Here is a 72,089-nt window from a genome sequence, read left to right on the forward strand (position 1 = left end):
AAAAACGTGGAGAGATGACCCACTATACATTAAAAATATAAATTTGTATCCCAACAATTGAACGTTTTGAAAAAATAATACAAGTCCGTAAATTAGTAGTCAAAGTAACACATTATATCGAAACAGAGCCTACTTTGTTGTGTCTGAGATGGCTCAGTGGTTAGAGTACCTGACATAGGCTAACCTTATATAACTAGGGTTTTTATGTTTTGGGTTCGATACCGGAAAAATTTCTTTTTTTTTCTTATCTTTTGTTAGATATATTAAAAATTGATAATAGTTAGAAATTGTGCTTTTGCAAACTTGTATTATAATATATTTGAATAGATTTAATTGGGAAAAAATAAATTCAAAACTGTATTTCACTACTGAACCAAATGGGCATTTGCACCATCTTATTCCCCCATCTGTCTTCTGAGTTTTTCCAATATAAAAAATATACAAAAATATGCATTACGTAGTCATTAAATTTACGTTTGTCTATTAAATTATCTACTATAATAATGGAGCCTATTTAGCAAAACGAGCATAATGCAAAAAGGGAGCGCGTGCGAGCACATCATAACGCATATACCTCGGGGGTATAAAACCCTAAAAAAAAACTTAGTGAAGGGGCAAGGCCACAAGGCAAGTTAACAAGTAGTTCAAGATAAACACAGACATCGCTTTGTTCAAAATGATGTTATGTTATGTAAAAAGGTAAAACGCTAGTTCTGTCTAATCGTTCACATGCTTTCCTTGCCCACTCCCCCCCCCCCCCCCCCCCGACACTAAACATGACTACTAAATGTATCGCCTTTAATTTCTATTATTTCTTTGTTTATAAGTGATGTCAAAATTCTATGGGGGTCAGTTTTCAACGTGTGGGGGGTTGTAGATCTACAGGACTGGAATGGTTTTCTACGGTAGAAAAAGGACCCTACTAGTCATAGAATACTGACCCTGGGTCACTTTTCTCCGTAGAAATTTGAACCCCGGGTCAATATTCTACGGGGGTCACTTTTCGTCGATACACCAGTCAATAGATTCCGATTTGTTAGACCACCGGTCAATAGACGACTGCAATGTACTGTATTAGACTGTGGTCAATAGATTGCAGTCTATTGGTCTAAAATAGGATATATTTTGTCCTTGGTATAGAGAACAGCTCAGTATGTTGTAATATAACACATAAATTCTACGTGCTTTTTTTGCAATTTCTTATTGCCTTATCAATATCATTCTATGTTTATAACCAAGGTTGAGGAGCCCTCCTATCATTAATCTAATTTTACAAATTGTCAATACTACATATTAAAGAGACATTTTAAACAAGTTTACGTCCATAAACACCCATTCTGTAATACATTCATACCATACACGTGTAGTGTGTTCTTTAGAATTAGCTGTTAACTACCATTTACTACCTTTTAACTGTATACGGAAACTTAATTTTACTTTGACTCTGGTGACCTTATGTACAATTCTCCTTTTTACCTTTTTTTATCACAATAATATGCACGAGCAAAAAAAGCTAAAAAGATATGTATAATGAAATTATTGTTAAAAAATGAAACAAATCAAAAAGTGAAAAAATGGGATTTGATGTTCAATCTTCATGTTGATCAAAACTAGTGGAAAAATGTTATCACCTTTTTTCATTTAACAAAACAACATTAAGTTAAGATGGTTTAGTACCGCATATTTCACTGAGTATTAGCTAAAAATTTCCTCCTATTCAAAATGAAAATTATAAATACAGAACAATGTTCATTTTGTAATACTCATGTTGAAACTTTGATACCCTTATTCTGGGAATGTATTTAGATTTGACGTGATTTGATTCTAAATACTGTAGATAAAAAACTTAAAACAGATAATGACATTATAGTATTTCCTTCGCATAACGAACGTCCCCAAAGTTTAAAAAAGTATAAATACATGCAGTTTATACGATATTTTTTTTTACAGAAAGCATAAATTTACCTCAGCATTTTAAACATGTGTCTCACTCTGATTCTTACTTTAATAAAACAATCAAATGTGTTTTTGTTTTACTGGTCTTGTATTTGGATTCTAACACTTTCGCACTGATAAAAGTATCGCGAGGCCTAAAGTGTTTTTTTTTTATTTAGCTCTAAAACAGTAGTACCCTTTAAATCAAAGAATTTTGCAAATATGATAATATATCAAGAGACAAACTCTTTACTAAATATATATCTGTTTAGTGCATACTTTTAACAGTATTGATAAGAGGTTGTAATAAACCTTTAGCTTTATCCTGGTCGAGCTCGATTGCTATAGTGGATTTTAAAAACACCCATCTGTTGAAAATAAATGATCCATTTTACAAAGCTAAGATCTGTATCATTTTCTTTGTATTAAAGTCTGCAATAATAAAGTGTGACAAAGCTATATGAAGAGTGTATTATACTTGAAACTAAATTATAATTCGTATTCTACTGTGGTTTCATCAATATTCGTTGAATATCAATTTTCGTGAATTTCGTTTTTAAGTTGATACAAGAGATAAATGTTCATTGAAATGCAATTTCTATTAACATTCTGTATTGATGGGGTCATTGACCAAGAATTTACATCTCCTTGAAATTGTGATTTTCACTTTATCCATGAAAATTGATACCCTTGAATATTAATGGAACCACACTATCCGGTTATTACCGAAACTGAAATGATTGGGACATATTAAAAAACAACATGGGGGTATTGTAAGGACCCGGCAGCACGTTAATATGAAGTAAGTCACTGCTTGATATAAGAGCGTAACAACACACACATTTTAAGGAGCAAGAATAAAGGGGGAAACAACAGAATATCTGGAACAAGCAGCTCAAAAATTAACGAAATTGCAAATGCCTCTAATCAAAATCATGAGTTGTCGATCAAAACTGATTAGCGTTTTATTCAAACAAAATACGATCACACTGCCATTTAACGACCCTTTGCAACGAATACAAAGTAACGTGATATTCTACAAAAGCTTTCAATCAGGACGCAAAACTGGTCAATCACCAGTTGACAAAGTTCGTAGAGGATTTGATAGAATCTTCACATTTTGAAAAGACAAATTTACATCCAGACTGAACATGAAAACAAACTTCAGCAATCAATGTGAGTTACTGAATACTTTTCGAGTAAAGTCAGTAAAATCTAAATTTAACGGATTTGTGTCAAAAAGAAATAATACTCGCTCTGAAACTGAAAAACCTCAAACAAGAAGTAACTTTCCTCACTCAGGAAGTAACAATACACAAGCCGTCTCAGAGAGCTTGCAACCAAGATGTAACACCACTCAAACAGGGTGTAACAATCGTCCCACAGGATGTAACAACACTCGAACAGGAAGTAACAAAAACATACAATACATGATCATACAAAGGAGGATTTCGAAAATTTTCAAAAAGGACAATACAAATCAAAGCGCGGGACTAGAAAAAAGAAGACCAAATCAAGGAATTGGAGCCAATATAAGAAGATTGCTGACTATATAATAAAGGGTTCTTTTATTGTTTTCAGCTTAATGAAATATTTCAAAGAACCATGATGTGTGTATTGCATTTTTATATTTTAATAAAAATTGTAATTAATGTTTGGTTATAGTAAAGAATTTTCAATTGCATCTCTCGACTATTTGGGTAAAAAATGTTATATGTGTAAAATAAATGATGCATCAAGTCGTCATCAAATTAACGAAATATTACGATTTTATAGAGATTCTAGAGATATGTTAAGGATTAAAGGAAAAACAAATCCCTGTTCTTGATCAACACTGAAGGATGATGTAACTGAATTATTTAAGAAGAGTAACATGAAATATTTTCAACAATGGAAACTATATACATTTAAAAAAAAATTGTATTCGATATTTATTTTGGTCCAACAAAGAGAGAAAACTCTTCCATTTTTGCTTGGGTTTAATTAACGCCGTATAAATTAAGTTGATCACATATCAGTAGTAAAGTAAGATAAAAATTGTTTATCATGCTCAGATATGAAGAATAATCTTTTATTAATTGAGCAATCCTCCATGATATAATTTCTAGGCAGATTTCCTTTACTAGATCTTAAGTCTGATCATCTTCTCAAGAACTACTTTGCTCAAATAATTATGTGATATCACTGTAAACCATGTAACAAATGAGCTTAATAATTAACATAAGAATATACAGGGGACTTTTTGGGAGTTGATTTTTAATCAACTCTCCTATGCAGTCACTCAGGCAAACTGAAAGTGAAACAGTGTTTGGACCTAAGCACAAATCATCACCGCTGACAAGACTAAGTTCTTGAAAATAATAGAAAAAAAATTCGAAGTAATTATGCTGAAGCATTGTTTTTCAAGGAAACTTATCTATAAACACTTTGAAAATAGTCAAATTTTATATACTACGAACAATTTAGATATTTTTGTTGTCTCATGTATTCCTACGCCAGAGTTAATATAGTCTCGTTCAACCAGACGCTCGGCTGTCTCCGTAAATCTGCGACAAGCAGAGAGGGGGCTCTTTTGCTTGTCGGATATTAACGGAGACAGCCGAGCGTCTAGTTAAACGAGACTAGAGTTCGATATCAAAAGTGCTTGGATCCATACAATTTTTAGAATTGTTTCGATAACTAATACATACTAGTAGTTGGAATCTATCTCTAAATATTACACAACATGATTCGTATGGGCTTTCTCGAAATTCTCGAAAAGTCTAATACTTCAAAAAGTGCGTAATTCAAATACAAACTAAAAACTAATTGCCATGCAAGATAAATTGATTTTAAAATATATGATAATCGATAAAATCAACTCCCGTCAGTAATTCAGTACTTTGATTTTATGCAGGATCTATTATTCGATGTTGTTTAGAAATTTTATATGACTCCTTCAAGCTGATTTTATTTAGTCTATTGTTGCTCTGGTGAGCGATGTGACCGCCCTTGTTTCTTGTTTTCGCTCCTTCCGCCCTTGTTGTCAGCGGGCGAATTTAAGACTGACCAAATTTCAATGTGTCAAATTATCTCTTTTTAAACACAGCTTTGTGTGAGAGAGAATTCAGGACGAGGCGAAACTGTTTAAAAGTAAAGATTATTTTTATAATTAAAAGGTTTATTTGCTGGATTATTTGTATGTTTATTTGCCCCTATTATTTGTATGTTTATTTGCCCCTATTATTTGTATGTTTATTTGCCCCTATTATTTGTATGTTTATTTGGCCCTATTATTTGTATGTTTATTTGGCCCTATTATTTGTATGCTTATTTGCCCCTATTATTTGTATGTTTATTTGCCCCTATTATTTGTATGTTTATTTGGCCCTATTATTTGTATGTTTGTTTGCCCCTATTCTTGATTGGCAAGAGTCAGAGGATAGATGGGTTAAAACAATAAGCAGCTGCATGACACGGAAAATAGATGTTTTGCTGTTTTCACAATGATAATTGAAATTAAAGAAGGTGTTAGCAAGACGACAAATCATATTTGATCACTTGTCTTTGCAGGTGTTGATCTTTATAAGAAATGGGCAAATATTGTATATATCTATCCAATCTTGTAGCAGAACTCAACTCTAATACTTTCTTTCAATTTTTTGAGAAGTCTTTTCTGCTGTTACGAAATATCAAGCTAATAATTTTTTTTTTACCGATGTACTCCCGGACGCTCAATATTTTGATGATTTAGATATTTTTAATTGAGCATGAAAAACATTTAGAAATAAAGATAAAGGTTCTTCTGAAGAACATGTTTTCCATTCCATTTAAAAATCGCGTGATTGTGGGCTTCATCTTCAGAATAAGTGCAGTTCCTAATCGAAGTTTGCTAATCGGTTTGCCAAGTTTAACAAGAGTTCGTTAATAAGAAAGGAGAATAAACGGAGTATATAAATAATATCTCGAGGTTTCTACAAACAAACGATACAGGATATCATTTCAGCATATTGTATTTTTTCTGACGTTAGTAATCAAAATAATAAAATCACAAGGATATAGGGAGATACAGTATCTTTAAATTTTGTTCAGCTTTCAAGAGCAAAACGAAAAGAATTCTAACACTAGAAACGAAATACAAAGAAGAAAAATCAAAGATGCAGAATAGTAGGAAGAAATGTAATTAATTTTGAGAGAAACAACTTAATTTCTGCATATATTGCAAAATGACTAAATGACGTCATTTCCTGGTATACAACGGATGTGGCTATGTTTTGATACTTTGCAGGTGAGATCAAATAAACAGTTTTAGAAAGAATTATTTATATATTGTGCTAATTGGATTAGTGGCCCACGTTATATTTTCTGATCACGTTTCGTCCGGCGTTTATGCTTACCTGTTGGAACACACATAAATATGTCAAGTAACCCCTTAAGGGGCCTCATTTACAAATATGAATTTAGGTTGTAGCAACTCCTATGATAAACACGCAAAATACATGCTTACAAAATATTTAAAAAAAAATCCTCTTTGAACAATTATTACCTAGGAGAAGTAGAAATGACATATTTTTATCGACCAACATCTTCGCAAGCCCTGCATGTGTTTTGTTTACGGTAAATACGCATGCGTATTAGTATAGAAAGCTGAACCCCATATTACGATGCGATGTTATTATGTATAGGTTATAAGTAATTATTAATTTTAATGAAATAATTAGATTTATTTCATGGAGAACTTTGTAATTTTCTGAAAGTTTATACATTCATGAGTAGTACAAAAATACCGAACCCGATCGGAAATGTTTTTCATGTCGTTTTTTTTTTATAAGATGTGACGCACTGTCTCTTTGAATTAGTCTTATTGGAGAATACGCAGATTTGATAGAGAGAGAGAGAGAGAGAGAGAGAGAGAGAGAGAGAGAGAGAGAGAGAGAGAGGCTAGCAAATAGAGAATTTCCCCCCTATTTTTTAAAACTATCTCCCTGGTTATCTCCAATCAGAGTGTTATTTATGTTATTTATGTCTCTCTCCAATGTAAAGTATAGGAATAGCCATTAGTATGTGCCGATTTCAGTTTTGAAAGGTTCGTAATGTTTTGCCAATTCCTTTTTGGCAAAAATAGAATTCAAACCATGCAATTATACAAAACGACGATATCCACAGTTTGAAAACAAATGTGTTTGCATTCAAAAAAAATAAACATTAGATTCATTAGATTGTCTAATTTACGCACATTACTTATAATATATATATATATATATATATATATATATATATATATATATATATATATATATATATATATATATATATATATATATATATATATATATACACACACTTTGGCTACATACTACATAAAGAACTCTGGCAAAGTGTTGATTCATAAAAAAATTTATGTAATTAAATCCAACTATTTGAATATCATTACATTTTCACAAAACTTTGGGTTTTTTTTAAATATATTTCTTTCTCCAAGTTGGTCAGGCTAGCACCTAATGCTTATATTTCAAATTAGTGTCCCTAATGTGTATTATACTCATATTTTTTGTTTAATTTCTACTTCTACATTTTAGCAAATCTACTCATTAGTTAACATCCGCTTAACATGTTTATGATTTTATTATCATCCTACACATTTCAAGCTATCATTTTCGCGTTAGTAAATAAAAGCATGATACAACGTTCTCACGTGTAGCAGGAGAACACCACGTGATACCAACACGTGACCGACACCTGAAATTGATGCAAACATACATGTATGATGGTATTCCGTTAATCAACGGATTGCATAAACGTATTAAACACCGCAATATGTCTTATTTTGTACTGCAAACAATTTGCTGTTTACTACAGGGTTAACCTTATTGATTTTGCATAACTAATAACTTTTTCTCAATATTATTTAAAAAAAACGTTCTAATAGATCAACAAAGAGAGAGAGAGAAAAATATAGTTTTACCAAAATAAGATTTTCTAAAATATCATCCTTTTGAACACCAAAGAACAAAAAAAGGGCCTTGCAGAGGTTTTCTCGTTATGAATGTTTTTTCAAAGATAAATGAGGAAAAAAATTGAGACGACTGAAAGCAGATTGTGAGTTCCAACTTGTCTATTGAAAACTTAAAATCCTGTTGCCATGGTCATAAAAGTATTTTAAGAACTATCTTAAGATTGTCTTAAGATAATTCTTAAGATACTTTCATGAACATATGTCTTAAGACATATCTTATAACCACTCTAAGACAAACCTGGGCTGCGTTTTACAAAAGAATATTTTCAGTCTCATGGAATGCTGTATGAGTTACAAAATTTGTATAAAACCATTAGTTTACCCTTTTTTTTATTTCTGTAATCATATTTTACATATTTTTGCAGCCAATAAATTAAAACATTTATTAGATTTTGAAAAATAAGCTTTTATTAATTTGGTCGTAAGTCATAATTCCTGTTGTAAAACGCAGCCCTGGAATCTAAAGATGTAAACTGAAACTATATAAGACGTATCCTAAATTAAGATATCTTAGATTAACCAAATTTCCTTTTAAACAGTATAATAACAAAATATTTTGTAAAATAGTATACTAGTACATGTATTAGTATTTTGACTGTGTGCCCTCCCCCACGAATTTAAATCCTCAACGAAAATAATTTCAGAAAGAGTTATCTTTGCTACAGAAACAGTAACCGACGAATCCAGGAAATTACATTCCCGCGAATGAACAAAAAAGTCACAAACCACTAAAATTGGTCCCCAATGAATTTAAATGATTCCACAGTATTCTAAAGGAATGGCTCACAGTCTACAAGTTTATCAAGGATATTGAGGATTAGACAGCTGTTGGGATGTCTAAAGATAATCCATCTATAACTGAGGTAAATTTAACAATGTTGATTGATCTACATGTAAATTGCTTTAAACATATATTTTAGAATTATCATGAGGCTGACATCAATCAAATTCGGGAGTATGTAGTCAATTAAATGAACCTTTTGCACTTAAAACTTTTAAAAAAATTGTCTCTCCTGTACAAAAATTTCAAAAAAATATTTTCTAAAAATATGTACGGTATATTATGGGTTTTTGGAGTGTTCAAAAAAAGGAGAGCTATATCAACTTTTTACCAAGAGATTTCTGAGAAAATCAAGTGTACTTTAAAGCTATACTTTTCCCTTATACTTAATATTGTTATCTTAAAGATGTGATAAATTAATTTTGTTAATATTCAACATTTATAAAAATTACAAACTTATGTGAATCTCAATTATTTAACTAGACAACATTGAGATGGTGACCACCTCAAAGGGCCCTGCTTTAATAATGGACAATGGTATGAAACGAATTTCAAAGAATTCCGCTTTGACCTTGACCTATAACTTACACATTTTCCAGCTGGCATAGAACTTCTAATTCAATCTCATTACCCCTTACATGCAGGCTTTTTAATCAATCTGAGAAAAATTAAGCAACTGAGAAATAATCTATGGTCTATAACTGATGATAAAACGATTTGCTATGACTTCACATTGACTTGGTTCAAGATCATTGCACGCCATTAACCAAAAAGCCCTGTTTTAGTAAAGTGTTTGCCAAAAAGGGCTAAGTAAAGAGTGTATATATGTTCTTTCAATATCATATTTTTTTTATATGATATGACTTTGACACTTAACACTGTGCCGGATAATTATGCCAGTGCCAAGATGGCATTTTTGCACCCGCTTAAGCTGCATATATCGAAAAATTCAAATATGCTAAATGATAGACCTTTGCTTAAAGAGTTAACAACCACCTTTGTTATCATCTTATCTCACCTGTGTGACGGTCAGACCGGTTCGAATACCGGCGCCAGATAGCTCAGTTGGTAGAGCACCTGACTAGAGATTCAGGGGGCCCGGGTTTGAATCCCGGTCTGGTCCGTCATTATTTCTCCCATCCCGTTACACCTGTCAGGTGAGATATTTACCTTTCAAAAATAAATTCCTATAGGAAAATAATTTCCCATAGGAAAAACAATATTCCTATAGGTAATTTGAAATTTCCTATCGGAATACAAGAACTTCCTATAGGAATTTCAATTCCGATAGGTTTTGATTAAATCCGATAGGAAAATATCCTATAGGAAAACTACATGTCGGAATCAATTCCTTCAAGAAATACCATTCTCCTATAGGAAATATTTTTCCTATAGGACTTTTATAAAATCCTATAGGATTGTCAATATTTCCTGTAGGAGAATCAATTCTCCTATTGGAATTATCATTTTCCGATGGGATATTAATTTTTAAAGGTAAATATCTCAACTGTCAGGTGAAACACACTAAAAACAAAAGTGGTTATATACTCTCCAGATAATGGTGTATCATTTGGTATACATGGATTTTTCCGAAACTGCATCTTAAGCGGGTGCATAAATGCCACCTTGGCACTGGCATACTTATCCGGTACAGTGTTACTTGTTCTAAAAGCATTATTTATGATCACTGCATATCCTTTGATCAAAGACAACATGTAGGTGAAATATGAGTCACGTTGGAGCAAAGGAAAAGTTGATATGCTCTGAACGATAATTTTTCATATAAATCTGCTATTACCTTCACATTTGACCTTGAAAATTGGTTCAAGGTCACAACACACTCTTGACTCAAAAGCTCTGTTTATGTGAAGTATGAGCCAAATAGGGCTAAGTCGAAAGTATATATACTTTGAAAATAAAAAGAAGATTTTTGCATGGTCCAATATGACTTTGACCCTTGACCTACAAACTTTATTCACGCACGCTGTTCTGCACGCTGACTACGTGCACAAGACATTGTTTACTTAGTGGTAAGTACATTTTGATTACTAATTTATAAAAAAAATTGTGATATACAAAAAATCTAAGTAGTTGTTGTATGAAAACATAGATTCAAGGGCTCGTGCAACATCAGAACAAAATGACATAAATTCCATCTACGTCCTTTATAAGGTCCTGGAATATTCACAAACGCTATTTTCTTACATATTCATCCACATCAAGTTTGAGAATACTATGTCGGCAACATCGGATATCCCACGGGTGATCGCGTCTTTAAATTACATATCACGTGATAAGTAAAAGACGCGAACACCCGTGGGATATCCGACGATGCTATGTCGTTTGCTATTCTACAACAGCCATTGTTGAAGTTGTTGTGGTCTGCCTGACAACGCACTAGATACACAGTTAAAGCGCGGTATAAACGCTAGTTAAGGAAGGAGTCTTTTCATTATCAAACATACTTCTTATAATAAGAAATGCATGAAATTTTGACACAGTCAAACGGATCATATTACTTAATGATTCTATCAGTTTAATTAAATTTGACCTTTTTGTTTTCGGATAAAGGTCAGGTCAAGGTCACTACCTTTTTCCTCAACGTAAAGAGTGATAAAAATAAGTGTAGCTCTTTATAGTTCTGTAGACATTTGTTTAAGATTTGAAGATTCAAATCTTCAATGAAATCATAGACCATGAGAGTGTCTATCAGCTTATACTACAAAATTGGAATAAATATTTATACTAAAATTGATATTGCTTAGCCCGCATTTCCTCTAATTTTCTTAAATTTTGAAGAAATTTTGATTATTTTTTTATGCTTCCAATAATAAAATATTTCTAATTTTTATGTATTATGAAGACTTTATATAAAGATATAAATTGACAGAAAAGCTAATATATTGACCGTTTCATAAGAGAGAAAAACTGATTTTAGTGATTTTTTCACAAAAATCAATGTATAGAATGGGCGCTTTAAAAAGCTTATAAAAATGTTATTTGATAGGCAAAGCATATTTTAAAAACATATTCTGAAACCTAAGTATCATATTATTAGTTCACATTAGTAAAAAAAAATCCAACATTATTATTATTATTTTTAAAATGCTAAAACAGACTCATTATATATATATAATCTGCAGCAATTCTGAATTGCGCAACATGTGATATTTTCCTACGCCAATATTACGCCCAAAATATAGTCCTTGTTCCATTCTAAACATTGATTACATTTTTCTATGCCAAGTTGTACGATAGTAAAGAAGAAAGAAAAATATACTATTTTAATTTCCTTTCATGAAAAGTTACATGTTTAAACGCTGTCGATGCGCAGTTGGGAGCGCGATAAAGATGTATATTTCTATTACAAACGACTCCGAGAGGTATCTGTGCATGCGCAACCGACTCATCACAATGTCTACTGCGATTATGGGCGCGTTTGATTGAACTAACTCTAGTAACTCTAGAATTTTGTTAGTGCATTTGCAAAGGATGTGAATAAAAGGTCAAATGTTGCTCTAATGTTATAAATTTTCTCCTGTCAACTGATCCAAGGCTAACTGTCTTATGTTTGGGTATAAAATTTACACAAGTTCTATTATTTGCAGAATACATATGTATTTTGATCTTATTTGTTAAAAACACTAATTCTGTAAGTCTGATGTGAAGTGCCCCTTTATATACAGAACTACATAGATATTCCTATCCCGATCTGAGAAATATATATTAAATTGAAATATGCATCTCAATGATAATTTTTTTTTTATGAATAACTGAGAATTTATTAAAAAGGAAAAAAAAAATCAATGCTGCGTTTACATGTTAATTTATATCTCCGTTAATCTCTAACTCTACTTGAAATCTGGAAAATTAAACAAAAGTTTTAGTAATTCCTACTCAGTGAGTGTAAGATTATTTATCCTTAAAATTCAAATTTGCATATGTCAAATTCACAATTGCTAATCGTTTTTCCGCCATCTTGAAACTCTTGTGCTCTCACTAAAAGCAGGAATAAACTTTTCTAACATGTTTTCAACACTAGTGATGTAAAAAATATGTTTTATTGCCAACTCTGGCAACCCGTTCAATCAAATCAAACGAACCTTGGAAGTTTTTTCATGCAAAGCTATGAAATCTTGCTTCCTTATAGCACTGTAAACAATACAAATAAAAAAGAACAAATTTGACTAAATTCGTGACTATGCCTGTTTGAAGATATTTGTATGTGTACACCTGTTCATGTCAGTTTTTTTTTTTTTTTTTAGATAATAAAACTTGATATATATAAAACTTGATTAATAAGCACTTAATGAGTCGAACATATTTTATTGACTAATGCCAAAAGGATTGGACACAAGTTCCAGAAAGTCCTCTCCTAGTACATAATATATTACAATTACAATGCCATGACATGACAGTTAAGATTTATAACAGTTATAGTACATTTAATGAAATACAAATAAATCATTAGTTTCAAATCTAGAATTAGAATTAGGATGGATAAGAAAGTTCTGCAAATAATTAAAAAAACTTAGATAAATTTTCAACACTTTTGTATAAATGTACGAACTTCTTTAAATATTTTTATATTTTCGTCATAAGATAAAGTTTTGTCACCCCAAAGTATCAAATGTACATCAATTATGTTCAGAAGTTCAACGATAAAAAATTATACATAAACGATTTTCCTAATAATGAATATTTTTATTTTTACAAACGAAGAACAACTTGGAACATGTTTCACAACACAAGCATCGGAGTAGGAGCATTGTTATCTTCAAATTCAAGTTGGTCCAATTACATAGACATCATTGTTAAAGCAATATGAGCTGCAATTTAATTTTCATGATGAAATTTTTTCCCCCCCGAAACTGTTATTTTCTAATAAAATGACAAAAATATCTTGGTTTTTTAAATTTCTGTTAGCCATACTTTTGTGGAAATGCCGTTAAGAAGCCTTAATTGGAGCAAAATTGAATTATTGTCGTCCTGTACAAAAATCTATCTGCTGTATATTCCTTAGAAGAGAAATCATTCTACTGACAAAAATTAATGATTAATGATATATTTATTAATCATAAAAGCTTAAGATACATGCAGACTTATCATACTAGCAGGTTTTTGCAGCAAAATTAAATTCTAAAAAAATACAGCTCATATTGCTGTAAAAAAGCTTACAAAAAACTTGGTCTACTTAAAAAACTTAAAGGACTATATATGGTATGGGCCTAAAATGGCCCCCTAAAAGGAATATCATTAATTTACTGTAATTCTTTGTTTTCTTTGTACAGATATATATGTCATGTTTTAACTTAATGTTCATTTTGATTCAAGTGCCCACAATTTAGAAATACGGCATTGTAAAGACAGCCTTTTCACGCTATTTTTGCATTTTAGCATAAAAAAGCTTGTTTTCAAGAAGTTTTTCTTTCAGGAAACATAGAGCGCATGCTTGAACCAACAAAATATTTTAATCAGAGATGTATCTAGCCAAGACTAATAAGTGACAAAAAATTTGTCCTGGTTCAAGCATGCGCTCTATATTTCCAATTCGGAAAAAGATGAGAAAAATGTCAATTTCGACTGATTTTGATTGAATTTTTGAAATAGCGTCACTTCTGACGTCATATACTGTAAGTGAGTGCAAATAAATCAAACAAATATGTGAAAAATATATTTTATATGAACTCTTCTAAATTATAACATAACATTTTATTTAAACCGAAACACTTTAAAAAATGGTGAATTATGGGGGCCAAATTTAACTCTTATTATATATAGTTCTTTACTGTTTCTATAGATATTTTAGCACAAATGTACATGTATCATTTATAAGACCACAACAAGAGTATGCTGTTGAAGTTTGATCTGGATGTACACAATTTTATATGGGTAAACTTGAAAAGAAACTGGAAACTGAGATGTATACCATGTTTACTTAACACTTTTTATCCTTTTTTACGTTGATGACACGGTTATATTTTTTGAGAAACCAGACGATTTACAAAAATCACGGATTTTTTTTTTTTTTTGAATATTGTAGGGATGTCAACTAGTACTCGACTATTGCTCGGTCACACCGATCATCGACTAAAACGTACTTAGTCGATTACTCGTAATAAAGTGAATAGATTTTAAGAATATTGTTATTTTTTTTTTAACGCTGCATCTTTTGTTCTACGAATGTTGATAACAGTGTTTCTTTATCGACATGTTTAATGTGTAAGTTACGCTCTTTTCCGTCGATGTCTCTAGTGTATTTTCGAAGAGGCTATAATAATCAATCTCTTTTGATTTACTTTGACAGACAAATACTGTTACTTGAGAACAATTTGTGTTTCTTCTAAGTTATTTATTGCATGGATTAAATGTTAGTATAATCAAAACTTTCATCATATCAATTATAATTATCTTAAGGCGTTCAATTGTTTTTATAATCATTTATTTAAACTTTGATTGTTGATTAGACAAGAACAATGACTTTGTAACGTGGAACAGGTCACACTTGATTTGCCTTAGATGATACGGAGCTCAATTATATGAAAGAGTCACGAGTAAAAAAGGAAAAACCTGAACATTTTCTAACGGATATTGAGATAAAATACTTTCCAATAGATCAAATACATTTAGTATTGAATATCATAAGTTTTTTAAATTTTCTTTAATTTAAGATAAGTTCAATTTTTGGCAGTATCATTATTTGATTTAAAAACGATTCACAGTTTCAAATACATGTACGCTTAAATCATCGAGTACTCGACTATCGCTCGAGTATTTAAAAGTTCAATCTTGTCGTTATCTGAGAATGCAAAATTATCAGTGCCATTATTGTCTGCGTCAATGCATAGGTGGTATTTCAGTTGTAGATTTGGTGTGAAAAAACATCTTTCATTAACTTCCAATAAAGCTTTTGATTGTTTTTACATGTACTTGCATTCCTCAAATAGGAATCAATGTTATCATAATAATTTGAAATGGCATATTTTTTTCATGTTGTTGACCTTATTTCTACATACCAATCTGAATCTTTGCAGGATTTCTGAGCTTTTTTTTCTCAACCTATTTCGGATACGTATAGTTTTGCGTATAAAGAGTGAATTAAAGCACTAAATGCTAACTAACGTTATAGGTCGCTGTCCAAGCGGTTTTAATTTTAAAAAAAAAACAAAAAAACAAACAAACAAAAAACAACAAAAACAAAAACTGTTCTAACCCATTTCCTCGGGAGAACCTGATTAGTATCTTTATTGTTTATCTAATACTCTAATTATCATCGTGTGTTCATCTTATATAGTGGTCGATACGGTAGCAAATCAGAGGTGTTTTAAAAGCGCATGGGATCTACCTCCACGTTGTTTGATCCGCCTTTCATTCTACGTCACGGATCACGATTTCAACTTATCGTCAACCGCTAGGTGGCGCACTTCCTCACATATGGCGTAAAGGTACACAACCCGAAAAATGCATTGAACAAAAAAAGTAAACAATGTCGAATTTTCGCCGAGCATAGCGTAAAGGTTGGATTACACTGTGAATTAAGAAGGACAAAATGACAACTCTCTCACCATTCACTCCACCTATCGTCAAAACTTTGCTGGGATGGAAGAAAGGGGACAGCTCCGAAGTTGATAAATGGTCGGAAAAAGCCGTCAAAAGTTTAGTGAAAAAACTGAAAAAGACTGGGGGATTAGATGAACTGAAGAAAGCTATCAGTACACAGGATACATCCACTAAGTGCATTACAATTCCGAGGTAAATATGAGTTTTTTCTCAACCTGCATTGTTTTGAAATCAACATGCCGAAATTTAGGCTAGGCGTTTGGGCAATATGGCGGTTCAATTTCATGATTCCAAATGGGGCAGGTTTAAAAACATTGCTTCAGGCTATAACGAGACATTGGCTTTTGGCAATAAGCCTATCAATAATGGAATTACACATTTGTCATTTTATTGAAAGAATCATTTCGGTTTTTTTGTGATGTCACTTGCATGTGATGTGTCAGTCATATACTGTTCAATTCTATTCTGTTATCATTTAAACTGCAGGTTACGTTAAATATCAATAATGTTGCTATTCTATAAGTTATGTCATTAACTAAATTTTATCAAACTAAATTAAACAAGGTACAGGTTTTCTAGTATAGTTATATAACTATATTGCTATAATATTTTATTTACACAGTGATCGATACATACATACATGACTGTGTTTCCATAAATGTGCAACAGATTATCATGAAATTACATAATTTCTTAATACTTATTTACTTGCATAATTAATATTTGATCTAATTTCTTATCGGTCTGTATGTAAGGAGAAATAAGTCTACAAATACATTGCTACATTTATAAAAATATATAGCTGAACTGGGTTTCGAACCGTAGACCTCTAGCTGTGACTCTAGTCAGAAGCTCTAACACTGAGTTGGTCCAAAAAATTCAGGTGATGACCTGAGTAAATGTTAGCCATTTTGCAGCTCATTTATGGCCAACAACTGATTTTACAAATATATTTCCATTTACGTCTTAATACTTATTTTATTTATTACCTTTGGTTCATCCGTGTGAATTGATGATACAACTGTTAAGTGTTTATAAATTAATTCAAATCCATCGTAACTTGTAATTAAAAATTCTCTCCTGCAAAGTAGGAGTGTGTATTGGTATAGATTTTCCAATACGATACGATACAGTATTTTCAGATGCGATATCCGATATATTGGATTTAAAATTTTAATGTATACAATCTTTTCTTGGATTTCTGAAATAAAGTAACCAAACAAATTAACACTCAGTCAGTCTTGTTTGAGTTAATAAAAGTAATAGAAAAAGAATCAGTTTATATAATAGGAAATTTATAATATTTCCATGAATTATCAGGGACATGTGTACTAACTGACTTATATTATATGAACTGATCATTGTCATACCGTTAATTGAAAAAAGGATATAAATGATCAGGATATAGTTATTCAGTTATTCATGAAAAAGTATTTATAACTTATAAGCATGAAAACTCTCAACAATGCTTCAGCTCCTTTTAAAATCACATTTTTTATTCAGAAATACAAGGAATATTACAATTTTAGGGACTCGGCACTTTCACGTTTAATTTTCTTTCAATTTAAAATTGTTTCCTTTTTTCATATCGAGAGGAGTTATTATTCAGCTGAATATAGATTTAAAAGATATCAAAGAATAAAAAATTATCAATCAAATACACGGCAGGTATATAGGTTTCCTCGGTAGGTGTATGAATTTTACTGGCGTGCAACCAGTTCTCGCCGAGTACCATTTCTCGCTAGTACATTGTGACATCATTTTTCGTCTATAATTTTATGTGAAGTCATGAACTTATAATTAGAAAACATACTATGTAAAGAGATGACTTCTTTTTGCTCTTGCATGTACATGTACGGTACCACAGGTGCTTGAGGATATAACTGATCCCCCCTCCCCCCACGGGTTTAGACTTAAAAGGTTTCTTATATTCTGCACTTCTGCCACTTCAAATATCTGCTATTAGACAGCAGGAAAGAAATTAAAACGTAGTACGTGTGATTCATTTAATTCGTCTCTGACTTTCATGTATTTTTGGCGACTCCGCCTGGGGTATTACCTCCGATATTGTGTGGAATGGGGTGTTAATTTCCCATTACGTTATCAGCCACACGTTGACCCTATAGCTTCAGTAATTATTGCGTGGTCAATATTTATCTAAAAATATCTGGTAAAGCACGCATCAAATTGCACGTTTCTGTTTGACCTATTTTAAAAACCTTTGATATAATTCAATCATTCTTGAATATTTTTTTTTTTTTTTTTTTTAAGAATAATCCTCTAATTATCTAGTATCTGTTGTCGTTGTTGTTTTGAATGAGGTTCGCAGATAAATTGCATACAAGCGCTTGGAATAAATTATCTACACATGCAGATTGATACAAGTAACCTGGGCTGCTTTTTACAAAAGAACTTACGACAAAGTCGTAAATATTTTTAATCTCATTGAATGACCTTTGGGTAACAAAATTTATATTATACCATTAATTTACCTTTATTTCAATTTCTATAATTATTTTATACAGTCATTAAATTCAAATAATGATTAGTTTGTGATTAATAAGCATTCATTAATTTGGTCGTAAGTCGTAAGATCATTTGTAAAATGCAGCCCTGAAACACATCATCAAATAATTGCTGACCTCTGATCGAAACAACATTTTGTTTTATTAAAAGGATGTTATTGATGGCAACATGAAACTTAATTACTCCATACCCGATTGGACACAGCGTTGGACATGTGATTTGTATATCCCGAGTTAAAATCCTGCAGAGGCTTTAATGGTTACTTACTAGTGATGGGAAATCGGAAAATTTTCATATTCGGGTATCGGAAATAATCAAAAGTGTATAATCCATTAAATAATCAAAAGTTTTAAAATTATGATTTATTGAATAAAACAAACATGTATGTGTTTCAGTTGTTTGAAGCTATCAAATATTTATTCAAATAAATCAAATATGTTAATAAAATTTAAATATTATTATGCACATACAATCTTATTTACTGCACCTGGTTAGAATAAAAGAAAATTAGGAAATAAAAATGTGCGGTACCATTTATAATAACTAGAAAGTTAGGAACAAGTTCAAACTTCAAACAATAAACAAAAACAATTTAAAATATTACAAATTAATTTGAATTCAGAGTTCAAATCCCAATTAAAAAACATTAAACAAAAACAATTTTAACTGTTTTTAAACATCATAACTAGAAAGTTCACAACTGACCGAGTCACATGACATACAACTTCAGTGTTTCACCAGTACCTTTCAAGGTTTTTATTCAAGAAAATGAGCAAGTCAACATTTGCACAATGTAGTCTTCTTTTTTAATTAACTATTTCCCCTGCTCTACTAATTGGATCTTGATTTGCGGCATCTGCCTGGTCCGTGAGGCTTGCACATGGCGCCGCCATTTTGTTTAAACCTATTTTGTTTTGATGTTTGAAAAAAAGTCAAGTACAAAGAATTTTCGTAAATTACATTTTTTTTTTTTTTTTTAAACAATCGATTATGAAAATCTTAATCGATCATTGACATCGGGAGACATTTAGCGACCGACTTTCGATTGTCGGCGATAATCGGCCCATCACTATTACCTAATGAATATAATTTTTTAGATATTCATTTTTTATCACCAAACTGCAGATTTTTTACTTATTATCCTCTCTCGCAACTTGTTGCAAAGGGGATATAGGATCGCTGCTGTGCGTGTGTGTGTGTGTATGTGTGTGTACGGCTTGGAAGCAAGTTTAAAAGAAAACTCTTGCATGGATATTTATCAAACTTTGTACACTTATTTGGAATGATAAAAAGACAAACCATGTAAATTTTCAATTCAATCAGTTGAGTATTTTTTGATATATCGTTAAAATAACACAATTTTAAACATATTTTATGTACAACTTGACAATAACTACTTCCGCTTCTCTTCTGTGAAACCAAAGTGAAAGTAAGCAGTTCAAATAAACAACTTAATATTAATTCTTGGATTTAGATCTAGTACAGGTACAGAAAAAGTAGTTTTTGTGGTAATGAGGGGCTATAATCTGTCCCAAGATATTTATGCAGCACATTTGGATGATTTTTATTAAAAATACACATATCTGTGAAAGAAGTGCAATTGAAATAGTTGAAAGGGATATTTTCCAAGATAATTTCATTGACACATTAACGAAAACAGATTCCTTACGGAGATTTACAATGGGGAATGTTTACATCTTTTCTCCATTCGGAATACACTCTGAATAAATCGCGCAATTTTTCAATGTTATCATCCGGGCTTGCTGCAATACAAAATCTCCGTAGACATCACATTTTTTAGCATTGTATGGAAACCTGATAAGCTAACAGGGGCATTTTGACTGAGAAATCTTGGAAATTGTTCATACTTTTGAAAGAACATCGTTTGAATCCTGAGGTATTTATAAATATCAAGCAATTAAGCCAAATGTGAATCCAGAATATCTTGGGACAGAGTATAGTAGAATGTGGTCTCCACATTTACATTTACATAACTATATATATATTCCTAAATAATGCACCCCACACACTAACTCATGTTGGTAGGTAAGATTTTTTTTTTGGAACTATAGTTTAGCAAATATCCATGGCTCTATGCAAGTTAGCAAAAAATCTATGCAGTTTTCTTGATTTTCATTTGCATATTACATGTTTAATCATTAAATTAATGTGTCCATCATGATAAACCATACTTAAAAGACCACTGATATTGTAATTCATTTGACACAATATGAGGATGTCTCAGTATAGCAACAAAATCAACATCCTTTCTTTTATGCTGATGCTGAACCAGTTATTTTGGGAATTTTTCAATTAGATTTTGGGAAAAAAGTCAATTTTTGATTTGGAAGGGGTCCTAAATTTACAGGACTCACATGCAAGGGATTTTATGCCCTGCTTCCATCTGCTTCAATTTTTAGAGACCCAGTTGTTACTGACCAAAAATTGACTATTTGAATTATGCCAAGTCTCCCCCTAGGTTGGCCTTGGTCATTGTTTTAAGGTAGTGACTCAGGTTTAACACACAGTGACTGAGTCACTAGTCACTAGTCTTAGAACTGCTAGACAAGTGGGAGCAAGTGACAGACGGTGGTTTGAACTACCAAACCAAACAAAATGATAATATTTTTGTTCCACATACATGGCACGTATTAATTCAAACATGAGTCATGGGAAAAGTACCGTAATGTATTTTGTCACAACCATTAATTTATGACTCAAAATACATGTACTAATTACCATGCATCAAATACAAATGTACTATGCCACCGTATTAGGTACACATGTTGCGCCATGCACCAAACAGATGTGCAGGGTGCATCAGCATGCATCAAATACATGTATTATGCTTTAAAAAAGTATTGAATCCATAAATCATGCATTGTATTGAATACATGTAGCATGCCTTGTATCAAATGCAATGTACCATACCATGTATTGAATACATGTACCATGCCTTGTATCAAGTCCATAAATCATGCCTTGTATTGAAAACGTGTTCCATACCTTGAATGTATTGAATGCATGTACCATGCCTTGTATCTAATACATGTACCATGCCTTGTATCGAGTCCATAAATCATGCCTTGTATTGAATAAATGTTCCATACCTTGAATGAATTGAATAAATCATGCCTTGTATCAAATACATCATATATATGTGCCATGCCTTGTATCAAATGCAATTTTACCATGCCTTGTATCAAATACATGTTCCATGCCTTGTATTTAGTACATGTACCATACCTTGTATTGAATACATGTACCATTACTTGTATTGAATACATGTATGTACCAAGCCTTGTATCGAATGCATGTAACATGCCTTGTATCGAGTACATGTACCATGACTTGTATCGAATAGTCAAATACAAGCCTTATATCGAATACATATGTACCAACTAAGCCTTGTATCAAATACATGTACCATCCTCGTATAAAATACATTGCCATTTATCAAATACATATGAAATATACATTCAATCATTTACTATATAATAATGCCTCACCAAGAATTTATACTATCCATCTGTGATTTTGAGTGATTAACGACATTTACCTGTGTATCGCTCGACATTGTAAGTGAATAATTTAAAGGGACTTGGACATGATTTTAAGATCAAAATTTTATTTTATTTTTTTAAAAAATTTTTAATGTATAAAATGGTTTATAAATATGCGCATTTTGAGTGATTGACCAAAATTTGTATGCTAGAAGTCAGGTTCTGTGAGAGATTCAGAGGTAAGAATTTACTGAATATATGTAAACAAATGTTGAGTCTTATAGTTGTTTACAAATAGTGTAAAGTATTGAGTTACCATTTCTTTGAAATAAATGACTCGTGGCAAAGAAGGTAAACTGCATGATTCAATGTTTTCATAAATAATATTACCAAATGAATTAAGAAAGTAATTTAAAGTTAAACCATTAAAACACATGTAAACAGGGTGAGGCTCAGGCTTTGTTTATGAAATGTAGAATTTCATACTGAATGCATCTTGCTTATAACTCAATATTTGACTTTCAAACTTTGACAAATCATCAAAAATACCCATATTAGTCATTCTAAACATGGAAAATGAAATTAAGAATTTTAATTAAAAGCTCAAATCATGTCCAAGTCTCTTTGACAGGCTTAAAATTTCTCACATGCGTACATGTAACCACAATGTAGCCAAAAAACTTATAATAAATGTAAAACTGTAAATTGAATAATTCAGAGATGTAAATGAATAGTTTAATACCGTGTACTAGTCTTAAGGATTTTTTTCTGCACTGAGTTCATCCCAAAAGTGTATCCATAGATTTTTATTTTTACTTTTAGCACTTTAAACATTCTGGTATTTATTTCAAATTTTAAACCATAAATTGGCTACACATGTTATATTACATTGAATTCGTACAATTAATTCAGAAGTAAAGTTACATGTGGAAATAGTTATATTTAAGCATTGAATCATTACTAGCGCGCGTTACTCAATTTGTTTGCACACACCGCTGCAGTTATGTGACTATATCTTTCAAAAGATAATGATTTAATGCTTACATTTACATTTTTTTAACTTCTTGCCCTGTCTGCAAATGTGATTTATGCGTCAAAATTTCTATTTTATCCTAAGGGTACGTTCAAAATGATAGAAGAGCCACTGTAACAGCCACAAGCGTGAAGTTTGATTCTCGCCTGTGACGTTGCATTTTACAGCGTTCAACATTTGTGACGTCATAATAAAACTAGTCATTCTAACCTCTGAATACCCTGTGTGTGTTACGGTCTTATAACTGCAGTATGTTTTCACACACTTTACATGCAAAAAATATTTGAAATGTAGATATATATGTATAACATGCATAATGCTGACTGACTAAAATACCCTGCTTACAAAACAAACAAAAACAAAACAAAACATGTCATTATAATGCCTCTGACAAAAATACTCTTGTCTCTGAAAGAGAAAAACAAGTCAGATTTTTGTAAGGTTCCAAAAAAAAAAAAATTAATAAATAAATGAAAGAAAACCAAGGAATAGCAATATAACTCAGACAGTACAATATCATCCAGTGTTTCTCAATGAGTTGTAGCCCTTTGTGACTGTAAACAATAATTTCTGTATAATTAGGCAACAGTGAAGAAACCTTTGTAAGGGGTCAATAGAAATGATCATGTTCCCCACCCCCACCCCCCTACCAACTTAGTGTGGTCCCCCCTAAGAAGCCCCACTATCACGACCTGACCCAGACACGTTGACCTAGTTTCCGCCTGCACTGCATTGAATGAACTCTTGTGTATTCATGTTATTGTGTAATCACTTCTTATACTTGTGTTCAGGTTTCACAGGTGTATAATAAAGGAGATAATGTAATTAAATTTGTGTATTCTGGTGCACCAGACAAAGGATATTTTGGTGTAGCCATCGAGTTAATATTACAGACTGGAAAAATATAAGTTCTGATAAATTATCTTACATTCAATGAGATAAATTTGAAGATTTGAGTTTTTCGAAATGCATAAAAACTTCATACATGTATGTTTTATTAACAGACATTTGTTATAGTGTTGAAGGCTCTGTAAAGCTTGCTCTTATAGGAGCATGATGAGTTGGATATAAGTTTTTCAGAAAAAATTCCATACTCATATTCATTTAAAGAAATATGATGATTTTATATATTATTCATATTGAAGAAGATTAATTTTGTCACAATGAATATTTTAATGATATGAATTTTAAGATATGTTAAGATGTTTAAGTTTCTGAAAAAGAAGATTGGAAACAATTAAGAGTACCGGGGAATGGTTAAATTTTTGAAAAACAATATTTTCTTTTTGTGACAATTCTATGTGTTATTGAACATAATTATCCAAAGAAGGTGTGTGTGTGTGTACCTGTTAATGATTTTATTTGCTTACATCCAGTAAATACTTGTTGTTCTATATGATGTATACAGTGTATAGATAAAGCTGTTTTTAATGTCAGATGATAGAGTCCAGCAGTTTGGATTTTTAAAGTTGTACTAGGTTTTTCGCTTCATAAACAAATTAAATAGATACAGTCAAACTTTGTTGTTTCGAACTAGACGAGACTCATTAAAAACTTTGAGATATATCCAAGTTTTCTGAGATATAGAAGGTAAAATACTTAAAAAGAAAAGTGGTTGGGACTTACAAATCACTTCAAAGTATCCAATGTGTTCGAGATATCAGTGTTCAACTGTATTAGTGTTCAATTGTATTAGTGTTCAACGTTACTAATGTTCAACTGTATTAGTGTTCAACTGTAGATATGCATAAATTATAATATACAGTGTGTAAATAAGACTGTATAATACGTGGGATGATAAAGTCAACAGTTTGGATTGTAGGTCACTGGATGGCCGACTACAAGTCTCCCACAGAAAAGGTCTCCCCCATGTGATCTACTGCCGCCTGTGGCGGTGGCCAGATCTACAGAACCACCAGGAGCTTCGCGCCGCGGAGTCATGTGAATGGGCCTTCCACATGAAGAGGGAGGAGGTGTGCGTGAACCCGTACCATTACACAAGAATAGAGCCCCCAGGTTGGTTGAGTTGGTTAAGTTGGTCTGTAAACATATAATATTTAGTGAAGTTCTACTATTATACACACTGATAGAGCCCCCAAATTTGTAATGGGGAAACTCAGAAAATCCGTTAACAATTGAGCCACCATAAAAAGTATCTGCTTGCAACAAAATTGTGTACTTAATAATTTTTTATTTGAACCATATAGACAATTGCAGATGTCATTTTTTTTTTTCTGATTTTAGTCCTACCGCCTGTGCTGGTTCCCAGGCACACTGAGGTACCAGACAAGATGCCCCAGATTGAGAACTATGCCATGACAGTTCCGGAAAACACAGAATTTCCCACTGGAAGCAGCGAGATCTTTAATTTGCCAGGTACTACAATTCTAATTTTTTGAGAGGGAAACATAAAAAAAAGAATAAGGAGGCTGGATGGTCAACAAATTACCAATCTTATTTTCCATAAAAGTTCAAATTTCAAATTCAATTTTGAAAATTCATCAAATTTTCAAATTTGAAATATGACATTTTTAGCCATTAACTGTCATTTAGTAAAGAAACACATTCCAAATAGTTCAGATTTAAAATTTGAATGTTTTCCTATATCTTTGTAGAGAGTTCTTCTTCTCAAGAAGATTCATATACTCTAAAAAATGGCCACGGCCATCGAGTCCTCTTATTATATAATAATAAGTATAAACATAAAAATGCCATGCTGCTACATGTACCTCATGGGAAAGTTGGATTTTCATGTATAATTGATATCCTCATTCCAAAATATTAAACTGTTAATTTAAATGACATTACTATTTAAAGCAATATGAGCTGCAATTTTCATGATGAATTTTTTTTTTTAACGAAAATGTTATGTACTAAAATGACAAAAATATCATGGTTTTTAAATTTCTTTCCGTCATATTTTGGTGAAAAAGGCCGTTTAGGAGCCTTAATTGGAGCGAAATTGAATTATTGTCGTCCTGTACAAAAATTGATTTGCTATATGTTCCTTAGAAGAGATATCCTTCCTCTGACAAAAATTAATGATTTTTTCCAACCTTATTCATCATAAAAGTTTAAGTTACATGCAGACTTAGCATCCTATCAGGTTTTTACAGCAAAATGAAATTCTAAAAAATACAGCTCATATTGCTTTAATGTAAGGAAAACACTTGTCACTCCTTTTTGTAAGGCACAAATGTGTTTTCAAGTGAAACAGTGGTTAAATGTCACATGTTACGACTCTTTTTGAAGTGAAAGAATGATTTCACATCAATGAATAATAAATGCTAATGTTCATACTCATAACTGTCAATAAGAATCTGTGTCATACCAAGTAAGTTTAGAAAGAGCCATAACTCTTGTTCTAAAATTAGTGTGCCAAGATGCAAAGAACAGTATCTCCGGTCAGTCCAGTGAAATAGTTTGAACATAAAACATGAAAAATTGGCAGGTGGAAGAGGACCCTAGATATTAATTTTAAAGTATTCTAAATATTTCGGTACCCTATAACTATACCCTTCCTTCAGAGTTTCATAAACTTGATGTTAAAGATTTAGAAAGATAATTTTCTTACAAAAGAATGTCTTTGGTTATACAGTTGAATTTCATATTAAGCCATTATTATTTTAATTATTAAGCATTCAATGGAAATTGTTTACTCTGTACTGGTTGATATGTTGTGTCATGTTTATGCAATGAAAAAGGAACTTTTACAAACTCAAAATTATACAATTCAGTCGGGTGATACTGGAGGTAAAAAGCTTCATATATTAGTCCATTGAATGCATTGTTAATACATACTTTACAATTATAACTTTTCTATTAATTTACTGTAAATTCCTTATTTTACGCGAGTACTAAATTCCGCGATTCCGCTGTTTTGCATCAAATCGTGAGAATATAAAATCGCGAGCACCAATTTTTTGTGATGGTATTATATAGCTTAAAACTGTCTGAAAAATAAGAGCATATTTTAAAATCAGCGAGGACTGCTTCTCGCGATTTTACGCGGAAATTAATTCCTCGTGTTAAATTAGGAATTTACAGTATCATGTGTATACCAAGGCCAGAATAAAATCACTGTTGTTTAGAATTGCCTGATCTCCCTCTTTGAAATACCCTTGCTGATAAAATTTTATTAGCAAAAAAAATGTGATTTTTTTTTTTGAATATGGAGATTTAAAAAAAAAAAAATGTTTAACCAATTTTTAATAACTGTGGTTTCATCAATATTCGTTGAATACCAATTTTTGTGGATTTCGTTGTTAAGTTGATGCATAAAATTTTATGATCAATGAAGTGCAATTGCTATTAATATTTTGTATTGATATGGTCATTGGCCACGAATTTACGTACCCTTGAAACTGTGATTTTCGATTTTTCCACAAAAATTGATACCCTTGAATGTTAATGAAACCACAGTAGTTAATCTCCAAGTTTGAAAAAAAAATATAATTCCCCTCTCTCCCTCCTGGATCTAGAAACCCCCAGGTGGCCATTCCAAACAAACATTTTTCTTAAGGGGTGGCCCAATGTTAATAATTATTCTATTAGTTTATCATGTTTATAGTTAGCAATCGAAAATGTCAAGCTAACAGAAATTAATATCCAGTTAATTGTGTCGGATGTTGTTGGGTACCCTTAATAATTGGCAACAAAATGAAGAACCAAGAAATAAATATGATAAACTAGACAAATGTCTATTACTGTTTGTGACAGGAAATCTCTAATATGAATTTATTTGAATATAAATGAAATTACCTACTAGAGATTTTTCTAGAAGCTTAAACTAGCTGACAGTATATTCTAAGGTTCATTACAAATAAATACAATGCCTGAAGAAGATTACACTTGGATTTCTAGCAATTTTTTAAAAAAATTTCTGTCAGTCTAATTTAAAAAAAAAATTCTTTGAAAGATTTTCAAGTCTATTGGGGTTAAATTGTTGAGGGATTCATTCCCTTCTCTTACTACACTTTGAATTGTTTTTCAAATGAACAGAACGTTACTTGATTATCATGATATTAAATTACATGTATTATTAGCATGAAGCGGAAGAAGACCAACTTTTATTCATGACTTAATTATTTCAAAATTTACTGCCGATAAATTGGTTTGCGACAACTAATGTTGAGGACCAAGTGTTATAACAACCATACGACAAAAACTAGTTCACGGCAAGAAAACAAATATGCGACAGCGAGGCTCTTGTGAACCTCGCAGAAATTTCTCGTGAGCAAATAAAAGTTGGTTTATGGTATGCAGTATTGGATAACAAATTACGATTTTCAAAAGTTTTTAATTCTATGAATATGAATTAAAAAAACCCCAGGCGGATTCAAACTCATGATCAGCGGTTCACATGCCAAATACTTAAATAATTTTTGACTTTCCCTTGTTCATGGAAAATACGTTATGAGTAAATGAAAGGAATTAATTGCCTTTCAGTAAATGTACAGTTATGTGACTTATATATATATATATATATATTTATGATGCTGCCAAAGGAGATAAGTGTACCTAACTGTGCATGTATTACTAAAGGCCTAAATATGGCCAGGGCTTGAACAGTTGAACAGTAAAGGACAGTTTGATCGAAATTTAAAGTGTACCCTTACAGGAAGAAATATAACCTATTCGGTTCAAAATTCTGTGGACAAACTTGCAATAGATTGTCAGTCATTTGTCAGACGGCAGACGGATTACTGGATTGTTCTTCGATTAAGGAGTTTATGTTTAAGAAATAAACAGCAAGTTGAAAAGTTCACTGGGATATGAACGTAGTTTGTTATGTGATCATATCCTGTATTCGGGCTTCTCAGATATGTGATCACGTAACAACCAAGTTCATATCCTGGTGAACTTTTTAACATTGCTGTTTATTACTTATATTTTAATGTTTAAGAATGGCAGATCATGCAGAAATCATCGATATATTTTTTCTTTTATATTTTTTCTTTTACTTTATTGCAACAGCAGTCAAGCAATAAGCGCGTACCGTCATCATAGTGTGAATCACAATGTGATGTCATGAAAAAGTTCACACAGAATTGAACATTCTTGCAATTCTACAGATTCATATAAGGAATATTTGCAAATGTAAATATATGATATTATTAAAAGAAAAAAAAAATTCAATGATAAAGAAACACTCCATCCCACAGCGTGGCTATCAGAATTCTTTAGAAAATTTGACAGCAGTCATGTTACCCATTATTATATTCAATGACAGAGTGACATTCATATCGGAGGCTAAATAGACTGGGTATAAATTAATCTTCCATTGTGATCATTTTGTTGTTGGCAATAGAGGTTAAATTTGTAAAACTTTGTACAGTATATTTAAGATGAGCAAAATATTGCATAAATTTCAGATGTTTTTTATCTGTAAATCTACTTGGGACATCCTTATATGGGCATGGTCTTCTGGAAAACATTTCGAAATTGGAATTAAATTGATATTTAAAGGTCAAGTTTGAAATGTCATTGCAGTGTTAATATTCTGGGAAAGAAAAAACCTGACTGGCTAATTTTAAAATAACTGGAAATCAACGTGGAGTATTATGACATTATCGTTCAAATTTAAGAAGGTAATCTTGCCATTATACCGTGGACTTAATCAAACCACAAAGTGCAGTAGATTGTCAGACGTCAGACAGATTCAATCCTTTTTTTTTGATAAAATTATTCATGTATATTTAGAAATAAACAGCAAGTTGAAAAGTTCACTTGGATATGAACTAGTTTGTTATGAGATCATATCCTGTGAAGCCCGAAGGGCTTCTCCAATATGTGATCACATAACAACCAAGTTCATATCCAAGTGAACTTTTTAACATTGCTGTTTATTACTTATATTTTGATGTTTGAGAATGGCAAATCATGCAGAAATCATTGATATATTTTTTCTTTTACTTTATTGCAACAGCAGTCAAGCAATAAGTGCGTACGGTCATCATTGTGACGTCAAGAAAAGTTCACACAGAATTGAACATTCTTTCAATTCTACAGATTCATATAAGGAATATTTGCAAATGTAAATATATGATATTATTAAAAGAAAAAAAAAATTCAATGATAAAGAAACACTCCATCCCACAACATGGCTATTAGAATTCTTCAGAAAATTTGACAGCAGTCATGTTACCCATTATTATATTCAATGACAGAGTGACATTCATATCGGAGGCTAAATAGACTGGGTATAAATTAATCTTCCATTGTGATCATTTTGTTGTTGGCAATAGAGGTTAAATTTGTAAAACTTTGTACAGTATATTTAAGATGAGCAAAATATTGCATAAATTTCAGATGTTTTTTATCTGTAAATCTACTTGGGACATCCTTATATGGGCATGGTCTTCTGGAAAACATTTCGAAATTGGAATTTAATTGATATTTAAAGGTCAAGTTTGAAAGGTCATTGCAGTGTTAATATTTCGGGAAAGAAAAAAGCTGACTGGCTAATTTTAAAATAACTGGTAATCAACGTGGATTATTATGACATTATCGTTCAAAATAAGAAGAAGGTAAACATGCTAAAAAGCATCCTTATATATATGATATCAAAGAATTTTGGTCTGATTTATCAGCGATTGGATATGTAAATCTTTGGCTTGGCCAATATGGGCCAGTCTCAATTTATAATATATTAATAAATCATCATTTTACCTACTTCTTGTGATGAAATATTTCAATTTATTTTCCAATGGTCCAAGAGTTGTAAATTGTCATTTAATTCAACACCTGTCAAGGAAGATTGACCAATAAAGGTCAGATTTTAAGAATTGAAATGTTAAAAGAGAGAGTGTTGATGACCTCTTTATTTTCTTATAATGCTGCTTGCATGACGCAGATACTTGACATAATTTTAAGAAATCCCATTCCCAGTTCTTTAGTCACATAACTGCTCTTTATGCTTGATGATACTTGACTTAACTAGGTTAAATGTGTCATGTGTTCATATGGCATAAGAGTTTCTTATTGACTGACCTTATTTTTTCTTACATATCTCCTACCCCCCCCCCCCCCCCCCCCAACCACAACTCAAATTTGAAATTTAATTTTACTTTGGTGACAGGTGTATTTCTTGGTTACCTTTAAAAGCAAAATATTCTCAAGTTGAACCTAAGATCCAAAATGCCCCCATTCCCCAACTCCTTCATCACCGTTTTATTTTCAAAGATGCAACAACAAGAGGAAAATTCCTTGAAAAGTTGAAGGTCAGTGACGTCTTCCTTATAGTTCTCATGCAGCGTAAAAAAACCCAAAATAAACACATAAAGCTGGCCTAGTCTCCCGAGCAAACTGTATAGCTCTCTCTCTCTCTCTGCGATCAATACTAAAGGATGCGGGCCACTTATGTATATATAGGAAAAATATAGGTACTCCATGAAGCTGTATAGATTTTTTTGTGTCTTTAGCTATGTAGACGGCTCGACTATGTGGCAGTGACATTGCTGCATAGAGCCAGTGTATGTCAGGTTCTTCTAACTATGCGCTCTGCGCGACGGCGCGCATTAGTTGATATTTGGCGTGTTTTCTGCGTCGATCCTTGCATTCGACGATCAGCCTGCTGCCGAATACACATCCTTGCTGTGGACTGACGTATTTTGTTAAAACCTATGTGCGGTCCATTCAGGCAGCCATCTTGTACTTTTGACGTCTTCTTTCTTCGTGTTCGTCTTCTTCATCTTGCACAAAAGTTTTCAGTCTGTGATTTCTTCAGCTATCAACAATTTGTTCTGGAATTATCCCAAGATACTTGTGAGAACCTTCTCAGCAAATCCAACTGAAATTCCTGCTAAAGCGGGCACATTGGAAAAGGTCATTGACGTCTCTCACTTAATAACATAGTGTGGTGGACTGAAAAGCAAAATTAGCGCTCTTTCTTTTGCCATCTTTCTATATCTGTTCCTCTCTGCTGTATGGAATATAATGCAGGATTCAACATCGTAAGGACACAGGCTGAAGACTGAAGTACCCCTGTTATGTATCCTTAATTGATTTGATTCAAGAGCTGACGTAGACACCAGTAGAGTTTTTTTTTTTATTCTTCTCTAGATTTCATTAGTGAAGACTTTATTTTCTGGGGGGGGGGGTTGTACTGACCTTATATATACATATGATATATATATACACTCTGCTGTGATGAAGAATGTAATGTAGACATGATGACAGCTTTACAGAGATGTAAAACCAATTTATCTGGAATTGATGGATTCTTTAAATGTCCATTTTATGACAAGATAAATATATGTTTTGATTGATACAATGCATACATATTTGAATATATATGTGTATGGTTCATCCATTTTTTTTTTTAAATATCTGTTTTGCATCGGAAGTTTTTCTTGTTTAGCATCAAGCTTTTTTCTGCCTTTTCGATTTCCAGATAATTATTTCAAAATATTATGCTGACTGTTGTAACTAATAAAACAAAATGAAGTGACATATAGAAAAAAAAATTATGGTGCAAGCAAAAGTGATAAATGTTTTATTACAGTGACCTAACTGTCCTTATATGTTATTGCAAAAATTAAGGAAAATGGGTATAAGAAAAATGATATTTAAATAACTCTATTCTCGTAGAGGTTATATTGCCCTCACCCCTCTTCTCTCTCTCTCTCTCTCTCTCTCTCTCTCTCTCTCTCTCTCTCTCTCTCTCTCTCTCCTTGAATAGGAAATCTTTTTTTTTTACAGCAAAATAGAATCATAAAAAAAATCAATTTGAGGGAAAATCTACCATACTTATTGTTCACTATCTTAATACAGATTTGCCAAGATTTCTATTGATTTTGTTGTATAATGGGCTCATTAAGAATTGGGGCTGTGGAGTTATGTGTGTGACATGTACAATTTGAGTTTTCTTCATCAGTTCGTTATTTTTATCCATTTTTGTATTTGCTTTATGGGTTTTTTTTTTTTGCTAAGAGGTTTTTTTGATGCCATCCAAGCTAGAGCACAAATGATTTTTTTTATCTTTTTTTTTTTTTTAATGGAGGGGGGTTGTCTCAGGGTTGTATTTTTTGTTTTTATTATTTTGGAGAAACAAACTTTAAGGTTGTTTAGTCCATCTGTACACATGCAATCATAATTTCAATTTTCCTCTTGATTTAACTAAATTGAATAAATTTTTTCTTATTTTGCAACCTTAGAGGTCAAGGTCAGTTGTTAGATGGAAGGTCAGGGTCAAAGTTATAGTTTCTCTTCACCTTTGTTCTTAAAATTTACAAATCATTAAAGAATCAAAAGCAAGTTAGAAAAAAAAAAAATTCAACAAACTGATCATTGAATGAAAACCTCAAATATGAGTATTTTCAAAGTTGTTTAATTTTTTTTTTTCATCCATCCTCACAGGTTTATCGTCAATATGATTGGCTTTTGATATAGCATTGATTGATTGCATTGGCCTTTCCCCAATAAAAGCACAGGGGAGTTATGTTAAACACATTGAATTTGTAATAGAAATTATGTGCATGTTGGTAATGCTGTTTGACTATAAATCTTTAACTGTCAGTAAACAGAATGATGTTCTCAAAGAGCTCCCGGTCAGTGAACATGTCGGTTATCTGTGGCATGAACTTGCCAGCAAAAACGATGGCCAGCAGACCACTCAGTGTACATATCTGTAGCTCGAGCAGTGGTAAGTCAACCACTCTGTAGCTCAAGCAGTGGTAAGTCAACCACTCTGTAGCTCAAGCAGTGATAAGTCAACCACTCTGTAGCTCAAGCAGTGGTGAGTCAACCACTCTGTAGCTCAAGCAGTGGTAAGTCAACCACTCTATAGCTCAAGCAGTGGTAAGTCAACCACTCTGTAGCTCAAGCAGTGATAAGTCAACCACTCTGTAGCTCAAGCAGTGGTGAGTCAACCACTCTGTAGCTCAAGCAGTGGTGAGTCAACCACTCTGTAGCTCAAGCAGTGATAAGTCAACCACTCTGTAGCTCAAGCAGTGGTGAGTCAACCACTCTGTAGCTCAAGCAGTGGTGAGTCAACCACTCTGTAGCTCAAGCAGTGGTGAGTCAACCACTCTGTAGCTCAAGCAGTGGTAAGTCAACCACTTGGTGATATCTGTAGCTTAAAGAGGTTCGATCCTCTGATTTTGGGTAGCCATTTTGGGTCATATCTAGTCTGGAAATTCTGTGTCATATATGAATTCTACTTGTAAATTCCTTTTTTACAATGCCAAATAAAAGGTATTGAATAAAATAGTGAAGGAAAAATTCCATATTTAGAGAGTGTAGTAAGGGACTATATTTTGTGGCGGAAGGTTTTAAAGAAGAAAATGAACATTTTTCATAACTCAGTTGTTTTAGAGTACCGTAATTTTAGCTTTCTTATTTTCCATGCAGACCAAATTTTCAGATAGTTTATGCATTGGGATATCTTCGTGTTGTTTCAAAAAACATATTTCAACAATATTTCAATATTCCTATCGACATATATTGGCATGTTTAAGTGATATTTCATAGAAGTAAAAAACAAATCAACTCCAATTTTCCCCTAAAATTAGCTTATTTCATGCCATATCTCAAAATTTACATTATAGACCCATACTTTTGGTTTTATTTTCTGAATATTTAAGTTTCTTTTGACAAGTCTGTCATAATTTGAGAAATAGTTTGAGACTTTTTAATTATTTAATTGCATGTTCAATCGTTTATGAATAAAAATAGTATTTTTTCAGTGCAAAATGGTCAAAATATCAATAAGGTGAAGAAATTGCAAACTTTTTCATAATGATAATTTTAATTTTATTAATTCTAAATAATGTAAATTTGTTTTTGATATCATGGTTCATTTCGATAAAAAATTATAAAGTGAAAAGCGATTTAAGTGCAATTTGCACTTTCAGTGCAGAAAGGTCATATTAAATACACCGTAGCACCGAAAGGAGCATATAGACCCGAAAATTTTGTTTTGAATTTTGGTTTAGATATGTGTGTAGATGTTAAAAAAATATTTTAGAAAAAAACTTAGAGACTTTTGATCGCAGGATCCAACGTCCTTAAGCAGTGGTAAGCTATGGCAAAAGTTGGTCAAAACCACTTAGCAGTGCTCAAGAAAAAAAATTTAAACAACACAATTACCGCTCTTAAAATTTCCCCTTTCTAACAAATGTAATGTGATGTCCTCAATGTAAACTGACACAGAAAGGATTTTGTAGCAAATAAAGGGAAGAACCCTTTCTAAAGGATATTATTTTGCTAATTTTTTTTTCTCGTATTCAATTTTTCAAAATTTTTTCATTTCAGAAACTCCACCCCCAGGGTACATAAGTGAGGATGGGGAGACCACAGACAATCAAGGCATGGGTAAGTGGTAAAAGACGATAACCAATAGAAATGAAATTCTTGAGAGGTCAGAGGTCAGAGGACTATACAGTACAAAATTAATACGTAGTATTATCACAGGCAAAGACACTGAAAAATGTAAATATTTTCAGATAAAATTCTTTAATCACAGCTGTGTGTAAGTGAAATTCAAAACTGCCAAAAATCTTTTACAAATATGATAAGGGGTAAAATAATTTTGGTCAAAAACCACCCCACTAAGTAAAATAACATTCAGAAATTTTGTGAATTTCTCATAGAATGTATAGATAGAAAAATGATTCTAAATAAGAAATATAACCATGCATACTTTTATCCACCAGGTGTTGTTAATATGTTTTGTTTTGATATTAATTGATACCTGTAATCTCAGGCTCTTGTTGATTTTAACCAATGAAATTTCAATCTGTGGTTATATTCTATTATTACAGTGATATTGAATTTTATCCTGTCAGTCAAATCCCCTATGTGACTGTAGCTCTCATTTGATCGACATTTTGCATGGTCTCTCCCATTTTAAAGGGGAATGGAATCTGTATGTCAGATATGAATGTAAACATTAAAGGAGATTTGGCTTCAAAAGTATACATGCGTTGATCCCAGGTTGTGGTCATTTTTAAATTTTATAATCATTTAATTCAAAAGAGACTCGTTGTCCATGGCCATCTGTATTTCAACCTTCTTTTCTGTGATAGAAATTGAAAAAAATGAATCCAGAAAAGAATTAAATCAAATTAGAAAAAGATGGGGAAAGGAGAGGGTGGGGTCAGAAGGAATCATGGGAAATAAAACTGTAATTCAAAAGTTGCTGTAAAGGGTGTCTCAAGAAAAGAAATTGGAATTTATAATGTTTGGTCACGTAACTTTATAGCCACACCTTAAATGCGCCTGGCGCATGTGAAATGATTCTTGTGGGTTGCATTCATTGGCTCTTCCTTTTTTTCCAATGAACAAATGATCTCTGTAACTAGAAGGTGTTAATTAATATATTTATATATATATAGACATATTTAAAGCCCAGTACTTTGCTTTTAAAATTGTATTATTGTTGTTGGTCTCCTTTGCTGAATCACACAGAATGAAATTGATTATTTCAGATGGAGTTGATGTCGGATCACCCAGTCCACCAATGGGTGAGTACAATGGAATAAATGCAATCATGATTATTGTTTTTTTAAATATTGTTCAAAATTCACCATAATTCTATTTCTATTAAGACTGAGGTTTTCAGTTGGTCGGTGTACCTCAGGATAGTTTAGGACTGAGGGGTATATCTAATTGATGTAGATTCTGGACAACTGAAGCTGTTCTTGTTTAATGCATAACAACATCCATGTACTGCGAAAAAGGAGATCAGACCAGATCTTGATTTACGTTCATGAGTAAAATACAGAATTTGCTTACTTTAAAACTGGAGACACACATGAACTTGGGCATAGGTAGTTTGTTTATAATAAAAACAAACAAATAGGTTTTCTTAGCTAAAGAATTTTTAACACAATTGTTGATAAATCAACACCTTGTTTAAGTTTTTTTCAGTAGAAAAAGTATAAAATATAATCTGCATGGTCAGGTTTTTAAAAGTGAGTTTTAAAAGAGATTGATTTTCCTTTCTTTCTAATTTGGTTAGAAATTTAAAAAAAAAACATTTACCGCATTTCAGAATTCTGGCATTTAATTGCAGATCCAAGACTTTTGCCCAGAAGTCATGATGATAAAGCTAAATTTTATTATTATATTATATTCCATTTTTAACACAGTATTATGGCAATGTCACAGGCAACAGATTTGATTTACGTGTAGAACAGAAAATCTCTCAGTTCACATGGCTGAATGTGAGTTCACATGGTTGAATGTTTAATATTTTGAAATCCTCCGAGGTTTGCATTGTATTGTTCCCAACGAATGTCGAATTTCATGTAATATAGGATTCCTCTGAGTTTTGTATTGTACTGTTCCCTCTGAATGTTGAATTACATGTGATATAGAAATCCTCTGAGTTTTGCAATGTATTGTTCCAGATGCCGACCCGGTGTCTTATGTGGACCCACCCTACTGGTGCTCTATTGCGTATTATGAACTGAACAATCGTGTGGGGGAGACCTTTCATGCCTCCCAGCCCTCCCTCACCGTCGACGGCTTCACAGACCCCTCCAACTCGGAGCGCTTTTGCCTGGGACTGCTGTCAAACATCAACAGAACTCAACAGGTGGAGATGACCAGACGCCACATAGGTTAGTTTGACAAACCGCAGATGTTAGAATTTAATTCAAAAGAAATACAGTAGGATAAAATGGCAGACGTTAGAATTGAAACATCATCAGAAATGACTAGGAGCTACCAGTTAAGTAACCTTGACAAACTGCAAAGGTAAGGTGTCATCCAAGACTAAACCACAAGTAGTTAACCAAGACTGGACCGCAGAGGTTAATTGTCAACTAAGACCAAACTGCAGAGGTCAATAGTCAATTAAGACTAAACTCTGCAGAGTTTAGTAGTCAATCATGACAAACTGCAGATGTTAGTAGCCAGACAAGAAGTCAACCAAAACACAATCTCAGAGTAAATAGTCAACTATAGCTAAACTGCAGAGGATAGTAGTCAACTAAGACCAAACTGCAGAGGTTAGAGGTCAACCAAGTCTTACTGCAAAGGTTAATAGTCAAACAAGACTGAAATGCAGATGATATTAGTTAACTAAAACTGAACTGCAGATATCAGAAGTCAACCAAGTCTAAATCTCAGATGATATTAGTGAACAAAGAATAAACCACAGAAGTAAAAAGTCAATTAAATGTAACTGCAAAGGTAAATAGTCTAGCAAGACTAAACTGCAGAGGTTAAAAGTCAACCAAGTCTAACTGCATAGGTAAATAGGCAAGCAAGACTTTTTTTCAGTTCAGTTTTAGAATTCAACCAAGAACCAAATATTTTTTATAAGAATAACCTCTCTTGTCAGAGGGAACAGTTTACCTTAATTCATGATTTACAAGAGCATACTGCTGACGAAGTCTTTCTTCAACTTCCAATGTAATGACCTCGTAAACTTTCTGGCAAAAGTTAAAATCATTTTTTCACTTTGTCTTTAACTTTCACCTTTTCAGGCAAAGGGGTGCGCTTGTACTACATTGGAGGCGAGGTCTTTGCAGAGTGTTTGAGCGAAAGCGCTGTGTTTGTACAGAGCCCTAACTGTAACCAGCGCTACGGCTGGCACCCGGCAACAGTGTGCAAAATACCTCCAGGTCAGACTTGCTTATTTTTAGTCACAGAACCATAACAGCAGTGTTTATAGAGGTTTGATGGTGAATAGTTAAACTGCCCATCAGATCTACAAAGAATAAATAATAAATTTTTGTTCTGTCCTTTTTTGTTTAAGTGTTGAACTTCCCTGGTTTTTTTTTTTCAAACTGTTCAACTTCCACTTATCTTACAGAACGAATTACAAACTCAATTGCTAGATAATAATAAACATACTAGAAGTAGAGTAGTAGGTTAATCTACAAAAAGTAGACTAGTTTTTAGTGTTTTTTATTGTCTTTCAAGTATGATGGTGTTAATTTTTTTGGCTTTTCCTGTTATTCCCACCTTTCAACATGTTCAATCATGCAAACTGAGAATTATTTCCTTTTGATTTTCATCATGTGGAATTCCCGTAATCACAAAAATCTTGAAGTTGTGAAGATGTTCGATTTTATATAATTGTATTTGTTTTTTAATAAGCATGCATACATTTAGCATAAAATCTCTCAATTGTCTGACAAACACTATAGATTTGATAAAACATTTTTTTTTTGTTCAATTTTCAAAAGAGCTTTAAAAAAAAATGGAAACCCAATTACTGTTTATGATTTTGAATTAAAAAAAAAAAGGAAGAGAAAAACACTGAAAAAGAGTAATGTACCGTTTACAAAGATAAAGTCAGAGCAAATGAATATAATTTGCTGTTAAGTTTAACAAAAAATCTATGCCATAATGTTTCCCATTGACCAAATCTTGGGTGTTTTTCCTAATGGAATAAAAAAAAAAAACACGATACTTTTTGAAAAACAAAAAAATCAGTGGGTTTTTTTTTCTCAATGGTAGGTTGCAACCTTAAAATCTTCAACAACCAGGAGTTTGCGGCATTGCTGGCGCAGTCTGTGAATCAAGGCTTCGAGTCTGTGTACCAGCTAACAAGAATGTGTACCATTCGCATGAGTTTTGTCAAAGGTTGGGGAGCCGAGTACAGGTGAGAGAGAGAAAGAGAGAGAGAGATATGGGGATCATTGTGTGTAGTTTGCCGCCTACATTATTATTATTAGATGAATCGAACAAACTGAGACAGTCGTCACAAATAAAAGTTGGTTTACAGTAATCGCATTTCAGAAAAGATTTAATTAACAATCTATGAAATCAAATGTGGGTGTAGCATTCTTCTTACATATGTACATCTTCAGGAAGTGCTATTGAGTAAAATGGGCAGATAACCATGAAATTTCATTGGGTATCAATTTTCATGATTTTTGTGTTGACTGTGAATTGAATGTTTATTGAAAATCAATTTCAAAACATATTCTGTATCAATGAAATCATTGACCACAGATTAATCTCCCTTAAAACTCATTTGTTTTCTTAAACCCTAAAAAAAATGATGAATATTAATGAAACCATAGTGGCCCACAAATTTGAACATGTGTTTTCCTTTATGCATACTATCTTTTTTCCAATGGTTGAGGAACTATAGTTTCAGGTCCTCATGTTTTTCTCCAATATTGGCAAAACTACAATTTTATAATTTTGGGTTTTTTTTCTTCCTAGGAGACAGACAGTTACAAGTACTCCATGCTGGATTGAGATCCACCTGAATGGCCCCCTACAGTGGCTGGACAGAGTACTAGTCCAGATGGGGTCGCCCGGTCTACCCTGTTCCAGCATGTCATAAAAATAAAAATAGGATGAAGCCCTGGGACCTTTGAGAAAATGGCTGAGTTAACTGCCAATACAAAATGAAACTTGGTTGGAAATTTTTTTATTTTTTTTTTTTTTGGGGTGGGGGGGGGGGGGGGGGAGGTAGATTTAATTTAATTGTATTCAGTATTTTGAACTTTATGAAGTTATGCCCCTTGGATTTCATATTTTTTCATTGGAAGGGGGGGGGAAGTGAGGTTCCATTATATTTTTTTTCTTTGATTGTTTTAATTATGTATTTAATGAAATGTATTTCAACATTTTGATACTACACTGTTATTGACTGCTTGCTGATCTGAATATCAACTGATAAACAAAAAAATAAATTATTTTCTACTTTGAAAATAGCAGTCCAATTACTTTAGCCTTGCATTGGTTTTTTGGGTTTTTTTTTTGTTTTTTGTTTTTCATGAAAACTTTATTTCAAAATGTTGTGGCAGAAATTCATGCATTTCTTTTTCATTTTTAAAATACAGATTTTTTATTGAATAAAATCTAGAGGTATTAACAAATCCAATGTTGTTAAACAATGTGTATTTATATAAGCCTCATGCAAATAGGTACGGTAATTCTTTTATCTCCAATGTTCAGCTCCATCATCATCATCGTCATTTTCAATATTTATCAGAGTGTGTTGCGGGAGTTTTTCTGTAGGACAAAAAAAAAATCACTTGGATTTTTGGAGTAAGTTTTCCATGTAATGGACACAACTCATCCCCCAACCCCTTTTTGAAAAAAAAATAAATAAAATACGATACCATAAAATATACTGTATACAGGGATATTTTCACCCCTTGATATTTTCTTCGTATTTTACTCTCGGACAGAGTGAATCGGGCGAAAATAAAAAGTTTGGCGAATATTTCCCTGCATGCAGTATACTGTTAAATCACTCTCATAGACATTCAGTATTTTACAACAATGTATAAATTTTATATCATGTTCCCAATGTATTCATAAAAATGTTTCCAGGAAGATGTATTACAGATTTTAAGGTACCTCAGCCAGTGGCTAAGGTTATAGGAATAGGGACTGTCACTGTTTATACCTCTAGTTATGTGAAAAAAACATTGTATTTGTTGAATATCTTTAACTAAGACAGTCTCTTTTTTGTAAACGTTAACATTGTTGGATGATTTTTTTTTTTTGTGGACAGTATTGTAATGTAGCAATGTACACATTTTTTGTCAAAATTTCACATTTTTTTTTCACAGAGAGAAACAAGAGAGAGAGAAAGAAAGAGAAAGAGAGAGAGATCTTATAATAAACATAATTGAAAAGCTTTGATTTGCTTTCCAAATTTCTCCTCTATTTATTTGGATTGATGCTAATTGTTACACACCTCAAACTTATGAAGGCACATGGCTCCCTAAATTTGTTTTGTGGGTTTTTTTTTTTTTTTATTACAAATTAGATTTTTCTTTGTGATACGAATTTTTCATATTATACATTGGTGCAAATTGTTAGTAATTATTTTTTATGTAGATTAATATCGCTGAGTAGAATAGTGTTGTCTGGTGCATTTTGGACTTTGACCTATATGTAGGATAAGCTCCATTTGTGACACGACAATGCAAAAGATAGCATTGAAGTTTACTATTTCCTTTTTTTTCTGATTAGTTACACTATCTTGGTGGCATAACATTGCGGAAGATGTCATTGAAGTTGACTTTTTTTGGGATTGGTTTCAATATCTCTGTGACATCACGTTGCACTAGATGTCATTGAAGTTGACAATTTTTTGGATTGGTTTCAATATCTCTGTGACATCACACTGCACTAGATGTCATTGTACTTTCTGATTGGTTTCAATATCTCTGTCACATCACAATTCACTAGATGTCATTGTTGTTTAACTAATGTTTATCTTGACTCTGTGACATCACTTTGCTCCAGAAGGTCATTACTGGTGCATAAGGATTATTTGTTCTTGGATTAAAAAACACTGACATTTGACAAGAAGTTGTTAATGATGCCAAAGCTATTGTATTTTACAGCATATAGAAGCATTTCATTCTGATATTTTTTTAAGAGGGTTCGATTATGTCTGCCATTTTTAGGCTAAACTGACATTCTTTATATGAAGAACAATGTGTCAGGACTAGGTTTTGGCAAAAATGTTATACTTAAATGTTAATGGCAGATCTGATAGTTAACAAGTTGACCACCCAGTCTCATATAAAATGCCATATTTAAGGTTACAAATCAAGTTATGAGATTTTCAATATCGATGGACTTTTTTATTTTATTAATTTCCTTTTTGCAAAGACAGCAAATGAATTATGAAATTTTTGAAAGTTAATTTTAGCCTTATGGATAAGTTTTTTTTTTTCACGTAGTAGATTATTTTTTAATTTTAGGCTGAGAAAGAAAATATTCATGCACAAAATGAATTGACAAAACTGAACTGAATTTGACATCATTCGATTATTTCCTTTTATTGAATCATTGTAAATATCACAAACCGATCATCTTTATAGTTGTATCTTTGTTAGATTTAGAAATTGTTTGAACTAAATGAGCCAATATTAATATGACCTTGACCTTGGTAACAAGTCTTTACGTTTTTTATGTGAACAAGCTTTTGTGATACCGTTGTTCATTTATGATGTTTTCCCCTATGTATTCTGGTATGAATAAATATATCGTGTAAATTTTGCGTCAAAGTCTACATGTATATTTAGATGTAGCTTAATAAAAAAGGCTGATTCATGAAAGAATTGATTATCACTTATTAGATGTTTTAGTTTTTAGCTCACGTGAGCTTTTGTGATCACTTTTTGTCCGGCGTCTGTCCATCTGTTAACATTTTTACATTTTGACTTCTTCGCCAGAACCACTGGGCCAATTTCAACCAAATTTGGCGCAAGGCGTTATTGGGAGTTTGTTTTATTGAAGGACCAGTGACATCCTCTTTAAGGGGAATGATATAAAAAAAAATATTGAAAGTATGTTGTTATTCTTCAAAAACATTTTCTCAAAAACATTTTGACTAGAAAAGCTGAAACTTGTGTAAAAGCATCCTCAGGTAGGGTTAAAGGTTCAAGTTTGTACAAATTATGATCCCAAAGGGTAGGATGGGGCCACATTGGACGATTGAATTTTTACATGGACTATATAGAGAAAAATCGTTTTAAAATCTTCTTTAAAATCGATAGGCCTGTATGGAAGCCTCCTAAGTTAGGATAGATTGTAGTTAAATAGAATCATGATTCCAGCTGGGGACAAGATGGGGCCTGAAGGGGGGGGGGGGGGCAGTTTTCACATAGGAATATATAAAATAAACTAGAGCAAAGCTCGTTGCAAAGCAACGAGTGGGTCTTCCGGTAATGTCGGAAGTAAAGCAGGAAGTTCCTGTAAGAAGCAGCGCTCTTAAATCAACAACAAGAGTAACTAAAACAAAAAGATGAAAAAATCGAATTATTCCTGGTACGACTTAACAAAATCCGAATGATTTTAAGTATGAATTAACAAAAACCTTTCTGATTTCAAGAACGACTTGACAAAAAAAATCCGAATGTGTTCAAGCACGACTTAACAATTATTTTTGGTACGAATTAATTTTACTTTGAACATTACGCTATTTTTTAATCCAAGGACGCGGAATCAAAATTTCCGGAAAAATCAATTTTTAAACCCCGATATCTCTGTAATGCTTTGTTTGATTTTCAAACGGATTTCAGATTTGAATTCACCATGGCAAGTTCTATAAGACTGTAGTATTGTCTTATTTTGTTCAAAAAAATGAAAAATTCCAAAAATTGGAACTGCTTCCGGTTTTGAGCAAAATTGATGAACAAAATTTTAAACCCCCCAGTACATTATAGAATTGATACATCTATCATCAGTAAAAAATTCAAAGCGATATCTTTAAAGTTAACGGAGATCTCTTCCGGACAAAATCACTTTTTTAAAATTAAAAAATGGCCGCCAAATTTGAACGGAAGTGACGTAAATGCTGAAACTTTAACATCTTTGAGGCACGGTAAGTTTACAAAAGCTCTGAAAATTTCATTGAAATCGGATGAAAACTTTTTGAGATATAAAGCCGAGAAGGAGTCAGAAAAAAAATAAAAAATAAAATAATAATAAAAAGAAACCGAAGAAAAACAAGAGGGTCTTCCGTTGGAAACGGAAGACCCTAAATATCTGATTACTTTCTACTCAGAAACAGATCGGCAAAAGCCGAAACTTGAAGCATCCTAAAGAAGGGTGGATTGTAGTTTTGTTAAAATCTTAATCCCAAGAGATAGGGTGGAGCAACAATGGGGGTTCATTTTTTACATAGGAATATATATAATAAAAACTTTTGTGAAAGCAACCTTAATTATATAGTGTAGATTCAAATTCCAGTAGTAGGGTTGGGACCTTATTGAGGAAGAAGGGGGGTCCAATATTACAAATGAAAACATTTTAGATTTATTTATGTTAAAAAAAATCCAATGCTTAAAGATATGGTTTTACTTATACAGTCAATTCCGGCTCTCGTCAGACTGTTTCTTTGGTATGTTGCGGAGCTGATGTTCTATTTAGATGTTATACTATATGTATATTGAAAGTACATTTTGTGAGTTTTTAAGCATTCATTCTGTTTTTGAAAAAAAATATCCGGACACATATTTACAGAGGCATTTCAACAAGGCATAGTTTCCGCACTTTCAAGTTATTTTCACAATTTTCGGGTCATGTGACTTCAGAGTGTCAGTAATGTCGGGTAATCATCTCATAACACAATTTGCAGCATATAAAAAAAAATGCCGATCAGAAAATATATTTACAACTACTGATACTCGAGTAACCGGGACCAAATTTCTAAATGTAAATGACAGTCGCCATTCAGAATGTAATGATCGTCATTATGTCATCATTGGGACAAAAAGAAAAAGAAACCTTAAGAGAAATAACAAACGAGATAAATAAAACGACACCTGAGCTAGATGGATCATTTTATTCAATTGAATTATCCAATCCACACTTTGCAAAAGTTGTTCCCCTTTGCGGGGTCAACCCAAAGGTCAAAAGGGAAAAACACAACTTTTCCCTTCTTTATGCAACCAAATATTTGGGCGCCCTGTGAAGAAATCTCTCGGAATTTAATTTATTCCTTCGATGTGTGGGTTGCCCCAACTTGGGGCAATTCAAATTCACAGCGGAAACAGATTTCTAATGTCAAATGACGAAGTTACAACCCTCTAAACTACAAAGGCTACTGTGAGAAATATATGGGTTTTTTTCCCCAAAGATGGTGGCCAAGGGACATAACTTTTGTAAAGTGTGGATTGGTCTATCACTTTTTTCTCTCTTTCACGTAAATCCGCAGAAAAATATGTTTCAGGTATAGTGGCCCGCAGTTGGGGAAATTCCTTCAGATTGATTAATTAATTTTTGTAAAGAAAGTGAGCGCACAAGATTGTAAGTTTGCAGGAATCCTCGACACGAATCAATTGGGATTTAAATGTCTATAACCTCGAAAGGCTATGTACAGGTTTCAACAAAAATATATTATGTTGAGAGTCGAAGTACATGGCTATTCCGGTTATTAAAAAACTCACAAAGCTTTCAAAAATGGCAATGAGAGGTAATCCGGTAACTAGTTGAAAAATTTAATGAAAACATTATGTAATGAAGTTATATTGTGTTATCCTAAAAAACTAGTAATAAGAAAAGAATTTTTTTATAGTGTTCATACAGCAGATCTAGAAATCAATAAAAACAAATTAAAATATACCGGTATATTATAATTCAACATCATGTTATAATAACATACATTTAAAACAAAAAAGTTTAATTTTATTTAAAAAGACCACCAGTTGGATTTGAACCCAAAACACTGAATGTATGTATTCACTAAATCCAGGACGAAACCAATGAGCCAAGGAGACTTGTCAATATATGCTCTATAAAGTACTGTTTGAAACACCACTGTCATATCAATGGACTTTGTTTTTTATCCTTCAAAAAATAATTTGAAAAATACATAATTAGTCATCTCTGGGTCATCTCTTCATCTTTTTTTAAAATGTGACATTTTTAATGTTGAAATATGTTACCTTTACACGTTTCAAATTTGTGGAGAGAAGACCCAGAGACAACAAAATCATTTAAAAACAGTTGTAAATAAGTAGGATTTTGCATAAATTGCATTGTGTTGCTATATTTAGACCCATATTATAATAAAACCTTTTGCATTTCAAATATTTTTCCACTCATTCCACATCCAACAGAAACCAAATAACGGTTATAATTCGAAAAATATTCAAAATTAATTGATGAAATTTTCACTCTCCTTGTGCGCCCAGATTCCTGCCGAATCTACATCTTAAGCGCCCACATTCTTTATTTCAGCAGTTATCATTCTGAATAATTGTTGACACTTATCTGAATGCATGTGCACTATTTTTCATCCATTAACGTCATCCCACAATTTTCACATTCAACCACGCTGCAGCGTAAATAATGAAAATAGCATGTCAAAGATGTGTGAAAATCTCCATCCCGAAGGCGCTTGATTTCTAAATTCGTTTTTCTGAGGGTCTGTAAATGTTAGTTTTCGAAAATCGTTTAATGATCAAAGACAGAAAGGCCTATTGTTCGTGATCATTGTATTTATTTAATTTTTTATGCTTCAATTTAAACAAGGTGACATGAAATACACACGAGTGACCTGGAATTGGCGACTTCAATGTATATTACGAAAGTCCATTGAGCTCATTTTCGTAGGTAAAAAAAAATTTCGCGGATAAACGCGAAACGTTCGCGATATAACGCGAAACTTTCGCAAATAAACGCAAAACTTTCGCGATATAACGCGTAATTTTCGCGAATTAACGCGTTACTTTAGCGAATTTACGCGAAACTTTCGCGATATAACGCGAAACTTTCGCGATATAGCGCAACACTTTCGCGAATTAACGCGTTACTTTCGCGATTAAACGCAGAACTTAAATATAGATATTATCATTTCATACAAGAATCCCTATGAGGAACAATGACTGAAAACGAACATATTAATTTTGAATAAAATAAAGTAGTCTTATTATATTAAGATGTAAAAGAATCAGATTAAACCTTATACAAATTGATATAAATTCAAACGAACACAATCATTAAAATCTTAGTACTGATTCAAAAAACATAAATTATCAGAAAGATAAGTCAAGCTGTGAATTGAAGTTTTTAGGCTATTGTTCAAATCTGGATGACGTAAATTCGTCCTCTAAATTTATCACATACGTCATTTGAAAATCAGTTCTAAGATTTTAAAGGTTTCCGACGGTTGAATTTAATTTATTTTATAAGAAAAAGATAATCAATTAATGCCTGTTTGAACACATTTTCTGCGAACAAATGAAGAATGATGCTCTAACTTATTACCTACTTGTAACATATAACATCTAAAAATGTTACGAAGTTTTATCAGATTTATAAATAGCTATATGTAAAAAAGATAATATAGTTTTCATATATCAACATAACACGGAAAATATAATAATAATGAATAAGTACTACATGATTTAAAACTTAAACCTGTTGTTTTCAATCATTTTTTCTTATAAGGGTTCTTGTACGAAATGACAATATTTATATAATGGTTTCGCGTTAATTCGCGAAAGTTACGCGGAATATCGCGAAAGTTTTGCGTTTATTCGCGAAAGTTACGCTTTTATTCACGAAAGTTTCGCGTTTATTTGCGAAAGTTTCGGGTTTATTCGCAAAACTAACGCGTTATATCGCGAAAGTTACGCGTTTATTCGCGAAACTTAGGCGTTGATAAGCAAAAGTTTTGCGTTTATTCGCGAAACTAACGCGTTTTATCGCGAAATTAACGCGTTCATTCGCGAAAAAAACATTTTTGTTTTATTTACGAAAATGAGCTTAAATGGCTTTCGTAGTGTATGTATGCAAACATTTTGACAAATTTTTATTTCTTTAAGATTTCTTGGACTTTGATCCCTACGCTATTCAATGGTTTCTCAAGGGGTTAAAAGTTTGATTCATTGGTTTATATCTTAAAAATAAACAGTTTTTAAAGATCTTCTTGAGAACTGCAATGCTCTATATGTAATATGACTATAAAATCATCCAGTTGTAATACTAACATTTGAATATCAAGGGGAAAATTTTGAATTTTTCTAGCACAGAATACATGAAACTTCATTGTCCAAACATTTCGTATGACTCCATAAAGCAGATTTTGTTATGGCAATTATTGCGCAGTTGAGCGATGTGGCCCTTGGGCCTCTTGTTTTATCTTGTACGAGGACAAGTTGAAATGCGGTTTGGGAAACCCTTCGTTCGTAAAAGTGCATCATGTTAAAAAAGTAAAAAAGAAAAAAGGTTTAAAAATGGTTTAAATGTTACCAATCAAAACCATCTAAACATGCAGAAAATAACAACTTGGTCTGCTTTTAATGCATTATTGTTATTATATGTGCAATGGTCGAAAATATACAAAATACACTTTATTTTGAAAAGTTGAAAAAGGTAAAAATTGTGAAAGTCTATGGTTTTGATCTCCATTTTTGCAGATAAGTTGATGGCGCTTTAAGCTATTTCTAAGTCCCAGAAAAGAAGCTAAACATATTTTCGCTAACTGCAGGATTGGAGCTCCTGGTCTGAAAAAAAAGTGAAATGACGACGTGATACAGTGCCTCCCAAAAGTAAAAGACTGCAATTTACGGCGCACTAAAAATGCGCTAGTTTTAAACTGATTAATCTTTTTTTATAGAACACATTCTGTACAAATAGTTCATTTAAAAAAAATCTCGGACATTTTACTTCAGAGACTGACATTACATGTACTTGCTTCTGATATTCTTTTAAACACCATCACCAGAGCCTTAAAGTGGTGCCTTTTGTCTACATTTAAAAATGGCGACTCTCGATCTCAATGTGAATTTAACATTTCTCATCTTCCGAGGTCTGTTATCGTGTTTCGAAGGAAGTCTGAAACAAAAAAAAGAAACGATATCAGAAGTAAAATTGCATGAGGAATTCCCCGGTACTTACTCGTTCCACAGAACTTGTGTGTAAATAAACACCCCCTGCGAATGTGCTCGGAATGTTTTCTTTATCGTTGCTAAGTATGTGATTAATCTAGAGGTGCTCGAATGAAAGTTCACGAGACTTCCCCGATATTCGTACAGTTCCTGTGAAATTTCGAGCGGAAGTATAAGTGTTCGGATAATATTCTCAAAATACGTAAGTACTGGTCATTTTTCATATTATATCCCAGTGGGCACGCAACATTGTTTCAACGTTGAGAAATGGTTGAAATCAAGTTGCAACGTTGATCAACCATTATTCAACGTTGAATCAACGTTGAAACCCAAACCATAACTCAACGTAAACGTTGATTCCACGTTGAAGACCCAACTTTATTTTCATCGTTGAAGGCATCAACCACTTTTCAACGCTGAAACAACGTTTTAATTTCTAAATGAAACAAAACATGCATATTTTCAAATTTAAACTTCATTATCATTTGTTTATTTTAGGCTTTACTTAATATTTTTTGTAAAGTGGAAACATTACATGTTGTGCTTTTACAAATATTAAATGTTAATTTGAATACATTTTTATCATTATATATTTTCCAATAAAATTATTATATATTGTTGTCATATCCAATTAAAATATAAATTATCTTTTAAATGAAAAGTTAAATTAATATTTCACACTACATTTTTTCAAAAAGAAAATGTACAAGAAATTTGAGATTTAGCTGTGCGTACAGCAAGTGCCTAATTGCATTTTAACCGGGTCAGTGAGAAGGGGAAAAAATAAAAAAAAAAAAAAAATCGGGTAGGATTTTTCCTTCTTTAACTTTTTAATAATAATGATAAACGGAAATCCATTCATTATTAAGTCATTGAGAAATTAAGAGCTCTAGTTGCTGGTTTTCAACATTTAACTGCAGTAAAGCATTTGACCCGTGTATAGGAAACTCAACTCGTGTGGGACATATCCCCTTAAGGGGAGTTACCTATGACTGTGTTTAAAGGTTAACAAACGCGTGAGAAACGTACACATCTGTGTAAAACTACTGGGAAGAAAACTACAATGTACATCTGTAGACATTCTACGATCGGTGGGTGGGTTGGGGTTGATAGTGGGAGAGAAAGGGTTCTGTGCACCTCTGGATATCTTTTATCGTGATACTAATTAACATTTCTATTGTGTTTGGGTAGTATCAGGTTAGCTCACCCTTATTCAGGATTTCTTCCCCTGGTACCTCACCACAATTTCTGTGTACTAATCGTCGAACCAATTATTAATCCATATGATCAAACGTTTAGAGTGCTTTGATTCCAAGTCATATTTTTATAAATGAAAATTATTGTTCTTCTACTTTAAATGTTTGGTTTCTGAAATTATTTGTTAAAAACCAATTCTGAATATACACACATGTACTCTCAAGTTAATAGTTAATATCTAGTATGTAGTTTTTTTTAGACCAAGTCTTCCAACTATCAGTGGGGGTCCACATGGATACAAATCGTGCTCTTCTATAATTTAACTTACTTTTATATTCATACGAAGCAGACATTATTCAAAAGCTTGTGCAAGAAAAGAATACTTGCAGTGGCCTTCAACTCGACATTTAGATATATTGATACTGTTTTATTCATTTTTTATGTTAACTCAACATATCCCAGTAAGCTTGAAATAAAAGATACCGCAGATTTTGAAATATTTGCTCCATATTTAGATATTTCACTCGAAAAAAAGACGTTAATGGTAATCCATCAACAAAACTTTATTACATAGGTGATGATAATAATTTTCCATCGTCAGATCAAGTTACTTATGTAGGAGTATATTATCATCACCTGCTTGTGGGGTCTATGTCTCTCAGTGTATACATAATGCAAAAACACGCTCTTCATACTAACAATTTCTTAAATGAGACAAACAAACAAGTTGTTGGAACAATGGCATCAAGAACTTCGATTCAAATTATCTTTATGTAAGTTCAATGGTCGATACAATGACTTTGTCAGTAAGTACAATTCTTTAAGACACATGCTGACTACAATAAGCACGCGGCTGGTTCGACCAGTCGTCAAGGGGATGCTTACTCCTCCTAGGCACCTGATCCCATCTCTATATATCTTTTTAGAAGTTTCGTGTTGCCCTGTTTTGAATCTGTATTACCTATGTTGATTTTTGAGAGGGTAGATAGTTTGTTATTGTCATTTTTTATTTCAATAATTAAGATTTTGAATTTTTGTTTTTAATTAGAAAAAAAATATCGCAATTTATTGTTTCATGATCGTGTACGTTACGTACGTCGGGTGCAGTAATTATCATGAGTGATATATAAACATTATGCAAAATAGGAAAGCAACGTGATCCATGAGTCAGGTTTATCTTAATGTTCCTTTCCAGATGCCAATGTGTAAATTGTTCGTTCTAAAATAAGTTCATAGCAAGTGTGGGACACACATATAACAAAAATTAAAAAAAAATCGGGTAGGATTTTTTCCTTCTTTAACTTTTTAATTATAATGATCAGCGGAAATCCATTCATTATTAAGTCATTGAGAAATTAAGAGCTCTAGTTGCTGGTTTTCAACATTTAAGTGCAGTAAAGCATTTGGCCCGTGTATAGGAAAATCAACTCGTGTGGGACATATACCCTTAAGGAGAGTTACCTATGACTGTGTTTAAAGGTTAACGAACGCGTGAGAAACGTACACATCTGTGTAAAACTACTGGAGAGAAAACTACAATGTACATCTGTACCCATTCTACGATCGGTGGGTGGGTTGGGGTTGATAGTGAGAGAGAAAGGGTTCTGTGCACCTCTGGATATCATGATACTAATTAACATTTCTATTGTGTTTGGGTAGTATCAGGTTAGCTCACCCTTATTCAGGATTTCTTCCCCTGGTACCTCACCACAATTTCTGTGTACTAATCGTCGAACCGATTATTAATCAATATGATCAAACGTTTAGAGTGCTTTGATTCCAAGTCATGTTCTTATAAATAAAAATTATTGTTCTTCTACTTAAAATGTTTGGTTTATAAAATTATTTGTTAAAAACCAATTCTGAATGAACACACATGAACTCGGAAGTTGATAGTAAATATCTATGTAGTTTTTTTTAGACCAGGTCTTCCAACTATCAGTGGGGATCCACATGGATACAAATCATGCTCTTCTATATTTTAACTTAGTTTTATATTCATACGAGGCAGACATTATTCAAAGGCTTGTGGAAGAAAAGAATACTTGCAGTGGCCTTAAACTCGACATTTAGATATATAGATACTGTATTATTCATTTCTTATGTTAACTCAATATATCCCGGTGAGCTTGAAATGAAAGATACCGCAGATTCTGAAACTTTTATTTTGCTACATATTTAGATATTTCACTGGAATTAAAGACGTTAATGGTAATCCATCAACAAAACTTTATTATATAGGTGATGATAATAATTTTCCATCGTCAGATCAAGTTACTTATGTAGGAGTATATTATCATCACCTGCTTGTGGGGTCTATGTCTCTCAGTGTATACATAATGCAAAAACACGCTCTTCATACTAACAATTTCTTAAATGAGACAAACAAACAAGTTGTTGGAACAATGGCATCAAGAACTTCGATTCAAATTTTATGTAAGTTCAATGGTCGATAATTTATAATTTTTATCTTGTTATTTATTTTCATCTTTTTATACCACATAATTTGAAAACGGGACTGACTGCGCATTTTTATCGTTTTATATGATGACATTGAGCAAACGGCGGGTGCGACCGGTCGCCAAGGGGATGCTTACTCCTCCTAGGCACCTGATCCCATCTCTATGTATCTTTTTAGAAGTTTCGTGTTGCTCTGCTTTGAATTTGTATTTCCTATATGGTTTTTGAGAGGGCAGACAGTTTGCTATTGTCATTTTTTATTTCAATGAATAAGATTTTGAATTTTTGGTTTTAAGTAGAAAAATATTATCTTAATTTATTGTTTCATGATCGTGTACGTTAACAAAAAGAGAAAAAAAACCGCCAACTCCTTAGTATGTCGTGTGGGCTCTTTGGTATTGGGTTTTGCTTCTTTTCAATCGTCATGTGTGATATTTTTATATTATACAAAGATCGGGGAAGCAGTGTTATACATGAGTCTCCTTTAACTATTAAGTTCCATAGAATTTAAAGTTCCAGATACCGATGCGTAAATTTTTCGATGTAAAATAAGTTCATAGCAAATGTGGGACACACACATAACTAAACTATTTTTAAAAATTCGTGTAGGATTTTTTTCTTCTGAACGGAACGTACACATCTGTGTAAAAATACTTAGCACCTGCTACATTTTGAAGAGACTGCAAAATGGTAAGCGTGATTATTTAGATTCCATGCACAAAATATTTAAAAAAAAAAAGAAGCCAAAAATGAGCTTTTATGATAATATTACATTTAACTTTCACCTATGATATTAAATTTTATGAAACCATTTTTCTTATAATTTATAGATTTGAGAAAAGAATCCTTGATATGGAAATCTGAGAAAATGGTTTTGTACAAGATGGTGATAATGCAATGGGGCTTCAATATATGAATAGCTCTTAATTATAGCTTTTCCTCCCTGAAACAAATTAGGAATGTGATTTTTTTGTAATTTTAAATGTTTACCAAAACATTAAAACGAGTTGAACATAAGACTGTAGAATTGCTTAACTTTCTCTTTTTATGAAAAGAAAAAAGATAATGAGATAAGTTCGTAGATCTTGTGTCACCTTCATTATATCTTGCCTTTTTTCAGAATCGTATAGCGCTATTGTTTCGTTTAATTTATTGCAATCGTGCATAAAGAGTAGGGGTCGCCTTTAGAATCAATATAATTGTCGATGACAATGGCTTACCAAATTTCCTATTGTTTTCACCTAATAACAACAACAGTTTTTTTTTTTAAATAATGATTTCGTAATCAATCCGTGAAACTGGTGTTTTCTTTAAAATACACGCATATCTGAACTCGTAAATACATGTATTTATGTAGGCATAAAAAATACAGTCTTCCGATAGTCGTATGTACATAGCTATGTTTTTAAAGATTCTTTTAAAAGTATGCACTAAAGCGTAAGGAGTCACAATTTATACGCGACTAGCGACGTGAAACAGATAACAACAACAGGTAGAATCCATTTTAAAAAAACACACACACAAAGCAAAATAATATCACTTTTTTGCAACACTGAACCTAGACTATTTGTATACGAATTACAAACTTTGTTCGGAAATTGTCGAGAGAGCACAAATATATCTCTTTCTTAATGACGAAATTTGGTGAAAATTGTCATCAACATAAAAAAAAAAACCCTTAACAAATATTAAGCAAATCAATAGTAAAAACAGTTCATAGTTTGTTTACAAAGTCTGTGTCGGGTTTCCCGGACTTCCCTCGAACACATCGTAATGTTACACCTACATCAAATCAAAATTCTAATGACGTCTCCGCCTAAAATATTTACTTGTGGTAGTAGGGGTCATTGAAAATTAGACAAAGGTCAAACAAGCTTCGATGAGACAAAGTCGTTTTCGAGAAAATTCACGCGCGGGTCAACAGGGTCCAGGCTCTACCCCACACCTGTAAATTTTAAACTTCTTTAAATGTCTATTATAAAATTAAAAATAATATGTCTCAATCAACCCCCCCCCCCTCCCCCCCCCCCCCCCCGGGAGAACAAGCAATGGTTCCGTGCATGAAAATGAACATACAAACACATTTCATTATTCAAATAACGCTTTTCGTATGCTAATGCATGTATATGATGTTTTTTATGTTCTTTATGACACAACATACATTGTAATCACCAATGGCAATTCTATTTTTTGACGGCATTTTGTCATAGGAAAGGAACATAAAGGGTACATTGTATATTGTATAAAATGTGTGTAAAAAAACAAGTGAAAAAAAACATATATCTGAAAAAATTGTAACAGCTTTTTTTTTTTACGGCAACCAGATTATAAGAATGGCGTACATGTAGAGGCGATGAGCTATCAACCAGATGACTGTTAAGCAAATAATTCTACTCAGTATGAACTGGCGAAGACCCTCTTTTTTATTTTGTTAAAAGAAAATAGCTCGTTGATTCTGATACTCAACGAGTAAAGTAAAGCATCCACATGATTAGTTGGATGGCCAATTAAATTCACCCACTTCTTTCCAAAACAGGTAGAGAGACCGGCGATTCATGTTGTGACGTCGCGAATCTAGCAAATTTCGAATCCCCTCATTAAAAGTCAAAGCTTTCGAATTAAGGATTGTCAAACTTAACACAGGACTTATATAAAAAAATAACTCTACCTTTTATTGCTAATTTTTGTAAATTGTTTATGTTTCTTTTTGGTATTTTCATACCGTATGTTTAATTAAAATCAACATCATAGCCAAATCCGGTCATTATACTAGTACTTCAACTTGAAACGCATGCGATGATATTTCCAACGATGGTTTTGCAGTTTGCATAATTTTAAAATCACAATAAACTATTTTTGACAAATTTCATTCTTAATCATTTTACATGTGTTTATTTCAGTATGCTGTCCCAGCCTGCATTCTTCTTTTACTACAAGTAATACACATTTCTGTGTGTTTTAAATGCGATGTTAGCAGTCCACATTGTGTGACATCATTGATTATAGACAACTCATTCACTATGATAGACAAGGAAAAGGGTCCATTATACACAGAGAATAGAAAACTGTTTAGTAAAAGTACCAGAAAGGAAGTTGATGCAAACAACATTAATACTGCAGACGGATGGAACTTGACCCGGAAGTTAATCACTGCAAACGGAACTATGCCTGGACCGGATATCATCGTTCATCAAAATCAGAAAATCACTATCGTAGTCTATAATCACCTGCTTAGTGAAGAGGTTTCTGTTCACTGGCACGGAATCGAACAATTTGGAACTCCTGCTATGGACGGTGTTTCATTTGTGACGCAATGCCCCATACTTCCAGGCCAGTCTTTCAACTACACATTTACTCCTCGAATCGGTGGATCCTACTTTTACCATTCTCACACAGGAGTTCAGTTTGACATGGGGTTGTTTGGTGCGTTTATTGTTTTAAGAAAGCGGGATCTGATACCATACACACATCAGCGTATTCTACAACTACAGGACTGGAACCATCTTGTTGACCCTGAAACTATGCTCAAATCTATGACAGTAATGAATATGGAATACCATTCCGTATTGATCAACGGTAAAGGGGAACATGGCGGTAACATGGCGCCACTTCAAACAGTGTTCGTCGACAAGAGCGAGCGTTATTTGTTTCGTTTGATTTCTGTTGCAGCTAACGAACATTTTTTGTTTTCGATCCCTGGAATTAGACTGATAGTGCGGGAAACGGATGGTGATGAGGTCTTACCAATAACAGTTGATCGAATTTTACTTTTCACTGGTGAGAGATTCGACGTTGAGCTAGACTTGCAAAATGTTACAGAAGGGGTGTACGACATTTTTGCTCATTTCGTAAGTGGTAAAACCCTAGGTCTCCAGGAAAGCAATCCTGGTAACGCCTTCCTTCATGTATCGAATAACAAGTCATTGGCTTCATTCAATTCGAACGTATCTAGAGAAATGGAAGTCATTTTAAACTGTCCTTTAATAGATTATCCGAATAAGCCGAATTGGACATGCGTCCATCTCTCAGCTCTTAAATCACTAAATACTAAGGAGGATATAAACATCATTCAAAAAACATCTCAGCAATCTCTACTTTTCCTCAACAATGATTTTATCGGACCTTCGTACGCTGCAATAAACGGCAAAATATTCAAGATGCCTAGTGTTGCAGCGCTCTTACAGCCCTCTGAAATAGACACCACATGCCCCGGATGTGACGCAGAGACAAATTGTATGTGTTCACACTCACTAAACTTAGAGTCCGGATCTGAAGTCATTTTTGTTTTCCATAATTCCGAAACAACAGACTCCCAGCGTGTAGTACACCCAATTCACATACATGGTCATAAATTCCAGGTGATAAAAATAGGTTTGACATCCGTAGACGGTAGTAGTGTTTTTCCAACATCCGATATAAAATGTAGTGACACTCTTAATAACAGTGTCAGTGAATGTTACAACGCCAAGTGGGCAAATGCATCCTGGAATGATTACAAAAATATTCCTGATATTAACTTGGAGAATGGAGTATATAAAGACACAGTCGCCGTGCCTCCTGGTGGATACGTTATTGCAAGAATCTGGGCGACAAACCCTGGTGTCTGGCTCCTCCACTGTCACAGAAGTCGGCATCTTTTCAAAGGCATGAACGTGATGCTGAATGAGTCGTTTGAGCACACCAAAAATCTTCTCCCAGAAGACACCCTTGGCGAGAGTGTCGAAATTACAATCGGAGTGTGTTGTACGAAAATGATTCATCCCAATTGGGAAAAAACATAGCTTCGTTCATTTCAACTCAGTTTTATCACTAAGCACCAATGGAAGCTTAAGAGGACTTAATGTTTGTGACCATTGTTGTACTATATAGAAGCTAAACACCGCTCGTAAATAGGTACTGTCCACCATATTTCACTAGATCTTTCATCACTGATGTGCCTACACTCTTATGTAAGGGACATGCCTCTAACAGTTCCAAGTACTTCGCTGAAGAGGTCTCACTTGTGCAGACGTACATCTTGCCTCGCCGTGCTACTAAGTCGCGATAAAATTATCAAATTTTAAACACCTTTTTAAAGCCAGGAGAATACAAACACCAAATAAATTAGTCAATGCATTATCTACAAACAGAATATGCAGATAGAATAAGAAATAAATGCATAAAATCCAAAGACTATGAAAGGAATATTACACGTCGGCCAGGTGTGCAGTTGGGTGTAACGAAATCGAAGGGTTTATGTGCATGTACCAGGTACCTTTGTGATAGTGGCTTTTTTACGAGCAGTGCTCAGCTTTAATCTCCTTAAAACTAAGAAATATGAATGTGTAGAAAACATTCAAAGCCAAATTTCAAGGTTAAAATCAACAGCTGCTTTTGATTTTGTGTTTTTTGTTTAATGATCGTTTATATCTAAAGACATATTTACATATAAAGATCTAAATTAACTTGATGACCAACAGGCCATATTAAATTAACAAGGCATTATGTTTTTCGACATTCTATTATATTTACATTCTGAGCTTATTCTGGGTTTTATTCTTGAAACAGGTGAGGGAGGAGATACAACAGCTTTGGCCATCATCATCGTCAAGTATAGTCATATGTATGCTGGTTATCCTTCAAATCTACGCCATTCACCAACTTAGAAGCTCTAATTCAATGGATTTATTCTGAAAGAGGATCAACACGAAAGAAGAGTGTTAACGTAAATAAATTTCAACTATAGTGTTAATAAAAAAAAAACCGTGGACATTACTTGTAAATGTAAATGTGCATGAGCAAGAAACTAACTCTTTAATGATATGCCATGTTGTAAACCAATTTCCTTTTGTAAGAAAAGTATATTCGCAAAAGACTGTATCCATATGTACTATTGATATAGCCGCTAACACCATGCTTTTGATTTCACATTCCATATACTATTTATATTTTTCTGTGAAATTAATTTAAAATGGTAGCCATTTTTTGTCTTTTTTCTATAAGTAAAATAATTCGATACGTGCACACTAGGCGCTGGAATTTTGTACCCAAAATGAAAACGAAAAAAGAATATCCTTAGCTCTGTGTACAAACATAGAAATGTGAGTAAAGCTCAGTATCTTGCTTATATTTCAAAGCTTGAAACTGAAATATGGTTAATAAATAAAAAATTGTAAACAATTTAAACAGAAGAAACATGCACTAAAAGAAAAAAAAGCACAATTTAGTTTTCAAAATGAATCATACATTGCATTAATCAACCATTACACAAAAGATCTTACCGAATTACCAATGGAATGAATTGTAATTAAGTGTGTTGTTAATACATCAAATTTGCTTATTTTGAGCGGGCAAACAGAAATCTATTCTTAATTTGATATGTAAAAATTACAAAATACAGGCGATAGTTACCCAGGTTACAAAGCATTAATAAGGAAAATGAAACGAAAAAAAAAACAACCTAACACCACCGTCATATGTGAAAACTGTCATCGCATTGATATACCTAACCTCAATTTACTTCACAAAACTGGCACCAATGTATCTTGCATATTTCAAAGATCCCCTTCGTCGCGAACGGTTGCACAACAAACAAATTCATCTTTGCGAGACCGGCCCGTTTATCATACGTCCAACATGACTGTTTTAAATAAAGAGCCTCGTTTTCGAAAGATGGAATACCGAACCCGAAGTTATACAATGATTGAACGACAATCTTTTCTTCATTATTAAAAGCCTTACATTTTTGCAATGTATGTTTTCCTTTTCATAAGGATGATTTATTATAAATTACGTTGAATTTGACTATAATTTTTGAAAGGATTTTAAAAATGTACACCCCCCTTTTTGCAGTTATGAGGTTTTCTCTGCTTGGAATGCAAACTTTTTTTTCTACAATTTAAATTTGCCTTCCTACAGACATAAGCAGACAGACGGACAGACGGACGAAAGAACAGACGGACGATAAGGTTTTTTAAACATCCATTTCAATTAAATTACCTTATGAAGTTTACTAACATTTCAATTGAATGTTAGAATAATAACGTGCACACTTATCATATAGCAGCACCCTTAGACGCGTGAAGCATTTTATGTCATTACTTTTAGATCAACCCATGGGGTTTACCATAATAAGATTTGATTCTCAAATCTTAAAACGTCCAGTTTGTAAAAATGCGATATCTTCGGATAAGAGTTGTCATTTTTCAACTTATTCGGCATTGTTCGAGAGTTCATCTAAAAGTAGGTACAGAATATTTAGAAATTCTTGTTATCCAATACGCATGACCTGATTATATAATCTGTGTAAAAAGAAGATTGCGTTGTTAATCCTTTTTTTAACAAGCAACGGGTTTTCAAATATTTTCTATATCTGAAATTTTATCACGAACACATAAAGCACTGGTCCTTTTATGGTATGGGATACAATGTCTATCTTTGTGCTAGAAAGTTCATTGGAAATGTAGGTTCACTTTCAAAAAATGTTATGGACGTACTTGTCCTCATTTCGTTTATACAAAGGATACCCTCCAATATGTAAATGTTGCAAGAAGGTCTATGCATATGATTCAAAAGTGTTTAAAAAAAACACATTTTACACTCATTTAAATTTGGAACTTGTAACGTTGAAATTATAAAAAAGAAAGAAAATAACAAGAACATTCATCGACTCTGACTCTATTCGATTTTGTTAATAATATCATTATTATATTCTTTTCATTGAGGTATCTTGCTCTCAGGGTATTTGAACACATCGTGCAACTTGAAGCATACTGTAAGTTGTTTTAACTCCACGGTGTTAAAATTTCAAGAATTCTCAAAAAGTACCAAGTACGATGGTTTTAATTTCACGCTCCAAGAAAACCAGTTGATCAAATTACAAGCAATAAAACGTTTTAAAAAAAACATGTTAATATTTACGATGGGTTTATTTTAGCGGAAAAAACGATAAATCGCGAACAAAGTGAAATTAAAACCATTGTGATTATTTGCCAATCTACAGTATTACATTTAAAAAAGCCATGTCGTTCACAACACATGTATGCTATGTGGCAACGCACTTTGAAAAAATTACGCACTTTGAAAAAATATTTCAAAGTGTGTTAAATTTTGGACAAAATCAACGCACTTTGAGAAATTTTGTCAAAGTGCGTTAAAGTTTGGCCCAAGGTAACCCACTTTGAAATTTTTTTTCAAAGTGCGTTATGAAGGTACATCAACATTTTTTAGTATCGACACTCTTAACGCACTTTGAAAAAATATTTTTATATCACATATTCTGGAACTGAATTTCTAATTTGTTGATAGTATATGATAATTTGTTAACACTCGTGAATCTAATTCACCGTATTTAGTACGGGGATGGGGGGATGGGGGGATGGGGGGGGGGGTCAACCAAAGATACAGATCAAATACCAGTGCATCATTTAATTGATTACAAGATGAAGGCCCCTTGTCACTCATTTTTTTTCTCCCAAAACATGATATTCAGCAACTTTGGGTAAAATTTAAGATCGGAAAAAGAAATATGCTCTGTATGAGTACATGCAGTGTTATTGAAAAAATGAGCTGGCCGAACAATAATTTCTTCATTGGTATGTTAAAAAATCTGTGTGTTTCAACAGTAATCCTCTTTTCGTATTCTAATCAAATAAATAATATTAATATTAACGAACATTAAATTTTTATAAACTTAAAAATAAGCATTAGGATGTGGGTTAATTTTCTCGCACTGATCTTCTGAAAGATCATATCGTTTTTGATAAACAGAACTAAGGTATCCTTTTTCACATCAAATTTGCAATTGGCCAGTTGAAATATATTATACATTGATCTCCACTATTTATATCTATCAATCATATTCGTTCGGGCATAGCTCAATATGCTAAATAAGAAGGAAATTTTCTGCATACTCAAAAAAGGAAAATTCAGTTGCTAAGCGATGAAGTTTATGTCATATTTGGATTCAAACCTCCCGAATTTTTCTTTCAGTGTAAATTGTCGATACTGTCTAATGAGAAAAGAAAAATAATTCTCATCAAGAAACTCTTCATCAATTTAGCTGAGAATGCAATGAATTCTTTTTTTAAATATATCACATTAAACTAAACAAGGTTTACATTTACTGTATATAAAACTATCAACTATTTTCACTAAACCCTGAACATTTTTTTTCAAAGTGCGTTAATATCGACGATATCAACGCGCTTTGAAAAAAATATTTTTTTTTCAAAGTGCGTTGACTTGGTCCCAAAATTAACGCACTTTGAAAATTTTTTTCAAAGTGCGTAATTTTTCAAAGTGCGTTGTAACAATGCTATTATCGGAATGAACACGGTGACTGTTGCAAACAAAAGAATCACACAATGTATGGTATTTTATTCCAGTAGTTATCAATTTTATATTCATTTGCTTATTTGATTGACCAATGCTTCAAACAACTGGCACGTTATTTGAGACTCTTTTATGTTTCTTGCCCAAAATTAACATATTTACTTCCTCCGTTTTAAAGGGCCTAAAAGGGAGTTAAAAATCTACAGTGTATTCAATTTATTAACTTATTTGAGACTCTTTTATTTTTCTTGTTCCAAATTAACATATTTACTTCCTCCGTTTTAAAGGGCCAAAAAGGGAGTTAAAAACCTACAGTGTATTCAAAATTATATATCATCAAATTAACAAAAAAACAAGTTTATAAATTACATCCGGGACATTGATAGTCGTATTAGTGTCGAAACACATTAAACAATGTTTTTTTGGTGTTATTTATTCAGAAAAAAGGGAGGGGGCATCACCAAAAAAGGCGATCGTTGATATTTAACCAGTTTTCCATACTTTTCATATGCCGAATTGTAACTAGGACATTAGTGTCACATATGCTAGACTGAACCAAACAGTGGTTGCATTATAATATAACTATTGTGCAGGAATGTTGCAGAACGGCAATATGGTAAGCCTTTGATTTGTTAAAGGCACTCTATTGTGTTTAGGGGGTATATACTTTGTATTCTCCAACTAGTCGACATTATACATTTACCATTATATTTAATGCCTGACCAGTCAAAACACTAAAATATTTTCCCGAAATGCAGGGACAGCTCATTGTGCTATGGCGGCTTTTTTTTTTTTTAGATTATGTTCATAGAAGGTATGCATGCTATTATGCACTACCTAAATGCACAATGTTACAGGTAGATTTGAAACCTAAATCTTTTTTGTTTTTCGAGATACGTTGCCTGTCCAATAAATCAGGCTCTATTGACCGGTAGTCCATTACATTGCAGTTTTTCGACCGGCGGTCGTACAAATTGCAGTCTATTGATCAGCACTTCAGTATATAATTAAGAAAAACTGAATATACATACGAATTAGACGGGCATGTTTAATCAAGACTAAATCATCAAAATCACTTTTATCAGGTTTAAATTTTTTTTTATATCATCAACAGCCTTTACTTGTCCGAAGGCGAACATTTCTGGAATTGTTAATATTAAATGTTTGTGTAAAAACAAAAATGCAAGAAGATGTACTCTTGAAAAACGCGTCACAGACGAATTACCCTAAAACGGGTACTGTAAAACTATTCTCAATCGTGTTTTTCTCGGTCGTTATTTTGTTAATAGTGTGATCGGGATAAGTTTTGTAAATAATAAACAAACGCTTGTATATGAATTTGCGGGGAAAAACATTCGTTGGTAAGATTTAATCACGAAAGCTATGAATATTGATCTGCTACGAACAATGATGACTATATAGAATGTGACTCTATTGGTAACCATGAAAAAATATATATAAACAAAAGAAAAACAAGCTTATCCCTTACAACATACTTATAATATACTTAATCATTTTAGAATTGACATTTTAGCAAAGTCAAATCTGTTTATAAAGTTAAAAGTTAAATTTTCAAAAAAAGTTTGAGTTAATATATATCAAATTTCTATAGCGCTCTATTTATCACACAAATAATTGTGTATGATGTCAAATGTATCAAAAAAGAATATAGTATTGATATTAATAGATACTGTAACAGCAACCAGGGCCCCTATAAATATCAAATTATAATTCAAAAGCAAAACAAAATGTAGACTGTTTTTACGATAGTTAAAATTTCGCTCTTATTACTGTATACAGGGTTATTTTCGCCTGGTGTTATTTTCGCCCTTTTACAATTGCAAACGGTTTCGCCCCTTCTTCAATTTGCCCAGATGCAGTTGTGTTAACAAAGATATTATTTGCAATATAGAATTCGCCCAGTCTTAAATGTGCCCTCTGACAACGAGGGCGAAAGGGGCAAAAATAAAACGGGGCGAATGATTCCCTGCATAATTAGCATTACATTCGTTGTACAATGTATGTGTGCCTATATTTAGTGAAAATGTTTCATATGCTTGTTAACTGGCAGGAAGTAATTTTATTTTTTTTTGTTCTTGTCCAACCAGTTGTGTTCGTTAGCGTGCTGTGTTCTTTTATTTCATCTGTCCTTCACCCAGTGTTTTACCTGCCATAAGGACGTCGAACATTGTGTGACGTCATTGATCATAGACAACTCGTTTACTATGATTGACAAGGACAAGGGCCATTTATACACACAAAGCAGAACAATTCTGAGTCATCTTTCCGCAGAAAAAGTCGATATCAACAATGTCATATCTGCAGACGGATGGAACATGACCCGGAAGTTGATCACTGCCAACGGAACAATGCCTGGACCGGATATCATCGTTCATCAAAATCAGAAAATCACTATAGTAGTCTATAATCACCTGCTTAGTGAAGAAGTTTCCATACACTGGCACGGAATCGAACAATTTGGAACACCCGCTATGGACGGTGTTCCATTTGTGACGCAATGCCCTATACTTCCAGGCCAGTCTTTCAACTACACGTTTACTCCTCAAATCGGAGGGACCTACTTTTATCACTCCCACTCAGGGATGCAGTTCGATTTAGGATTGTTTGGAGCATTCATTGTTGTATGAAAACGTGATCCAATTCCTTTAGATCATCAGTATATCGTTCAGCTTCAGGATTGGAACCATCTTATTGATTCTGAAACAATTCTAAAATCCACCAAAATGGTCAACATCCGGTATCACTCCGTTTTGATTAACGGTAAAGGGGAATATGAAGGAAACCTGGCGCCCCTTCATGCGTTTTACGTGAACAGAAATGAACGATATTTGTTTCGTCTAATTTCCGTTGCTTCTAATCAACATTTCTTGTTTTCAATTCCTGGTATAAAATTCATTGTAAAGGAGACGGACGGTGATGAGATACAACCAATAATCGTCGATAAGATTTTGCTTTTTACTGGAGAGAGGTATGACATTGAATTAAACCTTGAAAATGTAAATGAAGGGGTATATGATATATTTGCTCATTCGATCAGTGGAAACAACCTCAACTTTAAAAACGAAAGTCCAGGCCACGCATACCTTCATGTAATCAACAATAATTCAATGGAAACGCCATTTAATGTTTCAAGCGAAGAAAAAACAATTCTAAATTGTCATTTCGTAGTTTACCCGGCTATGCCAAACTGGACATGCATCCCCTTATCCGCACTAAAGACTCTAAACCGTTCAGAACAAATTCATTTGACACAAAAATCTAACAAACAATCCAAATATTTTCTAAACTTAAGTTTCGTTGGATTTAAAACGTCAGGTATTAACGGAAGAATATTCAAGATGCCTACAATTGCACCACTGGCGCAGGCATCTGAAATTGATACATCTTGCTACAACTGTGGAGCGGAGAATTCATGCTTCTGTTCTCACTCCATAAACTTAGACACGGGATCAGAGGTCATTTTTATATTTCTAAATTTTGACATTGGTCCGTTGCTAATGGTACATCCAGTGCATATTCACGGTCATAAATTCCAAGTTCTTAAAATAGGGTTGACCTCAGTAAATTCAGCGGGAGTAGCCATCCCAACTTCTGATATCAAATGCAGCGATTCTCTGTCGAATGCAGAAAGCCTTTGCTACAACGCCAGATGGTCCAATGACACTTGGGCAGAAATCGAAAATATCACTGAGATAAACTTACAGAACGGAGTCTATAAGGACACGGTAGCCATTACCCCTGGTGGTTACGCCATTCTCAGGATATGGGCAACAAATCCTGGAGTTTGGTTTGTCCATTGCCACCGAAGCCTTCATCTTGCATCTGGTATGAATGCGATGTTGAACGAATCGTTTGAAAACCAAAGGAATTTTCTTCCTTGGGACTTGCCAACATGTCGTAATTTTTACAACCGACGACAGCCGTCACATTATGTTAGAACAACAAGAAACCCAACTGAAACATCTTACGATGTGACCACCAAAAGATCACATGAAGAGGATATCAATACAGTGACAAACACAACGACATCATTGTTTGGTAAGGTGTTTCGTTTTGTCAAAGTCTGGTGGTTATTTCATTGAATTACTTTTTTTAACTGAAAACTGCTTTATGGTCAATGCATTCTACTTCTGTTTGACAAGATTAATATTCTGTAAAGATAAATAAAAAATCATTTTTTCTGCCAAAAGAAAGTGCTCGAATACTAATAATAATACTCATAACTTAATTATTGTTAAGTTATGTCTTTTATTATCAGGTGACGGTGGACAAACGACCGCCTTGGTCATTATAATTATTTTTTGTACAGTTATAACTATACAGAGAATTTTGCTAATATTCACTATTCGGAAACTCCGAAAATGAAAATAGTAATCAAAACCTGTTGATCCCAAAAAATCTGTTATATATTTTTTTGGAAGAAAAGGAACAGTTTGTGCAATTATCATTTACATTCAAAACGCAGTTTACACGATTTGTACGACGTAATAGTTAGATCATTAATCGCGTAAATTAACTGAATAAGATTTACTTTACTTAGAACATAACCCACCTTTTCATTGGCTGTTAAAAGTTCTGCGCCAATCAGATACCATCTCTTTTTTTGTTTACGGCTCTCTCAGCTTTAAATCGTAATATGACGTCGCTCTGAACTTAGTGGGAAAACGTAAAAAATATCACTTAATAGAATATTTAACGACTGCTGATTGGTTGATAATCTGTGTTATGTTCTATTGTATGTTACAGACAAATAAGGTTGATTAAAACCATAACCCGATAGTTGGAATTTGAAATTGTTCTTGCAATTTTTCTCAAACACACAGGGAAAGATAAAATCAGAGGATTCAGAGCAGTGACATATTTTATATATCAGTGTTAAACACTATCGGAAAACAATAGAACAATATCCGAAATATTTGTTTATCATTTAATTTTGTAAACCGAATCTAACTTTTGTTTTTCTTCTAACAAAACTGTTCAGGCTAAAATTGACATCGCAATGTTTCAAAACTGACATCATTTTCATTACGAAAATCTGTCAAGCATACACATGTAGCTTTATGATAAAAAAGGGTAGTTTAGTATTTATCTTGAAAGATCCCAAAAGGAATTTGGCAATAAATGTGTTTACAGGTTTTACATAAAAAAGCTTTTTAGAAGTAATTTTGATTGCAAATCAATACTTTTTTGTGTTTGATGTACTGTACATTTTATGATGAATGTTATTAATTATTTTGCTATCAGAACATTTGTATTTTAAACTGAACTTTATTTATAACAACGTTTGATAAATAAGTTCTACAACTTATATTAATATCTCTCGTTGGCACGGATGTTAGCGCGAGTGGGTCATTGGTGTGGGAAGAAGTCGGAGTACCCGGAGAGAACCCATGTGTCCAAGCGGGCGACCGCCATACCCTATCACATACACCCACTGTCCATCACGGGGATCGAACTCGGGTCACAGCGGTGAGAAGCGAGTGCATTGTTCACTACGCTACTAGAACTTTTTCAATTAAGTTACATATAAACTAGACTTTGACCCGTGCGTGCAAGGATTGACATTGCATATAGAACATTAACGAAATAGGTACATCGGCACACCTTATTATTGACATTTACATAACAATGCTATAAGCCTACAATATACTGCTTTTAATTTCTCTACACTTTCCTTACTTTGAATAATCTAACTTTGTATCGGGAAAGGCCCTCACCACAGTTAGAATGCCTCCCTTATACCCGTAATGTAGCAGAAAATTGCAGAATCGCTCCGGAACGATATTGGAGAAAGTTAATGAAGTTGCCTTGAAAATAACATTGAAATTTATCACAACAAACCTTTTTGAGACTGCAAATATCTTTCAACTAAAAATTTTAATCCATAGAATGGAAGAATTCAACACCTGTTCACCAACGTACACGTATTTTCTTTGTAAAACTGGGTCCATAAGACATTATTCATTTTTACGATAAAACATATTCTATCTTCACTCTCCTAACAAATATAATGTAACTTTTCTGCATGTAATCAAATATGTTTTGTCACCACGAAGACAAAAGTAAGTACCTAGTTGAAATAATTATATTTGTTATTTTATACTTTCTCTCATAAGAAATCATTAATATATATGAACAAAAATCCAATGAAAATTTACCCGTATTTTTATTATCATTTCTGAGTTTATTCATGCAGATGTATTATTGTGGAAACATAAACTAAAGATCCCGTTAGCGTGAATGTATTGCGCAAGCGCAAGATTGTAATATCCAGAAAATCCAGGTGATTTCCGGGAATTTTGGAGGAATTTTCGTTGATTATTAATTAGCGAAGCTTAACTGATAAAAAATAGAAACCAATTGGTAATCTTCAAGTACCAATGATGTTTAAAATATATAAAACAAAAGACAGTATTCATCTGATTTATCGGTATTAAAGACCAACAATTCGAGTCTATTATTTTAATATAGTAGTATAGATCCTTAAATAGCCAAGAACTTAATATACAGTTACTATGTAATATATAAGTTACGTTGGCTCGTGTTATATAGACAGCAAATGGTTCGGAGCATAAAGTTCAGGTCACAATAAGTGATAAATGTAAAAGTGGGTCGAGTTGTATATTCTCATGGATTCCCTATGGACAACAAGCATATAATCTGAAATGTGTTTTTTATCATACATTTTGGTTAAAGGGTAAGAAAAATGTTCAGGCCAAAATTATTATTGCAGTGTTTTTGAATTGGAGTGAAGAACCGAAACTTGTCAAGCACACAGCTTGAATATCAAACATTATTTTAATAGATGTCCTGAAAGATTCCAAAATGTTATATGGCAAAAAATGAAAAGAAAAAAGATACCGGTATTACACAAAAAACAAATTTTGTTATACATTTTTTTTCTAATTACAAAACGATATTTTTGTTTTTGATACGATGTGCCTTTTATAAAGGCTGATACATTTATCAAATTTTCTGCTATATAGAACCTTTAAATATGATTTTTTATGAATCATAAAATAGCCAATAAGAATAACCTGTATGTTCTATTGACAGTTAGTGATTTTGTTTTTCATCAATTGATTTGTGAAAATAGGTAACTTTGTTTTTTCTTCTAAAATTAATATAGCAATGTATTTACAATTGACCTATTTTGATAACAAAAATCTGTTTCTCGCAGCAACTAATTTTCTTAAATTTACATATAAAAAAATGAATTATCATGGAGTGCCCCCCCCCCCAACTTTTTGAGAGTATGTAAAAAATTGAACACCCCCCACCCCCACCCCCGGTTTAGGATTTAAAGATTTTTTTTCTTTTCCCGGTTTTTTTTCTTTTCTTGTCTTCTTTTTTTTTCTTTTTTTATTTGGATTAGTCCCCCCCCCCCCCCCCAGCCCCCACTATTACCATCGATGATACGTTCCTGTAACACAATTTGATATTCTCTACTTTGGGCTTAAAAATGATCGTCCAATGAAATATCGCGTTTCCCAATTTGTTCTGAAATGGCTTCAAACGAAAGTCTTGTCTTGATAACACTCATCTTGATTAACCTGTAACAAATCGTCGTTGAATTATTTATCAAATCAATTAATGTTTTAATTTCGATACAATTATCAAACTACCAGTTAAGTACAATATTCACCGAGCCGAAGGCAAAGGGAATATTGTACTTAGACGGTAGATAAATCATGGTATTGACCTCAAAACAGCAATAACTTTATACGTTTTGTCTTTTTTATCCATAGCAAGGACATTGCAGGAACAAACGAACATTAAAACAAAGAAACATACCTCTTTCATTTGCTTCTTTTTTATTTGAATTTCAACTTATTCTTTATTATAAATACCATTTGATATATTTTTAACTGAAACTTGATATCGAAGTAAAAAAAAAATAAATAAACCTAATTTAAAAAGAAAATTTTGAAATTTGGAATTCATAACGTTGTGGAGATAGAAAAAACAACCAACAAAAATAATTGAATATAGGTCGCGTTTACCTGATTAATTTTAGAAAGTGTCGACCAGGAAAAGAAAACCGCATTGTGCAGCATTTCATCTGTTTAAAACAGTTTGTAAACTGAGTAAACGTGCAAAAGCATGGGTAAAACTACCAGTTATCTTTTATCGTACTACATGTACTCGACAGTTGATATTGAATTGAAAGACAGCATAAATGAGGTGGATTCATTCTGCTGCAAAATGACATGGATATTTACATGTATAGAGTCTCTCCTATGAATTTGCATTTACGAATAATATTTCATGTAGAATATTGTATAACGTTAATACTATTAGTGGCGTGTGCTTTGCTTAGATCGAGTGTATAGATATGTTTATAATTTTGTACATTGTGTGTGAAATAGTCTTTACAATATTGTAATTTTACTGCAGTTAATGGAAAGTAACAAAATTATAATTCATATTCAAAAAAACTCAAAGTGAAAGGAGATAATAATAAGAAAATAAAAATCCTTCCGATGTAACAAGATACTGACGTAGTGTATAGGGGTATGGTTGTCATCTTAACGAGTTACATTTACATGTATATATCTCATAATAACGAAAGAAAAACACATTAGAACTATTTTGAGATACAAGACACTATGAAACAAAATTCTGTTTATTGACGATATAAAAGAGTAGAATCATAATCTTGAATTATACTTACATTGTCGAGTTTCCCCAACTACAAACTACTGAATATGCAAGTGGATCACCGAGAATTAATAATGAAACCAAAATTATAAAAAGTGCATTCCATTCTTAGGTATTATAACCATGCTGAAGTTAGCAGCCACTTACAGCAGCCATTCAATAAGGAAAATCGTTAAAGTACTTAGAGTACTCGAACAGAAAATATATTTTACTTTATCATCGGCATACTTTAATTAACATCAATATGGTTAAAAATCAAAAGTTTGTGGGAGCATTGACAACCTCGGAGGCAGTAAAGATCGTTTGATCAAGATCAATGGAGATATAAACCCCTTGGAATTACCTGGTTGTACCCATACAACCCAAATTTGGGACCAGGAAATAATAGCCCTATTAATACATCAATAGTTTGTAGGAGCATTGGCAACTTCTGGTCAGTAACGATCGTGTGACCAAGATCAATGGCAATATAAACCTCTAGGAATTACCTGGTTGTACCAGTACAACCCAAATTTGGGACCAGGAAATAATAGCCCTATAGGTACCCTGCACTGCCCTGTAATTTGTTTGATTTACACTAGACCCGTGTTTTAAATATTAAGAAACTTCCTCTACTAAACGCGTGTGTTTCCAAGTTCGTGTAATCAAAATCAAGGGAAATATAAACCTTCGAAACGAGCCCTTAACATCTTATCAACGCTTTTATAAATAAACACTTGTTACATTCGATCAGTGTTTATTATCTATTAAAGATTTAATATTGTCAGGTACTGTTCACAATTTCCTCTAAAAAAAGTATATTCATGATCATAAATACACCATTGCA

At 32.7% G+C, this 72,089-nt stretch overlaps 1 protein-coding gene and 2 pseudogenes across 2 annotated transcripts; all 3 read left to right on the forward strand.

Moving 5' to 3' along the window:
• Positions 1 to 16,127: 16,127 nt before the first annotated feature.
• On the forward strand, positions 16,128 to 40,686 carry LOC128171544 (mothers against decapentaplegic homolog 3-like). 2 transcript variants are annotated; one of them, XM_052837316.1, is made up of 9 exons: positions 16,128 to 16,463; positions 25,144 to 25,349; positions 25,578 to 25,709; positions 35,589 to 35,648; positions 36,764 to 36,799; positions 37,688 to 37,900; positions 38,771 to 38,908; positions 39,750 to 39,894; positions 40,464 to 40,686. In XM_052837316.1, exons 1-9 carry the CDS (start codon positions 16,261 to 16,263, stop codon positions 40,585 to 40,587), a joined length of 1,257 nt encoding a protein of 418 aa, XP_052693276.1. In that variant the 5' UTR covers positions 16,128 to 16,260; the 3' UTR covers positions 40,588 to 40,686. The 2 variants fall into 2 exon arrangements, with proteins under 2 accessions (XP_052693276.1, XP_052693277.1); XM_052837317.1 differs by having other exon boundaries at positions 25,156 to 25,349.
• Positions 40,687 to 53,846: 13,160 nt separating this feature from the next.
• On the forward strand, positions 53,847 to 58,037 carry LOC128170672 (uncharacterized; annotated as a pseudogene).
• Positions 58,038 to 64,754: 6,717 nt separating this feature from the next.
• Positions 64,755 to 67,717, forward strand: LOC128172621 (uncharacterized; annotated as a pseudogene).
• Positions 67,718 to 72,089: the final 4,372 nt, after the last annotated feature.

This window comes from Crassostrea angulata, chromosome 2, assembly GCF_025612915.1.
Source record: "Crassostrea angulata isolate pt1a10 chromosome 2, ASM2561291v2, whole genome shotgun sequence".
Lineage (NCBI taxonomy): Eukaryota > Metazoa > Mollusca > Bivalvia > Ostreida > Ostreidae > Magallana > Magallana angulata.

What these genes read in the sequence shown, in the direction of transcription:
- LOC128171544 (XM_052837316.1), top strand. Translation starts at nt 16,261, where the DNA reads ATGACAACTCTCTCACCATTCACTCCACCTATCGTCAAAACTTTGCTG. An exon ending in AAGTGCATTACAATTCCGAG is followed by an intron (nt 16,464 to 25,143) that starts GTAAATATGAGT and finishes TAAAGTCAACAG; the next exon opens with TTTGGATTGTAGGTCACTGG. An exon ending in AGTGTGCAAAATACCTCCAG is followed by an intron (nt 38,909 to 39,749) that starts GTCAGACTTGCT and finishes TCTCAATGGTAG; the next exon opens with GTTGCAACCTTAAAATCTTC.